Genomic DNA, 60,948 nt, shown 5'->3' with positions numbered 1-60,948 from the left:
AGCTCTCAACAGTGCAACAGCCAAGCAGCCTACCAGACCAAAGGACTCATTCTGGCCAATCAAGGATCAATAGCGCAGCCAATACAATGCCTGGAAATAGCATCACAAAATGGATGCAAGGAGGAGCAAAAGTTTCGGGAAGGAGACACAAAATGGAGGACACACTTGGAACTTTAAAGAGACACTCCAGAGACTCAATTTCGTTCCCGAACCGGTTCGGGAAACCCGAGCCGGTTCGGTACCGAACCGGCTCGAATTCGGTCCGGCTCGGTCCCCGGGAGGGCCCGATTCGGTCCGGGATCGAGCCGCCGGATCCGGACCGGTTCGGACGAACCGGTCCGGATCCGAACCGAACCGCACATCCCTAATTAACTGGCCATTAGTTTTATGGGATGACCCCTGGTTCTGGTGTTGTGAGAGAGGGAGAAAAATTTCCCACTGTCCACTCTCTCTACTCCATGCAAGATTTTATACACCTCTATCATGTCTCCCCATAGTCGCCTATTTTCCAAACTAAATAGCCCCAGGTGTTATAGCCTTGCCTCATAAAGAAAGCCCCTGATCATCTTGGTTGCTCTCTTCTGCAACTTTTCTCATTTCTACATTGTCATCATTAAGATATGGTGACCAGAACTCCCCTGCTAACTGAGCAAAGAGGCACCTTTTTTAAATGGTAATTCTCTTTATTTAGCAGGGGGAGAGCAAATGGCCCTATCCATCCCCAGCACAGCATCCCTCCAATGGCTGTTGCTGGTGTCTATCTTGTTTTTCTTTTGAAGATTATGAGCCCTTTGAGAACCAGGAACCATTTTATTTTATTTTATTTTCTCTATGTAAACCACTTTGGGAACCTTTTTGGGGTTTGATTATTTAGCAACTTTCAAGGAAGCTACCACTCCAGTTAGAGAATGCAGAATTTAGTTGTTGCAGCTATTTAAGGAACATGCATGGAGATCACTGTAGAGTCTAAATTGATTTATTGATGAAGTACATTTGATATAAGAAAGACCTATCTTATCTATCAGCTACATAATGAATAGGGAGGAGGAGATATATGTCTCCATCTTCTCTCCAGGAGGAAAGGAAGAGGACTGACTCACTAAGTTCCTGAGCAGTCAAAGCAGGTATTATAGAATAGAGGCAAGTAGAGACAGGTAAGGAGACACTCACTAACTACCTCTACTACCAGTGGCCCTAGTGGTCATTAGGATAGCTGGTACAAAAAATTGATGCACTGGAATTCCATCTCCAACACTTTGGGTGAAAAGTGGTATAAATATATTCATAAAATAGTAGAAGAACTGGATGCAGTACTTCAAATGTGGCCACACCATAGATTTGTATAAGGGCATTATAATATAGGCAGTCCCTAATTTTCAGTCCCCTTCCTAATGATTCCTAGCATGGTATTCCAGTGCTATACCAAATAGTTTCCTTTTCTAATGGCCAATACAAAACATGTAGGTCTTTATCCCTGTCATCTCTATGGTGAGAGCGATGCCACATCCATAAAGAATCATGGCCAATGGCCATGATTTTTGATTGAGCAAGTGAACCTCAATTGCTGTGCCAGCGTATCAAGACTTTGAGTAAATAGGCCATTATTTTCAGTATTTACCTCTATTTATTTAAATGTGGGAGGAGGGAATTAGGGAAATTCCTGTTAATTAGCATCAGAGTGGTATTGTAGTCTACTAGGCAGTCCTTGGTTTTGATCATGAAAGACCAGCTCAAATCTCAATGTGGTGAAACCAAACCTTTTCTTTATGGTTCTATGTAATACTAGGTATACTAGTAATAAAAATGTTGTTACTTCCGTTACAAATTTGTATGCTTTTCTTCAGTTAAGTCCCCCCACCCCGCTCATTTTAGAGCAGTGTCCTACCATTTAAAAGCTTTAAGCACAAGATTAAATGCAATGTAATTGAATCAATGTAAACTGCCCCAAACTGGAACTCCACACTCCAACCTACACCTATAAAAATTTGTCTGTGTTCTTTATTTTTACTTCTGCTCTGCCTGGAAAGGTCTGAAAGTTTACAACATATAAATCTCTATTGGCTTAATAAGGAGATGGTTGACATCCCACTTAACAAACATGGGTGCAATGTGAAAAGCACTCGTGCCACTACCGAGTTCCTGACTTAAACAGCACCAGCACTCACATGGAGTGGGGTGAATTCTGATGACCTTCCCTTCCTGGAAGTGCTTTGTGTCACCCAGAAATATGTCCCTGACGCTGCACAACCCACAGCACAGCATTTATTTGGTGTGGCACAGAGCGCTTCTGGGGGAAGGGGAGGTCATTAACATTTCAACACCCCCCACATAATGGTTGGTGTTGTGTTAGTGGAAACCATCAGCACATAGTGCCCACACTGTATTAGTCAGTGTTTCCATCTACTCTATTTGTTACAATGCGGTTTTCACCCTTACATAGTTCAGGGATGTGGACAATCTAATACAGTTGGGTTGTGTCCAGAAAAACAACAACCTACAAACATAAATGCTTTAAACCTTTCTTTATTGGAAACTTTCCCCATATTACATATCTATAGCAGAGGGATGATGGTATTGAGTTTAAAAGTCTTATACTGTGTCAGACTATTGGCCCATCTAGCTCAGCACTATCAGACAGGAAGGCTCTCCACATGAGCTCCACTAACCTCATTTTAGGGGAGGGATACTAGGCAGGCTAGCTGCCTTTGAACTACCGGGCTTGCCTGCTCAAAAGCGGGCTGGGCTGCTTTAGCCCACTTTCGAGTGGTCGTGAGAATAGTCTCAGTGGGTGGCTCTCCAGGTTCATACAGGAGTCACTTTACACTAGTTTGTGGTGCTGGTGACTGAACCTGGGACTCTCTCTATGCTTTCTGTAGAGTATGCTTTTTGTGTAGAGTATTCTCTATAGACTTTCTGTACAGAGTATTACTGTAGGGTATTAATATACTATCACTGAGCTGCAGTCTCAGTGGAGAGCAGGTCCTTTCCTGCTCTCCAGTCTCCACCACCACTTGCAGCTTCTAGGGATGTGCACAGAACTGGCTGGCCCAGTTCGGTACAAATCTGAACCCGACCCAAACCAGACCAGGCCAGTTTGGTCTGGCACCCCCTCAAACCTCCCCCTCAGTTTGTCCGAGGGGGTCTTGCACCCCCGCAACCCCCCCCCCAGTTTGCGAACCCCCGGGGAGGTTCTCAAACTTATTCCTTCCGGGGGACTTGCTCTAGGTGGTGGTGGGTCTGCGGGGGTTCTCTCTCCCCCCACCGGCCTCCTTGCCTCCCAAACCGGCCTGTTCGGCCAGCTCTTCAACCTGTTCAGGCTTTCCCCCTCTGGCCTGGTGGCCATTTTGGAGGCCACTGCGCCCGCACATTCGGCCTCTGTGTGTCCTGGGTCACGGTAGAACATTCAGCTGATGAAGGCTTTAATGAGTGAAAGCATCACACCATTAATAAAGCTATGGAATTTTCTGGCAATACATCACTTTTGGGAATGCAATTTTAACTCATAGTAAAATCAGGTGTTGAGGTATTATGTATTGTGGTCCTGTTCCCACAAATTAGCAATATCCTGCATGATGTACGATTTTTATTCATTTTAAGGGAAATGAGTAATGAAGTCCAAATTAGCCAATTGTAATATTTTACAATTGTATGCACACTTGCAAAAGGAGCAGTAACACTTACTTTAAAATGACACACACACCCCTGCCCTTTATTTATTTACAAAACCACACTTGTCTGTTTAGGATTAAATGCAAACGATTACATTCTGGGCCATGTTTGTTGTCTGTAATTATTTGTGACATTTGCATAGAGCAGTTATCTCTCAAACCTGCAAGCAATGCTTCAAGCTGCTTACAAGTATATATTCCCTGTCTCTTTAAGATCAGCTGTGCACTTGGCCGGGCTTTCTGTTTTTCTAAATGCAAGTTGACCAGAGTTTATTACAGTCTTGTCTATCTTGGGAATAATGTTATTTGTATGGGCCAAATAAAGGAGGATTCTAAACCTACTTCATCTCCTGCTCCTTCAGGCTCAAGGTCTTTGGCTTTGGAATATGCTCCCTGCTGAAAAAAGAGCATCTCCTTCTCTGTTTGTTTTCAGGAAGACTCTCCTCACAAGCTTTTAATGAGAATTTAAACAATTTTAATTGTTTTAGTAACTGTTTTATGCTATTGTTTTAATTGTGTCATGCATTTTAATCTGTGTTGAGTTAAATATTTTAAACTTTGTACACCACCTAGAGCTGTACATATCAGGCGGTATAAAGTAAAATATATCTTAAATATAAGTGGCTGGGTGTGTGTACAAGGAAGGCTAAGAGCCTGGTGAGGGCCCTCATCTCTAGGTGGCAGCATTGCTTCTAAATATTTTTGCAGTCACTCCATATTACCAAAAAGAAAAAGAAAGAAAGAAAGAAGGAAAGAAGAGGGATTGCCAAGTTAGTCACTAGCAGTAAAAACGACAGAGGCTTGCGGTATCTTAAAGAGTAAGTGACACACATTAAGGCATAAGCGTTCGTTGGCTCTATGCTTTTGATGAAGTTCTCGCCATAACTGCTCTGCGTCTTTAAGGGGTGTGTGTGTGTGAGTGAAAGAGAGAGAGAGAGAGAGAGACTTCTGTATAATAACGAATTCCTGATAAATTCCTTGCTTCAACAGTCTCAAAAAGGCGGTGGCCAGGTTTGCGGTTAGGAACGGGCGCTTCCCACCGACCTGTCTCCACAACTCATCTCTAAGGAAGGAACGCTGCAGAAGAGCGGCTCAATGTAGCAGTGCAGTAGAAAGAACGTTTAGTAGGAAGAAAAAGTTAGCTTAACTCAAACTTCCTGCAAAAAATGGCAGAGTCTATAAAGGACTTTGGTGTCTGTAGCAACACACCGAGCCTGCTGATTTGGGGACGAGGAGGATGAGGCAGGCAAAGTCCCCATCTGCAGGGGCACGATCTTCAATTGATCGCCAACGCTGCTTCGCTCGCGATCCGACCTCATTCGCCTCGGCACGCAGAGTCCCTCGGAAACCCGTCTTCGGAGTGGACGAGAGCGAGCAGTTGCCGCCTCCTGGAGTAGGCAGAAGAGTCTGGACTGCTCCTGCCTGTCAGGAGCGTGGAGAAGCAACCACTCACCTCCTCCTTGCACCGAGCAGATCAATGAAGGGGCCGCGACCTCAGGGCTCCGCCTCCCCTGCCTTATAGAGCGGCGGCGTTTCGCCCTCTCGCTCACTTCAGCTGGCCGCTTTGTGCTGCCCGGCGACGGCAAGAGGACACCATCATGGGATGGGGCTGCGCTGCTCCCCGCCCGCGCCTGGTGCCGCCGCCGCTTCTCTCGCCCGCCTTCCAACAAGCAACATGACTTTCCGCCAACTCTGCGAGGGGTGTTTCAACTCCACGACGGCCATGGCCCCGCTTAGCATCGCCGTGGCCAGGGAGAAGGGCAACACCACCACGGCTCAGCCCCAGGACCAGTGCGGCTCCGTCTCGGTGGTGTTCCCCTTGACGATGATGATCACGGGCATGGTGGGCAATGGGCTGGCCATGCTGCTAGTGTACAGAGCCTACCATAAGAAGGCGAACCAGCGGAAGAAGTCCTTCTTGCTCTGCATCGGCTCCCTGGCGCTGACCGACCTCACTGGGCAGCTTCTGACCAGTCCCATCGTCATCAAAGTGTACTTGGCCAACAGGAAGTGGCTGGTGGTTGACCCTTCCCTGCATCTATGCACCTTCTTTGGCTTGAGCATGACTGTCTTTGGGCTCTGCCCCCTCTTCATCGCCAGCGCCATGGCCATTGAGCGGACTTTGGCCATCCGAGCTCCCCACTGGTACTCTGGCCATATGAAGACCAGGGTGACAAAGTCGGTCCTGCTCAGCGTGTGGATGGCTGTCTTTGCTTTTGCTCTCCTGCCCGTCATTGGCATCGGGAAGTACACACTTCAGTGGCCGGGCACCTGGTGCTTCATCAGCACCAGAGATGGTGATGGCCCCAGGGTGGGCAACATCATCTTTGCGTCGACATTTGCTTTCTTGGGGCTCTTCTCCCTGATCATCACCATGGCGTGCAACGTGGCGACCATCATCGCTTTGGTGTGTCGGTGCCGATCCAAAAGCTCAGTGTCGCAATCCAGGAGACAATGGGGCAGAATCACCATGGAAACTCTGATCCAGCTGCTGGGGATCATGTGTGTCCTCTTAGCCTGTTGGTCCCCACTCTTGGTAGGTCACCTACCTCTGTTCTCTGTGTGTCTAACATCCCTACTGCTTCACTCTTCTTCTTCTTCTTCTTCTTTTAATTACCTGCACAAAGAAAATTTAAAATCTGTCCTCAGCCTAAAATAAGCAAATTATAGATTTTTCCACAAATTAATTTAAATTTATTTATATGCATGATTTATTCTGGTTTGCTCTCTCTGGGTTTGCACAAAAATCGAAGCAGGAACACGAGGAGCTCAGTTGGAGATAGAGTGATGCAGTGCACAGAATGGCTTTCCACCTACTGATAGTTTCTGCATTCACAAGTTTTCAATTTTTTTATCAAGATGGAAAGATATTGCATTCTTATGAAGCTTTATTTGGAGCCAGTTATAAGACTTCATGCAATGCAACACATGCAAATATTTTTGTTACATATTTAGAAAACTTCAGAATGGGACCTTTTAAAATCTGATAAAATTATTTTTATAAAATCTTTTTATCAATAAAATACTCTGCTTGAATCAGGCTGGAGACAGACTATACTTGTAAAGAGAACCGAAAGTGGCTTAAGAGAGTGGTGTGCACACCCATAGCTTTTGTCCCAATCTTGTCTCTGGTTGAACAGGTTTTTGAGAGGATACAATTTGGAACACCATGGAGTGCTGAGTCTCTCAAACTGCCTTCAGTTCTCTGAGAATTTTCTCACTTGTCTCCTGCCTGACAGTCTTATGGAGAAACCCCTTCCAGAGATGTTGGTCTGTTGCATCAAAAATTACTCTATGGCACCTCCAAAAGTGACACCTTTTATTACACTTCATATGATGATAGTTGCATCTGATGATGTCCACAAAAGCTTATGCTACAGTTTAAACTTTAAGGTGTTCCAAGACTGTTACAGGGTCAACTGTATCTTTTAGATGATACATTATTGATTTAATTAATATTTAATTACTTTAAAATATTTTAAATGATATTAATTTATTTTCTTTGATCCCATGCCATCATGGAACTTCAAGGCAGTGTAGACAGGATTTCCAGGTGTTCTATCCAGGTATTCAGAGTATGAAGGGCTCCAGTTAGCCAGCACTGAATACCAATTCATTTGTAGCTCTTTGTAACAACTGACCAGAAGAATTAGGGGAGGGGTATGTGTCAGGGGCGTAACTACTATTAGGCAAGGGGAGGCAGTCATCTTGGGGCCCCACTGCCTCAAGGGCCTCCCCAGAGGCACATCACATGACTCCCCACCCGCCCATGTTCACCCCCTATGAATTATGTTGAGTCTCTTGGAGATCGGCAGGAGCAGAGAGTAAAAAAACTAGATTCAAGGTGAACTAGATATTCACCGTATTCATAATGGGGATGTGAGTGTGAGTGCACGATATATTGTGAAGTGTGTTTGTGTGTGTGTGTATCAGCGAGGGGCCCATTTTAAAATCTTGTCTCTGGGCCCCCTCCAACCTTGCTACGCCCCTGGTATGTGTGGTTCAGGTAGCAGGACAGGTCAGTTACTATCCTCTATGTAAGAATTCCCTAGGATGAACTAGAAATTAACAGTGGCATGCTTTGTATGTCAAAATGGGGCTTGTGGCAATATCCTACAAAAGGAATATGAGGCAATTTAAAGTGTAGCATTAGTGCTCTTGGGTGGCATTCTGCTGCAAGGACACACACACCTCTTTCTTTCCAGCTGTTACTCTCCCAAAGTCTGGTCTATGAGCTTACTGGGGGGAAACATTTGAGAAGAGACCGTATTGGGGTAAAACATAGTTCAACACAAATGCTCTATCCCTCTGCTATACTTTAAGTTGCCGCCCTCACTAGATAGGAAATCAGTGACATCCTAATTGTGACACACAGGTCCTTTGCCACACAGCTTGTTTGACTGTGTTTGTGTTCTATGTTAGGCTGGCATAACAAAGAAACGTCTCTGTTTTGAAATCTCTTGTTCCCTGCTCATACTGCTCAATAAATACAATCACCATTAAGCTAAACATTTTGATTTTTCTACTCATACTGCACAAAGAGAGGACTGAATTCTCACTCCTCTAGTCTCCATATTAGTTGCTGCTTCCAATGACAGTAAAACAAAACAAGACAAAAACCTACTGTGGGACTTTTTACATGAACAAGAACAACAAAATACCTCTACTGGACCCTTAAGTCTGATGGTGCTTTTGCATTTATTTTAATGTATTTATTATATTTTAAACTTGTTTTGAAGGAAGGGCAAGACCCATGGTTTGAGGGTCCCATCCCCATCCCACTCATATCCTCACTACAATGATGTGATATAGGTTAGGCTGAGAAATCATGAAAGGTTGCCCAGTGGGCTCTATGGCCAAATAGGGATTTGAGCCTATATTTTCACAGCCTTCAACCAGTACTCTAAACTTTATATCACATGGTGCATGTGAACCCTCAAAGAAAGCTGAGCAAACCACTAGGTATAATTAAGACCAATGCTTATCATATTCTGTGCCCCTGAACAGTAGACTCAATCCAATTATGCAGCACTGTCATGCTTGACCCTGTCAGATAAGAAGTAGTCTCACTCTGATCATTTACCTGGCAAGGTGGGGAAGTGGGGGCGGGGTTTAAATACAGTTCCTCCACTTTGTCTCTTGAACAGCTGATTGGTGCTATTAATAATTATTTAGTAGGCTATGTCTGTACAACCCCAGCTACTAAATCAGCCTGGGAGATCACAGGCAGCGCATCCACACTCATCTCCATAGAGATGTGCATTTTGAAGTCTGCTTCCACATGACTGATAACTGGACTTAAGTGTTTGGACAGACAACATGAGCTCATTGAATGGACAGAAGCCTCTTGAGAAGGTATAAGGGAAATCCTTGTGAGAGAAGACCGTGTGGGAGTTGTATCCTAGAACTTAAGGAGGATAACCACACCCCTTGGGCAAAGGATGGGTTATTTATTACATTATATATGGGAACATTAAATATGTTGCCGCATACTTATTTACTTATTGCATTTAAATACCACCTTTCTGACTTGACCAAGGCATCCAAGCCAGTTTACAACCTTAAAAATAAGGTTTTATAAGATTTTGTGTAGTGTTAGTTCGCACATAAGTTAAAACACTTTGAGATTGTTTTAATGAAAGGTGGTATAGAAACTTAACAATAAAAATAAAACAAGCAAACGTGTTGCAAGAGTTTTGAATAGCAGTGTTGTCTCAGGCTGTTGATGGTCTTTTCAAGAGCTGAGGACGAGCACTCCCTGGCTTGGGTGCTGCTTTTCTCTCATTTTTTCCAGGGCATACAGGCCTTTCAGTACCTCTGGGAAGATGGGTGAAAGGCTGCCCCAACAGTCCTCACAGACCAGTGCTAGTCTCTATAGAAGCTGAATGCAAGCTATAAAATCTCAGGGTGGTTTACAATCTGAACAATTAGCAGCTAAAAGCCCAAAATCATATACAACAGATTAAAATTACTGTAAATAAAACTTTAAAACATCATAAACTAAAAGCCTGATGAAACAGGTGTGTTTTCAAAGGTTGTTTTCAAAGGACTAGAAATGGGGAGATTCTAATTTCATTTGGGAGTGTATTCTAGAGCCTCGGGGTAACTCTAGAGAGTTGGGTTTGGGGTCACCATCAAGTGAGTCAGTGGCAACCACAACCAGACCTCCCCGATTATCTTAATAGGCAGCTATTTCCTAGTGGAAGAGCCAAACACTGTAATTTAACCAAGAACACATCAGATGTGTTTATGTTAACTACTCCTAACTACTTGATACTCCTAGCAACATAGACAAAATTAAGCTGTTGGGAGTATTGAATATTTGAGTACTTAGTGCCAGTTCCTGAATACATTTCTGAAGTAATGGCACAGGATTTCCCTTTTGAAACAGATCCCCTAGAAAGTAAGCACTGAGGGAATACAAGTGGGAGGGAATTCATCCATCTTATTTAATGTATTTATTTATTATTTCTCTGTGTAAACCGCCCTGAGCCATTTTTGGAAGGGCGGTATAGAAATCAATCAATCAACCAATTCTGCTAAGAGGTGGAAGTAGATGGGAGTTTGAGGAGGCATATAAGCAATTCTAGTATGGAAACATGTTAAGTGGGAATCAAAAGTTCAAAGCAGCATCCTGAGAACTGTTATGCTGAATTTATGGTTTCTAAAGGGAAGTGGGTTATAAAGAGAGAAGGAAGTGGTAAAATATCTGAGAAACTATTAATTTTAATAGGGTGATAGTACTCAATTACCGGAAAGTATTAAAGCAGCTCAGGATAAGGGCTGTAAGGATAACTTTTCCAATAGGATTGTCAACAGATTGTTGAAACATTAGTTAACTGAGATGAGTTTGGTTAGCTGAGCAATCCATCAAATCTGCATTCAATCAATGTGCATATTAATTAAAACAATATTTGGTGGGGGGGGAGTATACTTTGTTTCCGATGATGCACATGTGTCACTGCAGGTACTGTCTTTTACATTCTATCTTGTGCAAAAAGAGAGGGGTGCTGCCAGAGGCGTATCTAGGGAAAATAGCACCTAGGGCAAACACTGAAATTGTGCCCCCTGTCCAAGCATCTGACACCCATCTTTCAGATAACTTTACCATAATATCAGCTGAAAAATACAAGAAGCTCGTTAATCTTTTAATATTTCAAAAACTATTTAGCAGTGGACTTAGCCAGACCAAAAAATGCTGGAAAACTACAAATTTCAGTATGTGGGGGCTCATGAAATACCCAAATACTATGTGGAGATGTACTTGGAAAACTAAACAGAAGTGCCTGTCTAATTCTCTACTATGCATTGTAGCATCACCATTACATAAGTTTTAAAAATCAATGGAGAATTTTACTTTTCCCAGATACTCTGTAAATAATTAAAGGATATGCAAAGTAAACTGTGTCACTGCTTGGAATATATTCTAGTCTTTCAGAAAGACAGTTAAAATGAGAGAAAGAGAGCAAGAAACTCCCAGTGGGCCTTAATATTAAGGGTTTCACACTGATTCAAAGACAAACTCACCATTAATAGCCATATTAGCAAGACATCACATTTAACTCACTTATCACAAGAAGCAAAGTAAGAGCAAATGAATACAATCCTAGGTCATAAGCATCAGCTCAGTATTCACAAGCCCTGATTCTCTGTACATAGTGCTAATCTGAATATGTGTACAGTGTCTTATATTATATTATTATTATTATTATTATTATTTATACCCGTAGCCTCTTTGGGGGGCTTCCTAAAGGCTGGGGGGGGGGTTGCAAAGATTCCCTCTCACCCCGCTGGCCTCTAGGGCCTCGCAGGGACCATTTGAGCATGTGCAGTGGCCGTTTTTAAAAATAATCTTTTTTTTAAAAGGCTACTGAAAACAAAATGGCCACCGTGCATGCTCAAATGGCCTCTGCAAAGCCTGGCATGACCTAGAGCCTCACAGAGGCCATTTGAGCATGCACGGTGGCCATTTTGTTTTTGGCAGCCATTTTTTTTTAAAAAAATTATAAAATGGTGCCCCCCTTCAAGTGGCTCCCGGGGCACGTGCCCTGCCTGCCCTACCCCTAGATACGCCCCTGGGTGCTGCTATCCAGTTAATCGAGGGCACCTTTTTAGTCACTCAGAAGTTTTTTGTGTTCACATATTTATCAACTAAATATTACAACCCTAATTTCCAAAGGGAAATTTTTGCAAAGCATGAATATAACATAACTAAACCATATACCAACTAAAAGATAACATGTAGCAGGTTAATACATGTCCTTGTGTCACTTCCTTTCTTACGTCAAAATTAGCTTAGACTGCAAGTGTTGAGGTAGATACGTGTCCTTTTTTTCTGGAGTCAGTTTTTTCTAGAAAGAGTTTGGGGGGTATACTAAAAAGACTGAAATGGTATCAGAATTCATCAGGTTGCAAGCTGGGAAATGAGCCAATGCAGGATTTCACCCTTGGTTGCCTGGTGACTAATATAAATTCTCCCCAAAATATAGTTGTGCCACATATTTTCCTCACATTCAACACCAGACACCTAAGTATCAGACCCTGCTCTATGACTATAACCAAAGTGGGGATTGCCAAAGGCCCTTTCCTGAATTTCCAATTTCCATTTTAAAAAGTGGACTTCTATCCAGTTGCTCAGTAAGAAAAAGTTAGGTTCTGACTGTTATGCATTCATTCCCCTGGTGATGTACATTGAAGCTTTCTCACTCCAAAAAAAAATCTGTCTACAGTCCTGCACAGCTCATATTAAATTGCCCAAGTTGCCCAAGTATTCTTTCTGACGCCTCCGGCTAAAAATGTAACACATTATGCAGTGGTAGACTTACAGAAGGATAAGCCTTGTGGATTTAAGCCCCCACACAAGCTTTCCCCATCCTAATCAAAATACTGTACGAGGGAGACACGTTCAAATTTTTGAATAGACAAGATGAACGTTTTAAGAACATGCATGTTGATTGCATAAGGTATTAAGTGGCCCATTGCTTATTACTGTGTCTTGTGACCTTTCCCACCTTGCCTAGAAACAGGGGCCAGGAAGTTCAGTTTTACTACTGCAAAACTCAGAAATGGATAGTAATAACTGGGTACTACTTGAGGGACCATAAGACTAGTCAGCATAACTAGTCTGGACTAGTCAGCATAAGTATACTATTAAAATGAAAGCAACCTGAGTTATTCTTGCCATTATAGATGTATAAAGTTTTATGAAGCAAGCCATATGAAAGCCCATTTTTGTAGCTCATCTGCTTGAAATTAACTCTGCAAATCTTCAGCCAATTGTCTTTTCAATGATCCCTTCTTCATTTCTGAAAGAATTTGGCTTCCCATATAGGTACAGTGTCTGCAGAAATATACTGTGGCTTATGAAGCACTACCTAAATATGTTTTTCCTGATACCTGCTGTCCAATAAACTAGCGGCTGTTGTTATACTAGCTCTCCTCTGAGGCATTGAAATGGCCATTTGATTATACCAAGCAATGCTTCATTACTTTCAGTGCCAAATGTACTGGTTGGAAAAGAGAAGCTCAAATATTGTGGGTTCTTCCTGAAATGCCCCCTTATTCAGCTGCTTCCATCATAAAATGTCTTATTTTGTCAACTGCTGCATCAAAAGTATGATGATAAGAAGAAATAGTGTTGATCTCCTTGAGTCAAACAAAATAGGCTTGAAAAATCTTATTCACCTTCTTCCATTTGGAAACCTATCTTCTATTATCCATTCAATCCTACATAACTTCCATCTTCTTCTTTTACGTCTTTCATTTTTCTTACCTGGTCTAGCTGTATTTGAAATTTTCAAAATGAGACCCAGCCAGATAAGATTTATACATTGCTCAAAGAACAAGCCTATAAAGTAGTAGAGGTGTGCAATTCGATTTGACTTTGAACTGATTCAGGTCAAAGCAGGGCAATTCACTGATTTGACTTTGAATCAAATCACCCTCAAAATAGAGGGCCTGATTCAGGATCGAGAAGAATCACCTCTGATTCAATCTGAATTTATTCAGGTGATTTGAGCATGATTTTGAGGCCTGTTTTGCTGGTGAAATGGTGCTTTTTTCTGGAGACAGCTTATCTACCAATTGGTGGGTTTTTTTCTGGAGAGAGATTGTCTACCAATTGATGTCAGTGGGTAGAATAGCCCTCCACTCCAGACTTAATGTGTCTGCCTGCTTCAAAGGACCAGTCCTCCAAGGTGGGCTGATGCACTATGGAGTGGAGGACTGGTCTACCCACCAACTCCAACTGGTAGACAAACTCTCTCCAGAAAAAAAGCACCATTTTGAGGCCTGTTTCCCCAGCAACATGGGCCTCAAAATGCGCTCAAATCACCCAAATCAGTTCAGATGATTTGAGGGCAATTCATCAAGACAGCTGGCCAAACTGGTTGTCTTTGATTAATCAATTCAATGATTTTGTGTTTCGATTTGACCACAAATCGAATCGCAGAATCTGATTCATGCACACCCCTATAAAATAGTAATGCCCGGATAAACATGAAAGCCGTTAATCCCCCATAGCCTCCTAAATGGTAACTACTAACTATCCTACAAAATTAAGGGTGCCAAACTCGCAGGAGATCCTACCTAGCTTTTCCACCTACCTTGCTTCCACACAGTAACTTCTCCCTCCTCCTACCTAGTTGTTTGCACCCACATGGTCAAAAATTGGGAGGCACCCAGCTCCCAAACCTGCATAGGATACTTGTCCTACTCAGTTGTGTGTATATCTTCAGTTGTGTGTATATCTTCAAGTACTAACAAAACAGAATGAATAATGAAATACATTTAGCAGGAACCATGACCTGTCACATGTTTTTCAGTTTATCAGAATGTCATATTACTAATTTAAATTTCCAAGTGTCTTGTAAATGTTAAGCAAATCTTTTGGTGTTTACTTGCTTATTGTCATTGTTGTCTCTCAGGTAGCAGTGTAGGATGTGATAAATTCAGCTTGTAAATTTTGGGGCAACATCTGAAGGCCATTAGCTTGTTCTGCAAACTCTAATTATACTACTCCTTTGTATGTACTGTGAAATATGATTGTTGCACTCTTCTTGCAAATCAGAAAAAAATGAGGTTTAGCTACATTGCTAAGGTTATCTTTTTATCAGTCACAGCAAAGGAATATAATTGAGTTTTGCAGAAGAGTTAAAGATCGTGTGCAGTATTCTTTCTAACAGGGATTCCCAGATGCTGTTGACTACAACTCCCTGAATCCCCAGCTGCAATGGCTTTTGCTTGGGGATTCTGGGAGTTGTAGTCAACAACATCCGGGAATCTGTGTTAGAGGGAACACTGATCATGTGTGATCAAATCAGTGGCCAATAACCTTTTCTGAAAGAGTAGCTGGTATAGAACAAACATTTAAGGGGGGAAATGTAGAGCGACCGTAGGGAATTCTATAATTGGCTCATCCTGGTTCATACATACAGTCAGCAGCATAATAGTTATTTGAAATCATAACTGCATGGAGGCATCTGTACATTGCAAGCCATTTGCCCAAATAAGCTTCCTGTGTGGTTCTAGCAATGTTTCCCATACAACACAAACCTCAAAGCAGGTACAATGATATCCTGGAAACCACTGCGTATAACTAGTTTGCCACATGGAGCATGCTTTGCATTCTCTCTCTCTCTCTCTCTCTCTCTCTCTCTCTCACACACACACACACACACACACACACACACACCCCTACCTACCTCTGCAACATTGATAGCTACATGCATGAAATGTCAGTCTGTATTATTTACTCCCTTATTTGAGTAGCCTTAACTTCCATGTTCTGGTGTATAGTTATAGATATTCCCATTCTTTATTTATTTGCCTGGCTACTAATTCATCAAGTCTGTCTAATTCACACAATTGTCATTTAATTGTTGTTTTTACCTCACCAAATGTGTGCTAAATAAGATTACTTACTTAACTTGTGCATCATATCTTCATTATGGGAACCCTTGCCATGCCAGTACCCAATCGCAACCTCTTGTGTTCCATGCATATCAGATTGGTTTTCAGTACCAAAGTTGAGTTATTTCCATTTCATTATGTTTAGCATGTTCGCGTGTCGGGAGCTCATTTGTCTTACTGCCCCATTGCCTCTCCGTCCTATGTCATTGACTGCCCTTTTGTGATTGTGAGCCCTTTGGGGACAGGAATCCATTTTATTTATTTGTTATTTCTCTGTGTAAACCACCCTGAGCCATTTTTGGAAGAGCGGTATAGAAATCAAATCAAATCAAATAAATAAATAAATAAATAAATGAAATAAATGATGTTATTAAAAGTTCAGTTGTAAACTAATCATAGCATAGGTAAGCACTCTCATAAAGGACACATCCAAGCCTAAAGCCACGAGGCAATTTCCTGTATCACCTTTAGTATACAATGTGCTTCAATATTTTTATCTCACTAATATTCGCAGGAAGCAAGTTAGGCTGAGTTGTGGGGTGTGTGTGTAAGGAGCAATAAAGTGGCCTTTTGTATTTGTTACATATTCATTCATTCATTGATTCAATCATTCGATTTCTATACCACCCTTCCAAAAATGGCTCAGGGTGGTTTACACAGAAAAATAATAAATATAAGATAAGATGGATCCCTGTCCCCAAAGGGCTCACAATCTAAAAAGAAACATAAGATAGACACCAACAATAGTCACTGGAGGTACTGTGCTGGGAATAGATAGGGCCAGTTACTCTCTCCCTGCTAAATAAAGAGAATCGCCACATTAAAAGGTCCCTCTTTGCCAAGTTAGCAGGAGTTTATGCATTAATGCACGTCAACATGCATTGTTTGACATGCCATGTAGGCTTATGAGGATGGAGCAAGAGTTCTGTCCTTGCAAGGAGCCAGGAAACTAACTGTGCATGACGTTTGCTGCACAGTGCTGGGTGGGCAGATGAGTAAGCAATTTTTGCTTCTCTCACCGCCCAACAAAAACCCTTTTTACATCCAGGAATATGACCATTAAGGAATATGACAATGGAATACATTCATGAATATAACCATGCCTTGCACACAGTTAGTTTCCTTGCTGCTTATAAGAATGAAGGTATTGCTACAACCTTGTATGTCTAAACGCCATCTCAATCATAGAGAATTAAGCTGCCACAATGACTCAGCAAGGATTTGATCTAGGATCTCCCAGGTCCAAACCCAACATTCTATTCATCAAGCTGGTTCACCAGAAGAGCTACATTTATATTTTTAACACATTTGTATACTGCCCAAAACGTACATCTCTGTGCGTTTCACAATGAAATACAAATTCAAATACAGAATTGAAATGTTAAAACATTAAAATTTAACAAAACTATTAAAAACTGTGATTCTAATTAAAAGCCTGAGTGAGCAAATGTGTCTTAACTGCCTTCTTAAAAGTTGCCAGAGATGAGGAGGCTCCCCCCCCACCAGGGAGCTCATTCCAAAGCCTTGGGGCAGCAACATTATTTTGCTGCCTCAAAGTAAGCATTATTTTTTAGCTGAAGGAACACAGTTGACTGATATCACACTCTTGTAAATTAAGGGCAACCACAGTTAAATTCACACTTAAGAATAACCCACTGAAATCTATGGGATATAGAAGTGATTAACTATGTCCTAAGGCCAGCAGAGGCATAACTATAGGGGGGGCAGGGGGGGCACATGCCCCGGGCGCCATCTTTTCTGGTCACGTGGGGGGCGCCGCCATGACCAATTAAAAAAAATTTTTTTTAAAATTTTTTGTTAATACAAATGTTTCCTGCTCAGTGCAGCAGCGCTGCAGCAGTCAAGGGAGTGTGTCGGTGTGCCCTTCCCCACGAGCGGTCCCTTCCATGCCGCCTGCGCCCCCCCATTACTTTGCTAGCGCCTGGCGGCCAGTCAGTGGCCTGGCTTGGCAGCGGCAGCGGGCGCTTATGAGGAAAAACCTAAGTATAATGTAGTATGTTGGGGGGGCGCCATTTCAGTGTTTGCCCCGGGCGCCATTTTCCCTAGTTACGCCTCTGAAGGCCAGGGCCATTGGCCTTGAGTCCTCAGGAAGACCCACTGCTGATCTCTGAGACCACCTCCGTGCCAACAATCTCTATGTTATGGTGGCAAGTGACTCTCCTGTGGCCTGTACAGGTAGGAAGGAAGGCCTCCTGAAACCCAGAGTTGACTCTGGGTAAGACTACAATATCATACATATCTTGGGTAGATGAAGTAAGTGAATTAACCAGTCAAAATAAGCACTTAATAATGGAAGATTTTCCCTGCTTCTCATTTACATTTGCCCCTTTGTTTTCTCCTTTTTAGACGTTCGATAGTCCCCAAATACATTATTTTTCCCCAAACATAGATGTGGTTTTTTTGTCAGTATGTTAAAGCAGTGGTGAGAAACTTACATATAATTTCACCAAGCCATAAAGCACAAGGGATTGCATTTGCCTCATCCGGCAAAAAGGTAGGGGCGGGGGAAATACTATGCATTTTAGCAGTGCTCCCAGTTGATTTATTCACATTGTGTTTATTCAGTTTGGAAATGAGAAGGTAAAACAGTCTAATTTATAATAAACATGCAAGAAGTGGCCCTCCACTTTATATATCTGTGCAAGAGAAAAGGAGGGATTTACAAGATGAGAAGGGAGTTATGAAAAATCAGCAGTATTACTAGATAACATTTTGAGATATATTGATTCTGTGTAGGAAGCAAATAGCCAGCATGGTGGTAGAATAAAACACATTCAAAGAGCTATGAATTATCTGACAGAATGAAAAGGGATACAAAGAACACCAACCTGGTACTGCCAACTTGACTTGACAACTGACCTAAATCAAAAAGATTAAAAAAAACAAGGCTGTTTGTGGACTGACCTGATAGACAACTCTTTGTATTTGTTCTCTGTAGTTTATTTCATGGTATAAATTTATTCAGGTAACAGCTAGGGAGCTGGTCATCACCTGGCCAAATCCAACTCCCTTTTGGCACTTGAATTATTACTGTATATACTCAAGTATAAGCTGATCTGAATATAAGCCGAGGTACCTAATTTTACCTAAGAAACCAAAAAACTGATTGGCTCGAGTATAAGCCTAGGGTGGGAAATGCAGCAGCTACTGGTGAGTTTCAGTAATCAAAATAAATGCCAATAAAATTACATTAATTGAGACATCAGTGGGGTATATTGTGACCAGTATGTACTTTATTACAGGGGGACATTTTAGCACGGGCAGATAGATGACTCGAGTATAAGCCCAGGCAGATTTTTTTCAGCACATTTTGGGTGCTGAAAAATTCGGCTTATACTCGAGTATATACGGTAGGTAATTCCTTTTGTCAATTTTATTTTCACCCAGTGAAAAGCTGATAAGACGACTTTGCTACTTTCCCTGCATGTAAGAAGCTCCTGGAAACTTGAGAAGTAGTTGACACTTTCTCCTAATATTCAAGGCTTACAGAAATTGTTCTGAAGGTCTAAGATGTCAAGGATGCTGTCACATTCACATGTGAGTGTTGGAAGGAGTACATGTACAGTATGTGCTCAGTGGCAAAGCACATGCTGCACACCCAGAAAATCCCAGGTTTAATCCCTGCATCTCCAGATAGTGCTGGGGAAGACTCCGGCTTCTACCAGTTTGTGTAGAGCATGCTGAGCTAGAAGAACCAATGGTCTGCCTCAGTATAAGGCCACATTATAATCTTGTGAAAACAGCATCTCACACATACTTCCCTGGGTTTATTTGGGAGTTATTTTTTTAGGGAAAGATATGCTGATGATGGTGATGGGCCTGTTCTGACTGCTGTAGCGTATGTCTTTCCATATAATGCTTTAGTGTTGCTGAAAGCTCCAGGTCACCTGGGCACTTTCCAGATTACATGCTACAGCAGTGTCACTACGTGTCCATTAAGTGTACTTCTGTACTGCCTGTGTTTCGACATCGCAGTCCCTGCAAGTTCACATTTCTGATGCCTTCTTTTGGATTTTATCCTTGTATTTTAGTCCTATGAAGCTGCATGTGTGTCGTTAAAAAAAAAAAAAGCTGCATTTTCCCTTTGTAGGAGGGTTGTGCAAGCTATTTATGTTTTCAAAATGACCCTGCCAAGCCGAAGCATTCTACTGCTGAACAGCGTGCAAGCTGGAAAGCACTCTGGGCATTTTTCACACAGGGCTTTTAGCTTGCATCTCCTCTGGAATGGAGGATGTGGATTCACATATTGACCAGATTTACCCCAAAGTCCCTGCGAGCTATCAGGGAGCACTTCACACATGATTCAGGTTTAGAGTGTAGCCTGATTTATATCCAGGATTTAAAAAATCCACTTTGGGGGCAACTTTGAACTCACAGTAAACTCACAGCAAAGCCTGCTGTGTGAAGAATGCCCTGGAAAGAGCCCAAGACAAAAGCACTGTTCGGGCATTTAAGAAAAGGGTTCTGCTACACACACTTACATTGTTCAATGTGGGTCCAGAAGTCCAACCCCCAGCACATCATTCACCCTTCCGCCCACACTCCTCACGGTTATGGCATTCATCTGAAGAGATGAATGCCTTAAGTGTGATTGCACCCATTTCCCTGAGCCCCAGTCTGCTGATCATGGAAACGGACCTCCAACACACATGTGAATTAGTCTTCTTTTATTTAAGTTGGGATGTTAAAAACACTGAGGAAATGTCCTGAAGTAAATGTCAGAAAAAGAAACAGAAGCTAGACACCAGCAACAGCCACTAGAGAGGCACTGTGCTGGGGTTGAAGAGGGAGAGTTGCTCTCCCTCGGCTAATAAGGTAACTACCACATTAAAATGGGCCTCTTTGCCCATTTAGCAGGGGTTAACATTGTAGTATATATGTCCTGTCTCTGTAAGATTAGGCCGTGTGTGGTTGGGTGTGGCTTAGCTTTCTGTTTTCTAAGTGCAAGCTGCCCAGAGAAGATACCACAAACATGTGATTATCCTTGAGGAGAATTTACATCTCTGTTTATTATGAAACATAAAAAGTACCCTACAAGTTAAAGCATAGCCATAACTTGAGCATATCCAAAATATGGCCTTTAACCTGCACTATGAATCTTTCAACCGCACGAGGCAATCTCTTTGCTTCCACCCCTGCCTCAGTCAAAACTGGCACCTCATGAGCACACATGGGACACAGACACAAACATCCAATTGGAAAGACTTGCTTCTAAATTAATTCGTATGCATTTGCCATGATTACTGTTCCCCAGATCTCTGTGTTAATATTTTATTTTGGTGCTAGTCACAACAGCACTAAATCAACAGTAGAATGAAATCTGTTGGAGGTGAAAATCAACAAGAAACAAAAGCATTCAGGCTGTTTTCAGATTGTGAGAGGAAGGAAACCCAGGTGTCTCATTAAATGAAATTCCCATCATAACTTGGAACATAGCACTGTAGCAGATGACACACTGTATGTAGTCTGTATCTCTGTATTGCCATCAGATTCTGAAGCACTGTGTTACATTTTCTTTTCTATAAACCATTTCTCCTTTTCCCCCATCAGATCTAAATCTAGTACCTTCACAAGCTCTAATCATGATTCTTTTGTGCACTTTAAGTCAGTCAGTCACTCAGTCCCAGGGAATTTAAACAGGAATTAGATAGAATCTAAAAAAATTAATGGATTCTAGAAAAGGTTAGGTATGATGAATCTTTCAATGAGTATATGATTAAAATCCTGTTTATTTTAATGGGACTTAACCGCTATCGCTACCATAGGGTCCAGCATAGTGGACAATTGCAGTACAGTACTGTACAAGGTGCTAACTTGTTGCTAGCCAGTGCTAGGATCTCACTCGGCATTAATTTTAGCATAGGAACTATATCTGGCTTTTTGCCACCCTTGCCCAACTGTGGCACAGCTGTGTAACTCAAGAACCATTCCATAACCCTGACAAGAGCATAGCTGAGGACAGCAACACTTTGTCTACCCTGTAGCAATATCCTTGTCTGTCTACCACGTATTTGTGTTGGTGATTTCTTTCATAGAAGAGTGAAGAAGGATCCTGAAAAATGGGACAGATATGATCCCAATTCAGACATTATGCTGTTCAAGTGTACAGATGTCTGTACATGCATGTGTTTGTGTGAATGACTGTTCATTTTAAAAGTGAGCCTGGATAGCGGCCCTTCAAATGCATGGTACAATTAAGAAATATACTTCTGTACATGCATTCTGCATAACATGTGAATGACTATCTGTGTACAAATCTGTACCTGTGTACACTGTACACTCATTGTTCAAGTGCTGAACATAGCGTGTGAATGGGCCTTGCAACCCCTGTCCCAATGAAGACAGGAGATGCTTAGTTGGAGTAAAATTGGTCCACTTTATTAATGTACAGCAGAATAAGACTTGCAACGAGGTGACAATTTGAGTATTTTGTTTCTTGCTTAATGTGGACAGCAGTGGTTAAATGCATTGCTATATAGATCAACGATCATGCCCCTTCTTCAAACACCACCATGCATCCAAGCACTTCTTGATGGCAGAGTCACAATAACCATTTAAAGGCAGTCAGGGGACTTTGCATCTCTTCAGAAAGGTTAGTCTAATGGCCCTGGAATACCCCAACAGCATATGCGGATCATAGACTTAATAAATTTCTTAGGAACATAGGAACATAGGAAACTGCCATATACTGAGTCAGACCATTGGTCTATCTAGCTCAGTATTGTCTTCACAGACTGGCAGCGGCTTCTCCAAGGTTGCAGGCAGGAATCTCTCTCAGCCCTATCCTGGAGAAGCCAGGGAGGGAACTTGAAACCTTCTGCTCTTCCCAGAGCGGCTTCATCCCCTGAGTGGAATATCTTGTAGTGCTCACACATCAAGTCTCCCATTCATATGCAACCAGGGCAGACCCTGCTTAGCTATGGGGACAAGTCATGCTTGCTACCACAAGACCAGCTTTCCTCTCCTCTTCTTAAATGTTACTGCCATAAATGATAACTTTGCTCACCTTTTCCCTCCCTTTTGCACATAGACCTACATTTACTACATAGTAAGGTCATACACACAACCAAAAACTGCATTCTATCCAGGTTTGGGAGCTGTGTGTGCTCCGAATTTCAGGGTGTGTGGAAGCAAGGTAAGAAGAAAGCCTGGGTAGCCTCTGTTCCTATTCCATTTCCCAACTGCATCTAAAGGTAAAGTGTGTCTTTGAGTCAGTGTCGACTCCTGGTGACCACAGAGCCCTGTGGTTGTCTTTGGTAGAATACAGGAGGGGTTTACCATTGCCTCCTCCCGTGCAGTATGAGATGATGCCTTTCAGCATCTTCCCATATCACTGCTGCCCGATATAGGTGTTTCCCATAGTCTGGGAAACATACTGGCGGGGATTCAAACCAGCAACCTCTGGCTTGCTAATCAAGTCATTTCCCCGTTGTGCCATTAGATGGCTTCGCCAACTGCATCTACTCTCAGCCTATTTCCTACCTCTCATTATGATGTTTCTTTGTTTTCCTTTCCCTAGTTGCGTCTAAGCAACGTTTTAGGAGAGATCATCTTATATGATTGCTGTGTGGAGTAGTATGTACATTGACACTACTAAGTGAAGCATAAAATAGAGGTGGCAGTTAAAAAAAACAGCAACAGTGGCTCCATGCCTATAACATATAAGAAGATATGTTTTAAAAGTTTTTAAATGCTTTTGAGCCTTTTAGGTCATACAATGCTGTCATATTTTCACAACTTTATTTTTCTGAGAGCTAGGAACTAGATTTGCTTTAAGATAGGCTTTCTTTTGTCAGTCAATATGGCTGTTGCATAATTAAGCTGATTCAGTTTTTAAAAGGGGTTTCAAGAGGTGACATGTTTCAAATCAAATGGACTGTTTCAAAAATTAACCATCTTTCTGATGCCTTATTTTGAGCTAATGACTCTCACCATCAACATTACTCTGCTCTGAATAAGAGTCGGATTAGAGGTTGATTGAACAGAATAAAACAACTATGCATTTACAATAGCTAATGAACTACTATTTTTAAAAACACATCATATTAAAAGGCACTTCCAGATTAACTCACTCTGTATAAGACATAGAGATGAAGGCCTGGAAAATGGGGGGGGCCTTTTTAAAACACCAGTTTCCCTCCTTTTTATGGGGAAAATGTGGTGTTTTTTTTCCTATTTCCCCCCACGTTCCCCCCCCCCCCAGGACTTCACATTTTATTAAGTCATCATCATCCAACCATCTGTTGTCCACCTGTATTTTCCTCACACTTAAATAAACACATATATTAACACAGGAAATCTGACTTTTTATTTTATTCTTAAGAACAGTAGTACTTCAGTACAATGATTACATGTGAGGTTATTGTTAATGGTGTGCTGTCTATTTGGAGAGACAGCTGCCAGATACAACAGGAATAGGAGGAGTAAAAGGGGAAGGGTCAGGCCCTGAAACTCACTGTATCGACCGCTGGGTGGAATGATAATTGCAGTTCTGCATGTCACTGCAAATAGAAAAGCTGGCCTTACCGACTGAGACTGATATCCATAGAATAAAACTGTTAAAACTAAGATTTGACCTTACCAATTCAATACAGTTGAAGATTTGACCATATATATTTTTTGTGGCCTAGATTCAAATTGTTTAGGTCAGTGAGGACTTTGACTTGCAGCACATATAATTCATTGAATAAAGCACATTTTCATGGTGTAATTCTCCAGCTAGATTATGATGTAAATGAAAAGCAAACTAGAGTGTAGAGACATACATAAGAGGCTCCTCATAAATGCTATATTTTTATAGGTCAATAGATTAGAGGGAGAGAAGGGAGAGGAAGAGGTGTGCCATTTTTTTTATCATATTCCAGTATTCCCAAACAAAACCTAGCACTGCAACAAATAAACAGAGCACAGAACACTACATTCTCTAAGTCTCACTAACTGTAATATAAACAAAGAGAATTAGCTAGAAAGAGTTATGCCGATAATTTTTGTTTTGATAATGATTAAATAGTATTCCATTAACTTTGTAGAGGAATGCAGCCTGGGAGAAAGGTGACCAGGGTTGTTTCTGGTTCTGTCATTCCTAGAAATATGAGCAATCTACATCTCTTTCATGTGTCTTCAGTTTCCTCCCTCTTCTTTGTGTTGACTATGCACCATTGCAATGTCTTTCGAGAAAGGTTTCACTGCAGTAGGCTCTTGAAATGGAATCTTACATCTCCCTGGCAGTGTAACAGTAGCACTCCCCCCCCTTGCCACCAGAGTAAAGTGAAATGCCCCAGATAATGTGAGAAGAGCCCACACTTTGACTTCTCCCCATTCCAGCATTTCCTGGTTTCCAGAGGCATGATTTTTAAAAAAAATGGTTTTTGGTATCTCGGGGACCTCAGAGGGGAAAATATGCAGGGACCTTACATGTTTCTGTGTGTTTTCCCTTCCATCCATGCTCATACCAACTGTGGGTGGGGGAGACATGATTTGCTCAGGGAAATCAGCATGGAAGCAAAGGGTTAAACTCCCCTTTACCCCATGCTGTGGTTGGAAGTTCAGGTCATGATCCATAGGTCTCTTGAAAGGTCTTTTAAGAAAAGAAATTCTCAGTATTCTCAGAAAAATTTAGTGTTCCCTACAACTAAAGTTCCCTACAAAGACAGTCAACCCCAATTAATGAATTCAAGGTAACAACTAGTTTTCCTTCATATTACTTAAAATACGAATACACATTTCATTATTTTCATTGCATATATATAGCAGGATTTGGGCACAGTAATTGCTCTACAAATTACATATCCGATATTCTATGTTAACTCTGAATTAAAATGTTTACCAATTACTTAGTATCCCAGAAAATAAATAAATACATATATTAACAACCGAACCCAGTGGACCTTAGCTCCGGTGAGGCTTATCAAATACCTGTAAGTGGTACTCAGCTTTGAAGCAGCTGTGTTTTTATAGAGACTGCTTAGTGGTGGAAAAACAGAAAATGAACACAAACACATCCGTGGAAAAATAAAATACCTCTTTGCATTTCATCAGAATGTGCCCCATGTTTGTCTGTGTTGTATAAAATAGTTAGATTGCAGACTTGCCTTGCTATAAATGTTGATAACGCTTTTATTATTATTGCATTTGGAAAATGGACTTATAAGCACAGGGTAGTGCTTCTGTTTATTTTCCAGTTCCTGAACAAGTGATGGAAGACTGCTTTGTTGGGGCCATTTCACTCGAATGTACAAGCCATTGAACAACCCAGACACAGTGTTGCTCATTGATGAGCTGAAAGGGACTGCAAGGATAGAGTTGCCAACTGGTCAGAAAAAAAGTCATCTTCTTAGGTGGTTCAAGCCAAAAAGAAAGCCCCCCCCCCGAGCACTGAAGATGATATGATAGAAAAATCATCATTAATCACAGTGTGCACATTCATCTCACGGCTGTCTCCAAGTTTCCATAGCGCTTCAAATACCTACAGGGCCTTTTTGAACTAAGATGACAATGGGACTTGTTTCTGCAAGAAACAACGGGCCACATCCAAGCCTTTGGCAGAGTGGTGCATGACTGACAGAAGCTCATTGGATGAGCAGAAAGGGACCTTGCATTATCTATCTAATCTATCTATCTATATCTATCATATTTATATACCTCCTGACATGTTTATCCTTCAGTTATAGGGATTCCTAGGTGCATCCCCATTAGTTAAAATGCAAGTATAAAACAGGATAAATTATGTATGTATTTAATACATTTCTATACCGCCCAAAATGCAAGTTCTCTGGGCGGTTTACAAAACAATAAAAACAGCCAATAAAAGATTAAAACATTTCAAAAATTAAAATTAAAAAGTTAAAAGTTTTAATGGTTTCTGTTTTAATTGTAAACCACCCTGAGCCATTTTGGAAGGGCGGTATAAAAATCAAATAAATAAATAAAAACTTTTAAAACACAATTAAAACAGTATCTAATTAAAAGCCTGGGTGAATAATAGGGATGAGTCCGTACCGGTCCGGAGGCCATTGTAAAGGCCTCCGGATCGTCTGGACCGGTCCGGACCTGGCTGGTTTGGTTCGGGTGGAGGGGGTAGCTTTAAGGGCGGGGAGGGTTTACTTACCCCTCCTGCCGCTTGTCCCCCTCCAGCGCTCATATTTCTTGTAATAATTGGGGCGGCAGGATACCTCCCTGCCGCCCCTTGTCCCTCTGCAATGCAAAAGCCTCCGGCAAGCCTTTTGCACACGAGCACGTCGCGCACAAGCTTCACGTCTCCCCGACAAGGAGGGGGACAAGCGGCGGGAGGGGTAAGTAAACCCTCCCTGCCCTTAAAGGAACCCACCCCACAGTGCCGGACCGCAGCTCTGCGGCTCCGTGCACAGCCCTAGTGAATAAATGCATCTTGACTGCCCTTTTAAAAGTTGTAAGAGATGGGGAAGCTCTTATTTCAGTTGGAAGTGTGTTCCAAAGCCTTGGGGCAGCAATGGATAAGGCCCGTCCCTGAGTAGCCACCAGACAAGCCGGTGGCAACTGCAGATGAACCTCTCCAGATGATCTCAATGGACAGTTCTCTTAAATACCCAGGGCCCAAGCTGTTTAGGGCTTTATAGGTTATAACCAAAACCTTGTACTCTGCCCGGAAACTTACCGGCAGCCAGTGTAGATGTTTTAAGATAGGAGTGATATGGTCTCTCCGAGATGACCCAGAGACCAATCTGGCTGCCACATTCTGGACTAACTGCAGTTTCCGGACCACGTACAAAGGTAGCCCCACATAGAGTGCATTGCAGTAGTCAAGTCTGGAGGTGACCAGCAGATGTACTACTGTTCTGAAGTCATTTATCTCAAGAAATGGATGCAGCTGGCGTATCAGCCGAAGCTGATAAAAGGCATCTCTGGCCACTTCCTCAACCTGGGAACCAGGGAGAGTTTTGTGTCCAGAAGTACCCCCAGACGGTGTACCTGTTCCTTCTGGGGAAGTGTGACCCCATCCAGAACAGGCAGATCAAAATCATCTCCCGAGTTTCGACCCCGCACAATGAGTACCTCTGTCTTATCTGGATTCAGTCTCAGTTTGTTATACCTCATCCAGCCCATTGCCGACTCCAGAGAGGCATTTAGGGAGGTTATGCCCTCTCCTGATGATATTGACATGGAGAAATAGATTTGGGTGTCATCAGCATACTGATAACACCCTGTACCAAATCTCCTGATGATCTCTCCCAGCAGTTTCATGTAGATGTTAAACAGTTTCGGAGACAATATGGAGCTCTGAGGGACACCATACTGAAGTTCACTTTTTGAAGAACAACAGTCCTCAAGAGACACCATCTTCAATCTGCCCAAGAGGTAAGAGTGGAGCCACTGCAAAGCAGTGCCTCCCACCCCAAACCCCCTCAGACGCTCCAGAAGGATACTATGGTCGATAGTATCGAAAGCCACCAAGAGGTCCAAAAGGACCAACAGAGTCACACTTCCTTTGTCAATTCCCAATTGGAGATCATCCATCAGGCTGACCAAGGCAGTCTCCACCCCATAGCCCACCCGAAAGCTGGTATGAAACTGATAAAAATCAATAAAACAAATTTATGATATAAAACATAACATTTAAAGTTAATTAATTAAAATCCTGAGAAAAACGTGTGTCCTAAGGGTCTTTTTAAAAACAACCGGAAATAGATAAGCTCCGATTTTGACAGGGAGTGCATTCCAGAGACCCAGCGCAGCCACAGAGAAGTCCCGGTGCCAAATAGCCACCAGATGAGCTGGTGGCAACCGTAACTGGTCCTTCCCATTTGTGCATCTCTTCTTCTACATGCAGAAGGAACTTTCATCAATGGCATGCTACTCTACTGAAGATCTGGATGGATGTGCCTTCATCATCTCTGTTATAGCTCCTACTAGAGCTGGAGGAGGCGGGGTTCACTGGGGTGAATCTTTGACTGCAAGAGATTCACAGTGGGCTGCCACCATCAAGTTTATTTTAATGTGGGACAAGCCACTATTTCCACATAAGATTCCAGGAGGGAGCAAAGTGACAAAACCCTCCCTAGAAAGGCTAAGCAGTCCTAGACCTCCAAAGGCATGTGACTAAAGCAGACCCAAAATGAAGAGTAGCACACTTCACCAACAAGGGATTATTATTAGACTAAAAGAAAAACAAGAATATGCAATAAGAACAATTGTCTCTTCATAAAGTTTCAATAACCAGGCAACTCAGTTTCAAGCAATACAATAAAGAAGAATAACTTCTCTCGTGTATCTAACTGAACTGGTCCCTCTCTTATTACTCACAGAGAAAGCAAGGATTTCCCTGCTTTCTCCACCCTCCCTGGCTCTGGTCTCCCATTCCCCCAGCCACTTCTCAGCCAGCTGCCTCCTCAGGGCACTCCTGGGGCAGAACAACCAACCAGAGAAAGCTCTCTTCTGCTGGTGTCTGTGTGTGTAGTTCCCACCCTGTCCTCGGGATTGGTCCTTTTGTTTTTTATTGTTAAATTTATTTCATTTTATTTATTGTTAAATTTATATACTGCCTTACATTCGAACAGACTCAAGGCGATTCACACAAAAGTTAAAACAAGACAACAAAAATCACACAATTAAAATATCAGCTAGAATATAAAAATATAGCTCTGATTACAAGATTTAAAAAACAAGCACAATATAACCATAACAGATACAAAGCACAGCAATAGGAACAATTGTATAAAAGCCTGGATAAAAAGCCAAGGTTTAATCGAATTGAATAAATAAATCGAATAAATAAATAAATTTCACACGCCCTCTAAAAACTGATGGAGACTGAGGAGTGGATGGCCACCAGGAGAGCATTCTAGAATCTGGGGACAACAACTGAGAAGACCCTGGCCCACGTGCATGACAGCTGAGGCTCCCTCATTGTTGGTACCTGGAACAGAACCCCCCTAATTGACCTCGGCAAGCAGGCAACAACCTTTGGGAGCAGGCAGACCCTCAGGTATCCAGGGCCCAAACCATTAAGGGCTTTAAATATCAAAAACAGCACCTTGAATTGGACCCGGAAACAAATTGGCAGCCAGTACAGCTCTTTCAAAATGGTTGTGATGCAATCCCAGCAGCCAGCTCCAGATAAAATCCTAGCTGCCCCATTTTGCACTAGCCGTAGTTTCTGAATATTCTTCAAGGGCAGCCCCACGTAGAGCGCGCTACAGTAATCCCTCCGTGACATGACTAAGGCATGCGTAATTGTGGCCAAATCTGCCTTCTTGAGAAAGGGACACAGCTGGCACACTAGCCGAAGCTGTGCAAAGGCACCTCTGGCCCGCCTCCACCTGAGCTTCCAAAAGCAGAGCTGGGCCCAGCAGTACCCCCAAGCTGCATACTTGCTCTTTCAAGGGGAGTACAACTCCATCCAGAAGCAAATGGGATTCTGGATTAATTTGATTTGATTTTTCCCTGGTGTTTTCCCTTATTAGGAAAGGCCCACCCTACCAGTAGTTGCTCTAAGTGAGGCCTAGTCCTCCCTCAAATCCTTCCCGTCACTACAATACCACTTTCATTTTATTTAACATTGTCTCCAGTCCCAGGACTTTATCAGAAAGAAATGAGAAACTCATCTTTTTTCATGACTGCCACGAATACTGCTTTCCAACACAAGTTTTCAAAGTGGTTTACAAAGAAAGAAAGAAAGAAAGAAAGAAAGAAAGAAAGAAAGAAAGAAAGAAAGAAAGAAAAAGATGGTTTCCTGACCCCAAAGGGCTTACAATCTAAAAAGAAACATTAGGTATAAACCAGTAACAAGCATTGGAGAGATGCTGTGCTAGGGTTGGATAAGAACAGCAGTTCTCTCCTTGCTACATATAAGAGAATCGCCACTTTAAAAATGCCTCTTTGCTCAGTTAGCAGGGGTTAAGACATCTTTATACAAATAATATTGAATGTTTCTGTTTTTAAAACGAAAATATAACATCCTTGATTCTGAATCTATTTGGATAGTGGCATTTCTAGCAAAACTCACATATTATAGAAAGCCATGGAAGGATTATCACCAGATAACTTCACTGAGAAACTGAGTTTATTTGTAAAGCAACATCAAATTTCAGAACAATATTTACCTTTGGTTCCACACCCCCATCTGATGTGTAATAATATCTAACCTGATTTATATATTTATTCCTACTTCCTTTGTTATTGTGGATGTGTGCGTGTGTATATGAATTAATATACCAACAAAAAACAAAAAAATCCACTCACCAAACTGAACACACACAACTTAGTCCAATAAATCTATTGTGAAAAATATATGCAATCTATAACAAGACAAAGCCATGAGAAATGATATTGGAGAAACAATAGTAAAACATGGGAGAAATAATAAAGTCCATGATGTGGAAAATGGTAGAATGCATTTATGAATTTTAACTGTTTTATATTGTTTTATGTTTTAATTTGTACACTGCCTGGAGATTTCTATATCAGGCAGTATAGAAATACAATCAATCAATCAAATAATAAAGTCGACACAACAGTGACCTCCATTTTGAAATATCTTTTTAAAGTGGAAATTTGTCCTTGTGAAATGACACTGTTCCACATACTTCAATGTCCAAAGTTTTCTCTCTTACAAACCCATCTAGAATGTTCTCTCACTCGAGCAAATTCTCATCAGATACCTGATGAGATACCTGATGAGAATTTGCTTGAGTGAGAGAACATTCTAGAAGGGTTTGTAAGAGAGAAAACTGAAGTATGTGGAACAGTGTCATTTCACAAGGACAAATTTCCACTTTAAAAAGATATTTCAAAATGGAGGTCACCAGGTCACTGTTGTACAGACTTTATTTATGCATTCTACCATTCTCCACATCGTGAACTTTATTTTTTCACCCATGTTTTACTATTGTTTCTCCAATATCATTTCTCATGGCTTTGTCTTGTTATAGATTGCATATATTTTTCACAATAGATTTATTGGACTAAGTTGTGTGTGTTCAGTTTGGTGGGTGGATCTTTTTTGTTGGTGTGTTTTCATAGATGCCAGTACGCTTTATTTATCTGCTTATGAATTTATATATTTTTATATTTTCCTCTTAGCTGTACCCGTTGCTAATCCCATGTGTGGCAGCTCTCGCAAGAGTTCATGAGCAGCTGCTGGACAGTGACTGGGACAGGTGGGAGGGAAGGAAATGGCAGCAGCCGGGCTGAGGGAATGGCAGTGGAAAAAGACAGCAGCAAATGGTGGCAGCAGGCGGGCAGAGAAAATGGAGGTGGCAGGCGGACGGACAGAAGAAGGCTGTGGAGGCCGGGTGGGAAGAAAACACCACCAACAGCTGTGGGCAGACGAGGGGTGGAGGTTCGGCAGCAGGCAGGGGGAAACAACATGGGGGGGATGGCTGAGGGAGCAGCGGTGAACTAGAGGCACAGATGCTCTGCACTCAGCCCAGCTACTATATACATATTTCATCACAATAAAAATAATGGATAGCATCCACATTTGCCCTCAGTATGTAATAGGAGTCCTTTCTAGACCAAGCCCTCTTGTTCCAAGAGTGGAACAGGACAACTGTTGCTTCTAGCCATTATATCCGTGTTCTTCACTGTAAGGCCCAGGGACTAAAGGCAGCCCATATTAATCCTAAGTGTAGCTCCTTGACTAATTCTTTATTGAGCCTGCATATTCACTTCTGCACTATTCACCCTGGCACCATGCATTGGGTACCATTCTAACCGTGCAGTGCTGCACTTTGCCCAGTGCTGGGAATCTCCTTTAAGGGAAACAGAGCCCTCTTGAGCCCCTGCACCATCTTGGAAGGTGTGCTGGGAAATATAGCCTTTCCAGTCATTTCCTCCTAGAACACTTACGAGAGTGCTTCGTCTCCCTTAAAGGGCCCTCCGAGCACTGAGAAAAGCACAGTGCTGTGTGGAGGTCTGCACAGTGGGAAATGGATCCCACATTGATGTCCTCCCCACCACTTGAAAAACAGTGATGATCGCTGCATTTTATGTATAATTTTATTGGCTCTAGAAATGTGGACTACAGGAATAAGGATTGTAATCAAACCATTTTAATCCTAAGAGCTATTTAACAACTAGTACAGCAGTCTCTTTCTCTGATCTGACAAGCACCAGTGATTCTAGAGCATGCTATCAAATTACCTTAATAAAGCTGTTGACTATCGTCCCATGGAAAGGAATGTCTCTAAATTATTAACTCTACAGTACATATATTTTTTGTCCTCTTCTCCTTAGATTATGATGTTGAAAGTGACCTTCAACCACACGTCGATGGAACAATGCAGAGAGTGCTGCAACCAAACCCAAAGCACAGAACTGCCAACTGAGTGCAACTTCTTCTTGACCGCTATCCGCTTGGCTTCATTGAATCAGATCTTGGACCCCTGGGTTTACCTGCTGCTTAGGAAGATCCTCCTGCGCAAGTTTTGTCAGATAGCAAATGCCATCTCCTGCCACCGTAAGGATGGGTGGAAAGGACGGCACATCATGTTATCAGACAAAATCAGACACACAGCAACATGAATAAACTTTCGTGTCAAAAACTTTCCATGCATTATCCTGTACTTTCCTGTGAATCTGGGCATCTGGGGCATGCCCATTTTCCATGTAAGTCAATTGCAAGGAAATGATAAATATTCAGTGGACTAAATTGGCAGATCATTGTATTTTCATTGCCAGAAAGAGTTAAATTATGAAGACATGAGAAAGCTAACTTAACAACACATTAGTCATATGTCATTTGAAATCATAACTGATAAGGCAACTTTCTGTACGTGTGCCAAAGACCTGAGGATACTCCAGCTATGTGGGAGGAGAATATTCCAAAATCAGAATTTTGGATGTATAATTTGGCAAAGAAGTTATTGTACATTAATATGACTCTAAAATTGTCATATTTCCTCTTATTTTCAACCTTCTTTGTTACAGATCAGTTTCACTCAGGACTTTTTACATGTTAATTCCAGGGGACAGGGCAGAAGTGAAGAATTGAAGGTGTTATGTGTTTTAATAGGTTTGCTCTTTTTCTAAAAGTTGGAAATCTAGAAAGAAGCCTGTGATAATTATTCATCTACAATGATATTCATTGTAGATGAATATTGCATCTAAGAGCCTTTCCAAATGAGAGTTGGTTATGCATTGTAAAAAGTCATCTATTTTTGTTCATTGTTATTGTTCACTTATTTTGAAGGATCCAAATATCTTTTCTGAATGAAGGATTATGTTGCAGAGATATTTGAATTATTCCAGAACTTGAACTATAATATTTTGCCTCTGGGAAAATGGGATTCTTGCATTAATTGTTCACATTGGTGCTGGGTGAATAGTGTCCATGACATTCATGCCCACAACACTGATAACAATGAGCAAGAGCTCTGTTTCCCCCAACTATTGGTAAAGTGTAAAGTGTGCCATCGAGTCGGTGTCGACTCCTGGTGATCACAGAGCCCTGTAGTTTCTCTTTGGTAGAATACAGGAGGGGTTTACCATAGCCATTTCCCACACAGTATGAGATTATGTCTTTCAGCATAGTCCTATATTGCTGCTGCCGGATATAGGTGTTTCCCATAGTCTGGAAAACATACCAGCGGGGATTCAAACCGGCAACCTCATGCTTGCTAGGCAAGTCATATTATATTATCACCATATTGTTATTTTTAAGTTTTATGTAATCTCTTTAATAACTGCCTTGGGATTGCTTTAATGAAAGGCGGTATATAAATTTAACAATAAATAAATAATAAATAAATAAATAATGTAGTCCAAATGAGATCTGTGCATCAGTTGCTGAAACATAGTGGCACATTTTTGAGCTGAGCACACAGGAGACCCATTGGACCCAATGGAGCCCTTTCCCTTCTCTATCTCTGTTTCTGTGGCCCATAGGAACATCCAGCTATGTTGCTGTTCCTCGGAGCCACACACACAGGTTATTTGTGCTCACATTAAAATATACCTTACACAGTGTGATCCTAGATGAATGCTGTTTGGGAAGAAGACGGGAAAATGAGATTAGGGATTATATTATTATTATTATATATTCGATTTCTATACCCCTTCCAAAAATGGCTCAGGGTGGTTTACACAGAGAAATAACAAATAAATAAGATAGAACCCTGCCCCCAAAGGGCTCACAATCTAAAAATAAACTTAAGATAGATACCAGCAACAGTCACTGGAGGTACTGTGCTAGGGCCAGTTACTCTCCCCCTGCTAAATAAAGATAATCACCACATTAAAAGGTGCCTCTTTGCCAAGTTAGCAGGGGAGGTGCCTCTTTGCCAGGGGATGTGCAGAACTGGATCAAATCAAGTCCTTAACAGATTCCCCTTTACAAGCAAGGTACTCAACCCGGTTCGACAGCACAAACCAAACCATTTCGTGGATCAGCAATTCAGTTCAAATTCAAACTGAACCACCGCAGACAGTTCCATGCACACTCCCAACTGGGATCCACTGAGCCCTATCAAGATGCTCCCCACTCATGCTTCTCTGATAGCCTGAATTTTGCCCAAACATTACTATTGGATAATAACACCATACATAATTCACTTAATTGTTATAAAGTGCGATCCAAACTGAGTCTGAGTTCAAGAAGAAGGAAGAAAAATCTGTCTTTGGTCTATATAGTCTTAAGCTGCTGTTCATGTTGTAGCTTTATAATAAACTTCATTGGACATCACATTCTGTGTCTTGGCTGTGCAACACAACTCCCTAGTGTGCCTATGATGGGTAGTTTTAGGGCCAATTTCTTGTGTTAATGTTGAATTTACAGAAAACAACCTACTTGGTGCAAAAGGGGTATTAAGGAAATTATAAACATATGCAGTTTTTTTAAAAAGAACATAATTGATTTCCTTAAACAATCTTCTATTAGAATGCCTATGAAATTACTTCAATGGATTCTGTAAACAACTATGTCTCATTGTATACTTGGTTTGCCTGCTTTATCTACTTCGAAGACAGAGTGATACTGAGTATAACTAGTTTTAAAATGTATTTTTTCTACCTACTGATAATCTTCAAAAGTTAATTGTGAAGCTATACATAAAAGAGATGTTTTGCTTATTTGAGAGGCAGTCTTAGAAGCAACACAACATTTGAAGTAATTTTCCGATGTACAGATGCCATTTCCGATGTACAGATGCAACCACCTCATCATACATTATGAATAGTTATTTGAAATTCAAGCAAAGGAATAGTGGCTTTTTCTTATTAAAAAGGGAACTTCCTGAAATTTGGTAGCTTTTAGAATAGGTTGAAGGAAGTCCTGCTTACATGAAAAAGGTATTCTTGAGGTATTCTTTCCCCAAAGTTGGAGGAGGTCCCTCATCTCACAAATGAAATATTTTAAAAATTGTCACCTAAAAGCACTTCCTTATGCAAGTGTTTTGATTCAATATAGATCTATCAAAAAGTAAGGAAATTGGGTATACCTTTTAAAAAAACTCTTAAATTTTAGGAATGGAAACAATTGTGACAAAGTTCCATGGGCCTTATTTATCAGTTTGTTACGTTATCTGTCCCTTCTTTCAAGAAGTTCAATCAATCAATATTTTATTACAGTAATAGATATGCATAAAGTACAAGTAAAAGGTAGGGTGAATAAAAGCACAAAAGCGTAAAAGACATAAGGGCATAAATGGCATAATGAGACATAAAGGCATAAAAAGGTTAAAAAATACTTTAAACGGTAATATAAAGGCATTAAAAAGCATATATAATCATACGCAGGCAGCTATAGGCATAATAGAAGTTTTGTCACTTTAGGACAAGGTAAGGAGCTGAGAGGCTGTAGACTGTATAACTGAAAACTGAAAAAGCGTGGGGCTGCCATGCACTCTGTGATAGCAAGCTGAGGGTGTGCCGAAGCTAGTACATAAAGTTGGGCACTGAGCACAAGCTAGAGGTCCACCATCCACCAGATTTTCATCGCAGCCGCGCAGAACCTGGCAACCCTGTATATGGTTACGGCCAGAAAGCAGCAAAGAGGTGTAAAATTGGCCCGTCTGATCTGGATAATTATGTAATAATGGTAGAATGAGGGTGGAGCAAATATCCCTGTAAAACAAGCATGGAAGGAGGACGTGCTCTGAAGTTTCTACTTGCCCAGAGTCGCAAGGGCATTGTCGTTCTGAGAGAGGGATCTTCCTGTATTGTCCCTCAAGCATGACTGAGGGGAAAACATGGCATCGTGCTAGTGTGAAGGCCTTCCTATGCTTTGGTATTTCCAGTTGTGTTAGGTATGCCACGGGAGGCAGAATAGCTGAGTCTACTGATGAGGAAGTTTGGGGCCCTGCCTATATCGGATTGAAGCTCTATGTCTGTAATGCACTGTTTGATAAGGGCCTGGGCATGATCGTAGCCCATGCTGAATGGTGGGGGGAGAGGAAGAAACCCAAGGATGATATTTTAGTCATGATCGACCATTTCCAGTTGGATTGGAAGTCACTCAAGGTTATGGGGGCAAGACCAAGGGGACAGAGAGATATTCTAAGCCAATAGCTGAGTATGGTGATCCACACTGTCGCCTCCGCTTTCATCAAACCTGTCTCCATTTACAGGGTGGCGTTAGAGACACATCTTGGAACTTGAAGGGCTGCTCTTAGGAACTTTGATTACACAAGCTGTAATGGGGCGAGACTGGAGAAGGGACCCAGCTGAGCACTGTAGAGAAGCTATGCTAGCAGCTTGGCTTCGAACAGTTTGAGTGCTACAGGTATATAATGGCCCCCTCTTGTCTGAAGGAACTTAAGGATGGCAGATCCTATGTGCATTTTGAACAACATAGTCACCATGTGCCTTCCTAGTGCTGGTGGATTGAAGGACTACCGCCAAGTATTTAAAGCAAGGAATCTATTCAATCTTGTGTTCATCTATAGACCAAGAATGGATCTTGGGCCTTTTGGCAAAGGCCATAATTTTGGTTTTATGGTAGTTAAGTTTCAGCAGGTCTTCCTTACAGTACAGTGCTAGGAATCTCAGTGCTCTCTTAAGGCCAACAGGAGTCCTTGAGAGTGTCACTTCATCATCTGCATATAGCAGGATGGAAATATGGCTCCCTGCAAGTTTTAGAAGGTGGAAATCTGGGTTGTTGAGGTGGCCCACCATGGTGTTAATGTAAAAGTTAAATAGAAGTGGGACCAGTATGCAGCCTTGTTTGACACTCTTTGGTGTTTTGATGGACTTGTGAGATGTCCTTGGGGGTTGCACCTTACTTTAAGCGACATGCCAGTGTGTAACATGCATATTAAATGTAACAGTCAGTGGTCAATTGAGGAGGCTTCCAGCTTCTCCCATAATTTGACATGCAAGATAGAGACAGACTACATAGAGGAAGATTGTGTTGCAGGAAGAGTATTTTTCAATAAGGTGCTGGAGTAATAAGCACTGGTCAATCATAGATCGACCTTCCCTGAAACAAGCCTGTTAGTCCGCCAGTAAATTTTCCTGCTCCAGCCAATTCCGTAATTTCCAATCTAGATGTCTCATACAGAGCTTGTGTTACAGACCACGCCTGACCTATACACTAAATATGCTCATTAGCTAGTATACAAAACAGGTCTGGACCAAGTTCTTTTATATTAGTGACCATGTATGATCTGGACACATGGAAGAAAGGAGATCAAACCAAAGAGTTCAATGGGCTTTATTGAGTATAAAAGACTAATCTAGCAAAGCAGAAAGCAGAACCCTCTATCAATATTAGCAACAGTATTTAAACAGAACATCCTAACCAGTACCAATATTCACCCGTGTGCCTAACTAACATATGTGTGTGCAATTAAATCTTCCTAGAGCCTAATTCAATTCAGATACAGGCAGAAAAGGGGGGGGGGGGTTGAGAGAGGCTGAGGGCTGGCATGGTTTTGGAATTAGTATGGGAAAAGAAGGGGGGAAGGAGAAGGGATCAGTGAAAGGGGAAGGAATGAGGGAATTCCAGGCAGCATATTTACCAGGATCAGAGATTTGAGCGGAGATCTTTTCAGCTGAGGTCTTTGGCGGAGACAGGAGTTGTTGCAGTGCTCAGATCAGGCAGCTTGGGCAGCAAAACTCAGGCATTGCTGTAGTTTCTGTTCATGGACAGAATTCCTGCTTTGCCCTGCAGCTTAGCAACAAACTCTGGGATCCTCGTGAGCAGCTTTTGCTGTAGGCAAAAGATTGCTAAACTCTCTGTCTAAAAGCCTCATTCTTATAGTGTATTTCTCTTTGATCTCTCATGGATCACATCTTTTCCTGGGTCCCCCAAAAAGGTGACAATTCGCTGCTACCTTCTGGACAATGTCTTAATTATTCAGGATATTGGCCAGTCCAGAGAGATCTCTGAATCTCATCTTCTGTAAACTCTGTGCTGAGAAGGGGGGGGGGGGAATCTGCATCTCAGATGCTGCAAATTGCATCTTCCCCCAATAGGTGTTAAAAGTCTCAGGAGTTAGTAAGAAAATTAGTTGTGAGACAGCAATTACATTATTTCTTGTGTACCTCTTATCGAGTGTGTGATTATATTTAAAGCAACATGAAAAAGGTGTGCGAGACGTTCAATACATTGTAGCATCAGTGATGTAAGATTTAAAGTCTACAGGCGGATCTCTGTATTCATGTGAATCGCTATAGAGAGCAATTGAGATATCCCCCTTGGGCATAGCAAAGCCATTATTGACAACGATTCAAAAAGGTTTCTTGCAACAGGAGAGCAGTCTGAGTCACATTTTTAGCATATGAGTGGCATTCAGCATTCAGGCCTGGCTTTTGTGTTTCTTGCATATCCATTTTAACAACACAATGTTGGATCACCTCCTCCCTTCACAGAGCAGGGAGAGCAACATCCTAGTTCACCTTGAGTTCAGGTATCATTTCTTAATATAAAATGAAATCAGACACAGGCCTATATTTCACATACTTCTGGCGTCCATAACACTTGCTAATTGTATTGAGCAGGCTGATAGGTCTATAATTGGCAGGGTTGTCCTTTCTGTCCTTTTTGAAAATAGGAAAGATAATCACTGTCCCCCAGTTTTTGGGGATTTGGCCATGAGTATCAATGAAGGTAAATAGTGAAGCGAGAATAGGTGCTCTCCAGTCCAGATTGGTTTTATTATTGTTATTTAACATTTTTATACCACCCAAAACTCACGTGTCTGGGCAGTTTACAGCTATTTTTAATGGCCTCCAGTAGAATCAGGTCCTCCCCCGGGGCGTTCCCCGGACTTAGCTGGGCAACAAGGCTCTTAATCTCAGATGTTCACTGGTGTCCACATGGTCGCATCCTCTATAGCTTGACCAGGGCATCCACTTTCTGCAGAAGTATTCTCATAGATTTTGTATAAATGTTTTCCCCAGATCTATGGGTGGATGTGGCAATATAGATGGGTCAATCAATTGCTGTGGCTGCTCATGGTGATGTACCAGAATGAGGCTGAGTCATTGGATTTGACTGCCTGGATGAGTCGCACCCAGTTGTCTTCCACGGCTTCACTTTTCTTATGTGCCAGCAGCTGTTTGTATTTCCTCTTCTGCTGAAGTAGGTTCTGTGCAGCCATGGTCCACTGCTGGCTTTGTAGACACGGTAGAAGGTGGTGAAAACTTTTTTGGTGTTAACACAGTCCTTATCAAACCATGGTTTGAAGTGGTGTTGACACTGCCACAGGAGTGCACTATTTTTGCGGATTAAGTGCTGTTGAAGCTCCTGGACTAGGGTGTTGTAGGGGGATCAGCTGTTATCAGGGAGAACTGGATGCTCTGAAAGTGATCCGAGGCAAGCAGCCCAGTTATCTCTTTATCGAATAGGGGGGTCCATTTGGCATGGCAGAGGGCTCTTGCTGCTGGGGATACAGGGGGCTGATAGCTGTCCTGAGTGTGGGTTTGTTGAGTGAAGGAGTTTAGTTGGAGCAAGATCAGGAGGTGATGGCTGTCAAATTTGGGAATAACCTCTAGGCTCTCAGCAAGTGGGAGCAGATCCCCGGAGATGATTATGGAATCAATGGTACTCATCCTGGAGCCTGACAAATAGGTGATTTTGCCTGACTGGTCATTTACAAATGTGCCATTTAAGATGAAAAGGTTGAGCCTGGTGTCTGTTTGGGCCAAGCAAAGACTCGCAAAGTTTGACCTCTGGTCCTTTGAGATTCGGGTGAGGAGAGGTCCTTCAGTCTTGAGGTTGGGAGGAAGGCACTGATGTTTTGTGTAAAGGGTGTGATCGTTGGGACCCAGCCTTGCATCAAAATCACCTCTCAACACCACCAGCACATGCGGGATACGAGAGGCTGAAATCAGCAGCGAAAGTTTCCAGTTCAGCCTAGATGGTTCTAAGCTGGGGTTTCTGCCATTGTGGGGGAAGATAGGTGTTGGTTATCAGCAGGCTGAATTGGATTACCACTGTGTCGCAGATTACCAGCCTTTGTCTCAGAGCAAGCCCATATGAGGGGAAGAAAAGTGTTGAATCATCCTCTTTATGCTTTCTGAACAAAGTATTCTCCCAAAACTTTCTCATAATCTTCATAGGATCTAGACTGCTGCCGCCGCCACCCCAGCTGGGCTTGGGTGGAAATCCCAGGGAAACCCGCCTTTTTCGTACTGGAAAAGTATACAAAAACCTTCCACGTGCAAACCTACACGTGGGAGAAAACTGCTGAACATATGAGGCGTGTTACACCAGAGAAAAAGCCCCCTTTCTCAGAGTTAAAAATCCACTCAGAAAGACTTGCAAAATACAAAGAACAAAAGGAAAAACTTTATTCAAAATACTACAGACAGCTTCCGCCTGAGGCTCTCTCAGTTTTTAGTTACAGGTAAAAGGAATACTCAGCAGGTTACAAGAATATTTCAAAAAAACACCCCAGATTGTGTGGGGGCAGCACACATTAAAAATCGTGGTTACCCAGTTGCAAGGAACATGGATGTAAGAAAATACAAAAGCACCTTTAAAAATCTTACAGAGTCTTTTGCAATGCCCTAGCTAGATGCGTGTAGGCTTAGCTTAGTTACGTTACAGGTAAATGGCAATAGAATTGTTTCAGGGATATGCAAAGCACATGAAAGCAAACAAAAGTCTAACACACAGTCTGACTAAACAAACTTTTCCTAGACTAACTTCCCGAAACCCAAAAGCCCTGGCTTCCTTGAACTGACCAAAACGATGGTAGAGGATTCAAGTTTCCTGCCCTCCTGGCTTTCCCCAGACCTGCAGAGAGATTTTCCTGCCGCTTATGGCCACATGTTCTCCACTCTGCACTCCCAGCCAGCTTCAACTAACAAAGAGACCTTCTCTTCCTCCTCATGGTTCTCTAGGTCTCATCTACCTGGTGTGCTGATTGGCTGAGCTCTGGAGTTCAGCAGCCTGTCAGGACAGGGTTCACTTCCAATTTAGTCTTTAGGGGAAAGGAGGGGCTGGTCGTTACACACTGCCATAGCATATTATTGTAGTATCAGATACAGAGGTATCCAGCAACTCCTCTTGTGTGGTTAAACTGGATCAGTTTCAGTTTGTGACTCCTGAGGATGTGGACAAGCTGCTTGGAACGGTGCATCCTACCACAAGTCTGCTTGATCCTTGCCCAACGTGGCTTACACTATCTGGCAGGGAGGTTGCTGTGGAGGGCCTGGTGGCAATTATAATGCCTCTCTGAGGGAGGACAGGATTTCCCCTTGTTTAAAGGAGGCAATTATTAGACCTATTCTTAAGAAGTCTATTTTGGATCCCTCAGAGTTTAATAACTACAGGCCTGTCTCGAGCTCCCATGGTTGGGTAAGGTGATTGAGAAGGTGGTGGCCTCCCAACTCCAGGCAGTCTTGGAAGAAATTGATTATCTAGACATATTTCAAACTGGTTTTTGGGCGGGCTACGGGGTGGAGACTGCCTTGGACAGCCTGATGGATGATCTCCAATTAGGACTTGACGGAGGAAGTGTAGCTCTGTTGGTCCTTTTGGATCTCTCGGCAGCTTTCAGTACTATTGACCATAGTATCCTTCTGGAATGTCTGAGGGAGTTGGGGGTAGGAAGCACTGCTTTGCAGTGGTTCCGCTCCTATCTCTTGGACAGATTCCAGATGGTGTCGCTTAGAGACTGTTGCTCTTCAAAACTTGAGCTTTTATATGGGGTCCCTCAGGGCTCCATATTGTCTCCAATGCTTTTTAACATCTACATGAAACCACTAGGAGAGATCATCCGGGGATTTGGTGCTGGGTGTTATTGGTACGCTGATGACACCCAAATCTCTTTCTCCATGTCAACATCATCAGGAGAAGGCATGCCTGAATGCTTGCCTGGAGGCAGTAATTGGTGGGATGAGGGATAACAAACTGAGACTGAATTCAGACAGGACTGAGGTACTAGTTGTGCAGGGTCGTTACTCAAGAAATGATATTGATCTGCCTGTTCTCTATTGGATCACACTTCCTCAGAAGGAACAGGTACGCAGTCTGGGAGTGCTTCTGGATTCACACCTCTCCCTAGTTTCTCAGGTTGAGGCAGTGGCCAGAAGCGCTTTTTATAAGCTTCAGTTGATACGCCAGCTGTGTCTGTTTCTTGAGATTCATGACCTCAGAACAGTTGTACATCTGCTGGTAACCTCCAGACTTGATTACTGAAACATGCTCTATGTGGGGCTGCCTTTGTATGTAGTCTGGAAACTACAATTAGTACAGAACGCGGCAGCCAGGTTGGTCTCTGGGTCATCTTGAAGAGACCATATTACTCCTATATTACAGGAGTTATACTGGCTGCCAATAGGTTTCCGGGCAAAATACAAAGTGCTGGTTATAACCTATAAAGCCCTAAACATCTTAAGTCCATGGTATTTAAGAGAGCATCTTCTTCTGCATGATCCCCATCATCCACTGCGTTCGTCAGGGGAGGCCCATCTGTGGCTACCTTCGAGTTGTTTGGTGGCCACTCAGGGATGAGCCTTCTCAGTTGTCATTCCGAGATGTTTGAATGCGCTTCCCGTTGACATAAGACTCTTCCCATCTCTAATAGTTTTTAAAAGATCTTTGAAGACTCATCTTTTTAACCAGGCCTTTTAACTTTTGTAATTTAAATATTGTAAAGCAGCTTTCGGAGTTTTAATTGATGTTAATGTTTTATTTATTTGTATTGTTGTTTTTAATAGTGAACTGCCCTGAGACTTTGGTTTGGGGAGGTACATAGACATATTAATTAAATATAAATAATAAATATTGTTTGAGTGGTGGGAGTTCAAGAAGCTCAGAGAGGTGGACCTGGGGTTCCTGAGTTATCTGCCATTTATGCAATCGCCAGACCCAGGCTTATTAGCATTAGAGATTAAGGATGTGCACAAAGCGTTTTGTGCACATCTGGGGAAGTGGAGAGCGGGCACTTTAAAAGGAGGAAGGCAGGACTTATCTGCCCCTCGGCTGCAGCTCCGCTGCCCCCTGCCGCCTCAGAGTGGTGCAGTTTGTATGAAGCAGCCAGGCTCTCTGTTTGCCAGCTGCATTTGCTTAGGAACAGGAAGTTCCCTGTTCCCAGCAAGAAATGGCATCTGAGCATGTGCAGATGCCATCTTGAGTTCTCAATGTTGCTGGTCACTCAAGATGGCATCCGCACATGCTCCAACACCATTTCCTGCTGGAAACAGGGAACTTCCTGTTTCCAAGCAAATGCAACCTGGCAAAGAGAGAGCCTGGCTGCTTCATACAAACAGTGCTGCTCTGGGGTGGCAGCGGAGGGGCAGGTAATGATGTGGATGGGGCTCGTTCCTGGGTCCGCTTAACCAATCAGTCAGACACAAGGATTGGGAATTATTAATTGAGGTTTTATTGCTTCTGCAGATAGCAATAGGAAATCAGTAGGCTCATGCTCTCAAACCAATTACAGTTTGGTTACAGGTGCACCTTACATTTATATAAACAATCTAAATGGTGCTGACACCCTAGACACAGTATGGTGGTCTAAGTATCTAGTACGCATACAAATGCCTGATTCATTGTTCATCGGGTGATTACTCCTTATTTGTTTAGATCCTGTTTTCTAGCACTGGGAACCTTAGCTGTGTTAGCAAGTTTCATAGATACAATTTAGCTGGAGAGAAATAATGACATTAATCATGAGAGGCAGTGATGTCCCTGAGTTCGGCTAGGTTACTTTAAGTTAAAACGAGATTTTCTAGACAAAAATGGAGTTTCTTTGGTTCTCTAAACACATCAGTAAGACCTGTCTTCCTCCTTTTAAAGTACCCGCTCTCCACTGCCCCAGATGTGCACGAAACGCTTCTTGCACATCCCTATCATACACCTTAGCTTAAATGTATAAATATAACATTAACTAAACTTTATTTAATCCATAAATAAAGATTATAATATTTACATAATCACAAATATAAGAGAGTCTCAATCAACTCTCAAATCTGATGTTCCTTCCACCATTCAGATCAGTTGGAGTTCTGGAATTAAGAGTTTGAAAAGCTCTATAGGCCTAAGTTTGTATTTCTCCTATAAACTGCAGGTGTGGTGAGGTTAATGATGAGAGAAAAAAATATGGATAAGGATCACAGAGGAACTTCAGAAAGAAACCAGGCTTAGAGATTTTGCTCCTGAGGAAACAAGTCTAAATGGTGCTGCTGTCATCCCTGTGGTGTAGTGCATGTCATTCTCTTTAATGACATGCAGAGATGGAGGTTTGGGGTGGGGAAATGGAACTTACCCCCCCCCCCCACACACACACAGTTTCATAGTAGAGTCAGATCTGATAATATTAAAGATGGGAGATAATATTTTAAAAAGACACACTGCTCTGATATGGACAAATATTGGTAGTGTAGTAACATGAAGAAAACAGTTTCAAGGGTCATTGATAAAGTATCAACAAATCACAAACATCATCCTATTCAAGGCCTATGAAGATGACATATATATGTATAAGGAACATATGGATGGGGGAAACAGCATTTCACCCACTGGCTCCACCCCACATCCACTCACTGGCGGCTAATATTCCGATTAACAAAGTCTGCATGTAAGTAGAGTGTGAGGGCACATGATGTCCTTGTATATTAATTGTTAGCCGCAATACACAATTCAGTTTTACTTTCATATGGTCACTGTAACTATATATTTGTCTTCATGTGATATTGTTCCTAATATGCATGTTTGACTTAAGAGGGTAGCACCCAGACTTACTTCAGAAATCTGGATAGGTTTATCCATGAGCACTGCAACTGCAGCTGCAACACCCCCCCCCCCCAATTTTCCATGAGCACCACCATGGAAACTACTCAGACTCTACAGGACCTGTGGTAATGGGGTTCCAAGGCAGAGGCAAGATTACTGGGGCCTTGTGGTGGCATATAAAGTCATGGCAGACTACCTTTAAATACAGAGGTCTTACATCAGAGTATACTGCCCAGGAATCGGAAGACTCCACTTGACCAGCATGGGTAAGCTCTTCCCTGTAGTGTCTAATCAGATTTTCTTTTTTTAAATGTCTAGAAATTCAGTAATCCCAAACCCTTCTGTTTAAGACAAGGGTTAAGATGCTTTACACTTTCATGTATGCTCTAAAAATAAAGAAAAATTCAAGTTAAGGTGCCCATCTTAACTTCAGCGCCAAATAAGCTGCAAAGACTTTGTGCAATCTGGTATATGATGATCAGAGGTGCACCTAGGTAATTTTGGAGCCTGGACTTAAAGGCCTTTGGAGCCCCCAGCCCACCGCTGGAGGCCCCCCTTCTGCGGCAAGTTAAGCATCATCCCCCTACACACACAGTATTTTTAACACATGGGTTCTTGAGAGCAAAACAGCAACTGAATTCGAATGTAAGAATACATTGATAATAAAGAATAATGAACAAGATGAATAATAAAGAATAATGAACAAGAATGTAAGAATATAAAACAGGTATATTTATGAAACTATGTATTAGTGGAAACATTTCAACATGCAATGTAATATATTCCCATCCCACATATTTATTTCCCCTCTGTCTCTAAAGCAGAGGTCACTCTTGGTCTCCCAGTGCAGTGCAGTGCAGGCCAGCGGCACAGCATGGCGACCACACCACCTGGGACAGACTAAAAAGGATTTGCAGGGTGGCAGAGTGTGTGGAGGCTTTGGACTTCAGCCCAGAAGTCCAGAGGTAAGAGTGCCTCTGATGATTATGGCTTTAGAAAAGAGGCTCCATGCACCTACACCTTGCCTTGATCTTTCAGTTGGACATAGGGCTGGGGAGGCATGCATTCAGGCAGACATTTTGCAGGTACAGCTTACCTAATCGTTTCCTAGAGTGAATTTCTTCCCTGGTGAATTTCTGCCTGATGACTCTATGATCAAGGCAAAGTATGGGTGCATGGAGCCTTATTTCTAAAGCCAGCATAATATACCAGACTGTACAAAGTATTTACAGCTTATATGGCACGGAGGTTAAGATGGGCACCTTAACTTGCAATTTCCATTCTTTTTAGAGCATGAGTGAAAATGTAAAACATCTTAATTCATCTTAAACTGAAGGTTTTTGGATCACTGAACATTTATATTAGCTGACATCCAGTTTAATGCAGTGCTGGTGTGACCCTCTGGGGCATATTATTGGGAGACACCTTGCGCTTCAGAGGAAAGGGGTGATCGCCTCTCCCCCATAGTGCCAGTGCTGCGTTAATCTGGATGTTAGCCAGGATATAAAAATTAAGGGTGTGCACAAAACTGAGTTGCATGGTTCGGTTTGAGTCTGGACTGGACTCAAACCGGATTGGGCATGTTCGATTCAGTTCAGTCCAGCATGTTCGATTCGGTTCAGTCCAGGGGGGTGCACAATTTTTTAAAATGAAAATAATAATAATATTTTTTTACTCACCCACTCCAGCAGGGCTTCTCCAAGGCCGTAGGGGAGTCTTGAGAGGTTCTCCTTCCATGGCATCCATTATGTGTCCAACTGCCTGGTTCGGGCAGTCTTCAGCCCATTCCAGGCCTCACCCCCATGGCGGCACCCATTTTGGAGGCCACCACACTTCCTCAGTGGGCCTCTGCATGGCCAAGCAGAGGCCCACTGGGCATGCGCGGCAGCCTCTAAAATCGCTGCCGACCCAAGGGTGAGGCCCAGAATGGGCCAAAGACTGCCCAAACTGGGCAATTTGACACATAATGGAGGCTGGCAGGGGAGGGGAAACCTCCAGAGGACTGCCCCCCACAGCCTTAAGAAGCCCACCCAGAGGGGGTGAGTAAAATAAAAAATGGGGGGGACCCCGAATGGTGGGAGGGGGTTATAATGACATTTATATAATTGTTATATGCTTAGGTATTTTTTCTAAGCACATCAGAATTTTTTCTATGTCCCCCTTGGTATCCTTGGCATCCATTATTCTAATTCTCTTTTTATTCATAGGAACAGATGCTCCTTTTGTGGCATTCAAAAACTGCAAGGGAAATGTATTAAATGTACAGAGGACGTACACAAGCATTTAAGTTAACTTTAAGAAATATATCTATTAATGAAAGAGAAGGTTTATTGCATAGCAAGAGTGTCTACCACTTGTTGATACTTTCTACATTGAAAGGACTCTTTCCTTCTTTGTTGCCCTTGTGCTGTAAAAATGATTGTTTCTATGCCTGTCATTGAGTTTATTGAGATTTACAGCCCAATCCTATGCACATTTATTCAGAAAGAAGTCCCGCTGAGTTATATTAGACTTACTTCCGCAAACATGTGCATAGATTTGCAGGTGTTGGTTATACAAAAAGACCACTTCTCAAACTTGGGAACAACACAGATAGTAGATATCTGCATTCTATGAAACTATGGTAATGAATTATCATGTAGTCTCATAGAATGTAATATAACAATACTATGATAATGGTTTGTTGGTTTGTTTGATTGATTTCTATACTGCCCTTCAGAAAAATGGCTCAGGATGAGAAACACAGAGAAATAATAAATAAATAAGATGGATCCTGTCCCCAAAGGGCTCACAATCTAAAAAGAAACATAAGATAGACACCAGCAACAGTCACTGGAGGTACTGTGCTAGGGGTGGATAGGGCCAGTTACTCTCCCCCTGCTAAATAAAGAGAATCACCTTGTTAAAAAGGTGCCTTTTTGCCAAGTTAGCAGGGGTGATTTGCAATTCATGCTTAAAATGGAAGGAAAAGCTGCATCCATCAGACATCATCAATTCATCATATTATAGAAATGCAAAATGTATTCATTCATACAACACTGCAGTAGTCAAGAGTTCCTAACGTCTAGACAATATCTCACAGTCTACATAGGCTTCATTCAAATTCTTAGGCTCTAGCAAAGAGCATAATTTAATCTGTACTTGCTATGCCAATCTTCCATTCCCCAGAATGTGCCCTTTCATATTTAATGATAAATTCTAGACATTTTGCAAAAGTCTTATTCTAATTCCAATCTTATCTAAAATTTCTTTGGATGTTCCCCCTACCCACCTACACACACATATACATACTTTACCTATTCTTCTCTATACAGTACCAGATTTCAGAGCCTCACATTTCCTTTCTTCCTTTCACACTAGAAAAGGTAAAAGAAGAGAGACAACAGGCTTTTGAAATATGGAACTGAAAAATAATGATGAAAATGATGGATAGAAATGGTTCGAGGTATACATTAGTGACCTTTAGAAATAAGAGCAAGCATATCTATGACAACAAAAGCAAATTAAAGTGGCAAAAAGGTGAGACCTATGCTATGAGCAGAAAAAGCTTGCACAAGACAGAGAACCATGAAGAGTTCTGAGAGACCATTGTGCTGACCAAGATATAAAGGCTTGCTGTACTTGTAGAAACATAGCGAGGGGAAGCCCTTGGAAGTAACTGAAGGTCTTTCAGTCCAACCTTTTGCATCAAGTGGGAGCCATGGCAGCATAGTTCCTTCAAACATTGCTCAGTCATGTTAGAAGTCCAAAATCATATCCCACATCACTGTTATCACTTCTGGAAACTGGAGCAACCCTGGCATAGGAACTCTGGGGTGGCCCTCTCACATGACCTTTTTTTAGTAGGAAGCATGAGGAGTTGCTAAGCCCATTACAAATTAGCCAATGCCAAGAAAGTTACAACCCATTAGCCTATGTGGCAGAGGAAATTTAGTCATTGTAGGAGCCACCTAATGGCACAGTGGGGAAATGACTTGATTAGCAAGTCAGAGGTTGCCAGTTTGAATCCCCACTGGTATGTTTCCCAGACTATGGGGAACACCTATATTGGGCAGCAGTGATATAGGAAGATGCTGAAAGGCATCATCTCATACTGTGCAGGTGGAGACAATAGTACACCCCTCCTGTAATCTACCAAAGACAACTACAGGGCTCTGTGGTTGCCAGGAATCAACACCAACTTGATGGCACACTTTACTTTAAGTCCAATTAAAACTAAAAGGGAAAGTTAGGCACCTTTTAGTTTCTACTTTGAGTAATTTTCCTCATCATGTCATCCATTGCAAATAGAAATCAGGAGGAAGATAGCTATGTCACACTAGAATTGCTAATAGTGCAAAGCCCATGGACAGTGAACTCCAGATGTCTTAAGCAATTTTATCTGGGCATAAAATTGTTCTAACCCCAAATAATGGCAGTTAGATTCTGAATGGGCAAGTAAAGCTGTTCTTCCATGGCTTTCCAAGACAGAAAATTTGTACATCTCAAATCCATTCTATCAAAACCCCCATTTCCATGAAGCTCACCTCTGATGCCACTCAAGAAAGGCAGGAATCCATTCCATCATGCAAAATTCAGCTTTGGTAGCAATTATAATATCATACAACTCAGAATCTGGCTTTAATTACCCAGCAAATTTAATAGAGACCTAAAATGTACTTTTAAATTGTGTGTGTGTGTGTGGCGGGGGGGAGTGCTGGCCAGTATTTTATCTCTCAATTAAACATCATTACTTCACCAGCACCTGGTAGAGTACAACGTCCAAATGTGCCTTTGATTACATTATCACTTTCTATAAATCACTGCCTGAAAGTCCTTTGCGATATAATGAATGAGATGCTATGGAAGAAATGCAAATAGACTCTTACTCTTCTTAAAAAGTTATTGTGAACATTTATATGAATTCTTTAAGTATCAACACTGGTTTTTTAATGCAAGGGTTTAGTCACCTAATACACAATAGTTTTGTATTCTGTTTTTATCCATAGGTTGTTTAACATGTCAGAATGACCTTCCAAGCAAATTTAGTTCTGATAGTCTTGTGTGTCAACAATAGTTATACAGAAATGTTATCCACAAGGCACAAGTTCTCTCAGCTCCTGAGAACAATGGTCAAGGAGGGAGAACAAAAAAATTAACCCAGGGTTGCTTCTTTATGTTATAACTAAAATTACATCAGCAGCCTTGGGAGAGAAATTCCTGGGGACTTATGATGCCTATTTGGAAGATAGAAGGGCTTTCTAAAAGCAGGGCAACAGGTTACATCAGGTTCCTGGCAGGTCACCCCTGCGCTCTAGAAGGTGCAGCTGGCATTTTGCCTGGCTTCTGCATTCCAGGCTCTTTCTGAACTCCTTTCTGAAACTGCCTTTCTCTCTTGCCTGCCATTTCTTCACACTGGACTTACAGACATTTCTGGAAGGAAAAGGAAGGGAAAGACTCATCTTACACTTTCCCAACAGTCCCTTCAGCAACTACCTGAATCCTGGTGACTCTGAGTGCCTCTGCTATAGCCTAAGGGGGGAAGCCATTAGCACCTCATTCAGAGGTGCCACTTAGAATCCTGGACTTTCAGACAGTATTTAACTTACAAGAGAATTGCCATCCAGCTAGCAACCCCCAACTCACAGCACTATACCTTGACAAAAATGTGCAGTCACTTGAAAAATGGTTCTCATCCACATGACCACATCTACACACACCAACAAAGTGAAGAGGTCCATGCACTTGGGGTGTCCTGCTGGGAAACTGTGGCCCACTCACCTGAGCAGCAATCCATTTGAATTGTGAATGAGCAGGTCCTCACCTCTTCTCCACCATGCACCTAAAGTAAGCTGTGAGGTGAGTGCTCGAGACAGATAGTTGTCTTATCTGATAATTATAATCAGATAACTGAGATAATTAGCTCAGTTTGCATCATTATGCAAACAGGACTCCACATGAAGTGCCTGTATTAGCTTAGGTGGTGGAATATTTATTTATTTATTTATTTTATTTGTATACCACCCTTCCAAAATGGCTCAGGGAGGTGGAATATGCATGTGGCTGCTCCTCCACTGCATGAACAGATCACTTTCCTACTGCAAGCGGGTGAGTTATTCGATCTGGGCAAACAATTTGAGCTGGGCCTATGTCAACAGCTTATGGGGTGAATCATTTTCTCCTAAAGGCCCCCACACAACTGTTGGATGTAGCGGCTGGAGCAGTGTGTGTATATAGGACTAAGCGATAATCTGCAATTTCTGCAAATCATGTTTTGTAAAACTCCACTCCCAACGCCCATTCTCTGTCCCAAGATGCATTGCTCGAACTAGTATCTACAATGCATCAAACTGTTGGGGCTTCACAGTTATAGAGGCATTTCTGGTTCTAACTAAGCCAGTTAATAACACCTTTGTAAAATGTACTTGGGGCCATATGGGCAAACTTTACACTCCCCTGGCTCTATTAGCTCATATATTGCAGGGTTTGGGGGGCCTAAAATCAAGGGGGTGGCTTCCTCATCCCCCACACACCTTAAGGAAGACAAGCTAGCAGGGAAGGAAGGAGGAACCCCCCAGGTAACCCAACACGATTGATTCCACAACTCAAAAATAGAATAATTTCAATGCAAATCAATGGGGAAAGGAACTGCAGTGAGTGGGTGGGGGGCACTTTAACATAGCCTGCTCATGGCCAGGAACCATGTACTGTATCCCCAACCAATGATACACAATTTAAAAAACCCAAGGGTCCCCTTTTTAAATGCATCAATTCTTCAACAAATTGGGAGTACCCCTGATTTTCTACAATTTTTTGAAAACCAGGAGGGGGAAAACATTTTCATCTTCAAAATACAAGTCTCAAAACTTTAAATCAGGCTGCTGCAACAATTTCAAAAGTTGATTTCTCAGGCCCCGATGGCCCCCAGATCCCAAGTGGGGTATCAGATGAAAGTTTAGAAGATTCTACATATACTGCTGGGGCCCCTGGATTTTGTCACCCCCTCCCCCGAATTGCTACAATTTACTGAAAAATATCAGAATAGAGCAATGCAATTGAATCCTATGGGATTTGCTGATGCACCAATGACTGGGCAAGGTGTTTGTTTGTTTTGAAGGTTGTTGAAACTCAGGATGAGTCTTCCCCCTTATGTGAGACATCGTTAGATAGCTCAGCCCCCCCCCCCACTATGACTCTCAAGAGTTTCAGGGGTTCCCCTGATTTGTTTGGGGTTTTTCTGGGGGGGGGGTTTAAAGCTATGCAAAATGAGTCAGCCCAACCTATACCTATGGATTTTGGTACACAGGATGAAAACATGGGGGTGTTAAGTGAAAGCCTTTCTGTGATGCCCAATCTGAAAGGTCCAGTGGAGGGCCCCGTGGATACATGTTATAAATGTGGAGGAATTGGTGTCAGGACAGGGGCACCCCCCACCCCCAAATGCAGGAATGTTCTGATTTTAGGGGGTTGTCTGAGCAAGTATAAAGCAAAAAATACAGTGAGGACCAAGGAGAGACATAAATAGATTCAATTCTTGGCAATATCAGTTTCCCCCTTGGATTCCAAGTGGGTGTGGGCTCCCTAGATGAGTCCCCCATGAGGGAACTGTAGAGTTGCCAAATATCCCATTGCCCAAATACAAGTGTGGGGGGTGTCATCCCAGGGGTAATCAAAACCCTAAGTAGCAAAGTATTTGTTTTTTTTAAAGCAGCAGGGATGTGCTCGAAGCATTTCGGCACCTCTGTTTCCAGGTGCCAAAATGCTTTGAGCTGCCTCAGCAGCTCAGTCATTTTGACTGGGTGAGACCAGGCACTTTAAAAGGTGGAAGGCACCCTGACCCCTGGAGCTGCCGGGAGCGCAGCTGGTTGTCTGAGCATGTGATCTGCCCACCCAAGGAACGGAGGCCGATCATCTGTTGGGAGAGTATGTGAAACTCCCCGCAGACCTCTCCGGAGTGCTTCTCACTGATTGTGGGAAGAGCTCCAATGTATAAACAAAGAAACTTGGAGGATGTAGAACTTATGGAAGAGCATTAAAAATTTAACAGATCCTACCTTGTGGACCATAAACATCAACAATTATGGGATACTATGGAGGATGAGAATTTGTCTTCTACCTTAAAGGTCTCCTTTAAAGTTAATGGATGAGAGGCCATCTGAAGGGATTTTATAGGGCTCCCAAGGTCAAGGGGAGCTACAACTTAGAGCAGCTGTTCTCCTAGTACAGGAGATGGAAGAAAGAGACTAGGATGATTGTGAAACAGTTTTGTCTGAAAATGAAAGCATGACTACTATTCTTTCAGCGGATATCACCCGCCTTTAGGTGGGTTTTAAACAAGATAAGATAAAACACAGGTGGCATATGGTAGGTGTGTCCACAGAGCCATCTACAATGGTTCGAATTTGAGCCAAATTCAAACCAGCAGCTGGTCTGCAAACTGGTTCAATAGAACCAGCCAGCAGTTCAACCTGGTTCAAATGCCTTGCTTGCAAAGGGGAATCCAGTAGGGATTCCACTTTACAAGCAAAGGGGATTCCCTATGAAAAAAGGGGTTTGAGGGGCGGGCAAGAGGGCCTTACCATCAGTGGTAGCATCCCAGTGCCTGCTCAGCATCAGCGGCCCTCTCAGCCCCACCGGTGCTCCCCCATGTACCGTGGGCCGGCAGGTGGCCCGGTTCCAATCTTTGCATTACTTCTGCACATGTGCAGAGGCCATGTGCATGCTGGCATTGCGCGAGGGCAGCTGGGGGAAGTGCCACCAGCACATGATGATAGCTGGGGGCTAGCACTCCTGATACAGAAAGTGACAGCGAATGGCGGAGGAACAGGTATGTACTTGATCTCCTCCATTTTAAAGGTGCTAGGAATGTGCTGCGAATCACATTTTGTGCATATGCCTACTTATTAGGGGTAGAGATAATAGGGAAAATTTTGATTAATTTCTTCAGTGGCCAAGCAATGAAAGCTATTTGTATTAATATGAACAAAATTTTTCTGACAGTATTGTATCAATGGTACATGACATCTAAAAAACATAATATGGTATACAAGAGCTCTGTGATGTGTTAGGTGTAGGGATTTAATGCAGATATTTTCCATATGTTATCGAGTTGCCCTGTGGTTCAGAAATTTTTGAAAGAGATATTATAATTTAGAAAGAACAAAAATGATAATTGAAAGAACGCCTAAAGTGGTTCTGTTGGAATGTTTTGTAAATATCCTCTGTAAATTGAGACCACTAACATTGGGCCTTTTGACTGCTGCTGAAATGATAATTTCAAGACACTGGAAGGACTCAGAATCTCTTTCTGTAACTGAATGGTGGAAAAAGGTTTGGGAGGTGGTTCAAATGATGAAAATAACAGATTTCATAAGATTGAAAGAAGCTAGGCAAATAAGATCACCTTTTTGTATTCAATGGGATCTACATTTAGATTTTTGGAAGATAGAATTTGAAATGGATTTTAATGTTTATACTAAGCTATTATGAATGTAGTAAATTTTATATGGATATGTGGATATGATTGTTTAGAAAATGTATCTTTTTTTGGTATTTTGTACTGAGTATTTTGGTATTGAAAATTAAAATTTTATTATTATTATTTTTTAAAAGAGAGAGATCTCACAACTTGTGCAAAGTTGAAATATGTTGTGTGAATGGATTCCATTATGCCCAACTAAACAGAAACAATTCTTGCATCTACAAACAACTCCCACCTCCCCGATTTAAAAAAAACTGCACCGGCTGCTGCTATGTTTCCAAGCAAAATATGAAGTGCTGGTTATTACCTATAAAACCCTCGATAGCTTGGGTCCAGAGTACTTAAGAGAGAGCCTTTTTTTGTCACAAACCCTGTCATCTATTAAGATCATCTAGAGAGGTCCAGTTATGGTTGCCACCAGCTTGTTTGGTGGCAACTCAGGACTGGCCATTTTCTGTGGCTGCTCTGGGGCTTTGGAATATGCTCCCTGTCAAAATAAGAGCATCTTCATCTGTTTGCTTTTAGGAAGACCCTCAAGACACACCTGCTTTCTCAGGTCTTTAACTGAAATTAATTTTAAATAATTTTAATTGTTTGTATCCCATGAAATTGTTTTAACTTTCAGAGTGAGCAAAGATGGCGTCCTGGAAGGAAGCACCTGACGAACCTTCCGGGTGTTTTTACTCCTGTTTGGTCTAACTATCCTCATTATCAATATGAAGATCGGAATGTGTGCAGAGCTTGCCCCCCCCCCTTCAATGGGGGGGTGGAGTCTGGGGAGATTCCAGGCTTGAGAAAGTCTGGAGGACTCTGGATGACCCCCCCCCCCAGGAGAGACCTTTCTGCTTTAAGCATCAGGCTGAATGGGAGAGGTTTCCACCAGCCTCATTAAGGATGACCTTGCTACATATACTCCTATCTACTTTCCTCTAATACATCTCTGAGATGACTACGGCTGTGAGTTTGTCAGATCTATGACTTTTTTATTGTTAACTTTTCTTATTTTCTGCTATCTTCTACCTGTATTTTTGAATCTTTCTATGGACTTCGCTAGAGAGCTCAGCATTCCAATGTTATCAGCTTTCAGTTTTACTTTGAAGAATTTTTTAAAACGTTTGAGGCTCCAGCAATTACTTATTTTATCTTGATCTCTAATCCTCTTGTAGCATTTGTTGGAGATTATTATGGATTTCATATTTTCTAAGAACCCCCCCCCCCTTGAACTTTTCAGCAGAAATGTACGGCATCTGCAATGGAGAAGAGGAATGGAGAAGAAGATTGGCTTGGAAAGAAAAATTGCTTTTTTATGGATCTGATTTTTATTGTTTTGCAATGCCACATATTTACACATTTAACCAGCTTATCTTTTACTTATAAAGTCCTAGTTGGAAAGATCTAGTTTATCTGAGTCTCGGGAGGATCTGCTTGGTGGAACTTTGAAATATCTTCCTTGATTTATAGCTCCTTCTGTTTGCATGGCTGACAAAGTGTTTTATGGCTGGACAATTATCTTCCCATTAGCAACTATCTGAAGCTCTGATTGTGGAAATAAAAATGACTGGAGAGAACTCGTTGTTTCAGCAGAAGAAGATTGTCTTTCCACGTTCTTTCTTTCTTTATCGGAATCAGGACTTTCCTATCTTTTGTTAGTTTAACACCACTGATGTAACGTCTATTTAATAGCTAGTGACCTTAATAGCAATTAATGTCAATCAGCATTTTGTATCGGGACTTTGACTTTACTTTGAAGAATTCCTAAACTTGTTTCTCAGCTGAGTTGGAGTGGTGATGATTTATTATTCTTGTTCTTACTGAGTGTCGATGTTGCAATCATGGTACTTTTTGTTAAATACAGGGAGGGGAAATTGATAAGGGGGGGCTGTTAAGTGGCGTTTTACTTTAAGATAATTTAAGAAGATTTCACTAAACTGGGTCTGAGTATTTTAATCTTATCTGAAGGTTTATTTGCCTTCATTGTATGTCTTTTGGGTGTGTTTTATTAGAACTATTTGGCTTTTGGATAGGCAGCTATGGCGAGATTTACATGGAAGGATTCTAACTGAAGGAATTTCACTTTATAGAAACTTGATAACCCTTTTTCCCAGGCATAGAAGTTAAAGTCCCAGAATTGTTTAGTCTCCCTCTTAACAAGAGAATGTCCTTGGACACTGTTTTTAAGATTTAACATTAACTCTATGTTATGTGAGTTGCAGCTGAGATGTTTACCTTTTTTTTTTTTTTGTCTTTGTGCTGGGATCAATGAAATGCCCGACATTTTTAGAGGTGTATCTATCAGCATTTTATTTCTCCTTGCTATATTTTTAGTATAATGGAATTATCTTTTCCTCTCTTACCTCTCTTTCCCTCTGAGCTTATGATATTAATGCTGATTTCTCTCTCTCTCTCCTTTCATCTCCTTTTGAGTTCTCCTTCCTTTTTTGTGGTGGTAGTGTTGGTGTTTTTTAAGATATGTGATTTACTTAGGGTTTCATATACAGGTTTTAACTTTGAGTATAGTTAAATAATATACCTTATTAATTGGCTTTTCAATGTATTCCCAGTGTTAATTGTCCCCCCCTCTTTTTTCTTAACCATTGAGATTTAGGGAGCTCTATATAGGGTTTAACATTGAAATAACCTATTCAAAACCAAAGATTCTTTATGATATGCCCGAATGTTCTAATGACTTAAGGAATTGTCACATATCTTCATGGAAGAAATGATAATTTATGTGATTAATTTAGGGTTTCATTTATAGGTTTTAACTCTGAGTATAATTAAATATTATACCTATTGGCCTCTCAACTAAAACCCGATAGTTTTAATGACTTAAGGAATTGCCACATATTTCTGTCTTTTGTTTTGTTTTGCTTTTTCTTTCCTTTTTATGGAAGAAACGAGAATTTATTAAGAATGGGGGAATTAGGGGAGAGTGGACCACTAGAATTAACCTTTAGAAATAAGTGGCTGCAATATTGATAATATTTCTAAATTTAAGGAATAAGATTATTGGCTATAATACAATTTTAAAAAATCAAACACTGAACTTTCCAAATAGAATATCTTGAGATGTAATCCTTTTAAAACTATAATATCATATAATATATTATAATATATTATAATATAATAAAAGTAATACATATCGAGATATTCTATTTGGAAAGTTCAGTGTTTGATTTTTTATTTTGATTTTTTGGTATTCTTAAGTCTTGGTTTGAGCATTTTTGAACAATTAATTGAAGTTAGCTTTAGTTTCTAATTGAAATCTAGTTTCAATTTTTCCAGAAACATATATCTTTATCATTCCCATTTCTTTCTTTATTATTTTTATTTTATTTTACATTTCCCCTATGGGATTTTATTGTTCGTTACGAAAACTTTATAATAGTAACTGTTGAATGACCTACTTGTTGTGATGCAAACAACTAGGAGGAAATTGAGAAGGACTATATGTATGTATGGGGAAAGATCCTAGTGTCGTAGCTTGATAGCTTATTCTCCCAGTTGTGGGTTATAGAGATCAGAGCCAGCTGAAGTTAGTCTACCTCTTCATGAAAGAATATCTTTCTACCTATCTCTCTGGTTTTTTGTTTTTGCTTTGTTAAATGAAGAGGGGGACTATTGAAGGTTTAACTGATTTCTGTCATTTACTTTATTATGGCATTTTGTACACCTGTATGGGACAAGATGGAATTTTGATTATAGAATATTGGTGGATATGTGGTTTTGTGTTTACAATACATACACTTTTTCTGTTATGGCAGAACTAGTGTTTTTTCATTTTCATTGTCTTCTCCATTAATTAATCTTGTTCTGAATCATTTGATTAAGTCCAGGGGGAGTGTTCTTTGAGAGGTTTAAATTTTATTTTTTCTCTGACAATTAGATTAAAAAAAAATTAAATCTACCCTCTTTTTCTTACAGATTACCTTTACTCATTTAAGTATACTTAAATATTATTACTGTGTCTTTCTTCTTCTTCCTGTTTTCTAAGCTGTGGATAAGTCATTGCTCTTATTCATGTATGACTATGTCAGTCTCAGAGATGTAACCTGTTCTATTTCTATTACTAATAAAAGTAAACATTCTTTTTTTTAAAAGAAAGAAAAGAAATTGTTTTAAATTTTTATTCTCATAAATTGTTTGTCTCACTCTGTTTTATATTTGTTGTGTTTTAAATTGTGTACACTGCCTAGATACATCAGGTGGTATATAAATATGATAAATATAATAAAATAAAGGAGTGTGAACAGCCGAAGAATGGCATGATTATCTCTTTGGAGTGGTGACCTCCTTAAAACTCAGGATTAAAAAGAAAAAGGAATGGAATTGGATCAGAAAGTTTCGTTATTATGGCCATTGACCAGCATGAAGAGTAAAACACAACAATGGATAATAATAAAGATCAGAAAGTAAAGAAGTTGATGCAAGGAGTCAAGAAAGCCAAATCCTTAGGTGGAGAGAAAAACAGTGGACTGTGGAGGGAACCCCATGATGGCTGGCACCTCTCTTTTGAATAAAGCTCTTGATGGAGAGCAGGAGATGCTCTACATGGCAGCACATCAACAAATCTGTGATGACTATGAGAAGGAAGGAGAAACTGAGAGGGTGATGGGAGGATGCAGGCAGAAACTGATGTATACAAGGGAGGATTTCCTGAAGGACACCGTTAGGCTCTCCTCACAAGCAGTGTGGAGAGTGCAAGAGGGTTCTACAGGGAGAGGGAGCTTGACCCGCCCTCCCCATAGATAGGGATGTGCAAACCGTTTCGAACTCAAACCGGTTCAAATTCAAACTGGGGTGGTTCGATGGTTCAAATTCGTACGAAACCAACCATCAGGTTCAAGCTGCAGGTTTGAATTTGAACCAAACTAGGGGTGGTTTGGTTCAAACCTCCAAAATTGGGTGGGGTGGTAGCTGGCACCTATGGATACCTACCACCCAAACCCCAAAGCAATAAGACACCCGTACGATTTTTTAATGCATTTTTGAAATTTATTTTAATTTTTTTCTCATAGGGTATAGTGGGACTTGAATGAGCCCATTATTCCCCATTGTAGAGCACCCATGGGTGCCAACAACCACCCAAACCCCGAAGCAATTGGACACTCCTATGATTTTTATGAATATTTGAAATATTTTTAATTATTTTTCTCATAGGTTATAATGGGACCTGAACCAACCCATTTCCCCCTATTGTGGAGCACCTAGGGGCACAAAAGTGGGGTGGGTGGTAGGAACCCATGGGTGCCTGCCACCCACAAAGCCCCAAGGCAATTGGACACTCCTCCAATTATTGATGAATTTAAAAAGTATTTTTGAATTCCTCATAGGGAATAATGAGGATTGCGAGCAAATGTATAGCTTCACATCGGGGGGAAAGGGGTGTCCTAGAGCAGAGAGTGGTGGGTGGTAGTTCCCAAGGTGGGCAAGGAAGCTATCAGAATTATTTGAAAGGAATTGGGCAAAAGGCTGATTTTTAAGCATTTTTTGAAGTTTATACGCGTTTTTGGTAGTGCCTTGGGCACGACCACCCCCTTGCCCCCGATGTGAAGCTATACATTTGCTGACACCTCCATGCTTCTTTATGGAGAAAAACCTTAAACTGTAAAGGGGGATATTGGAAGTGTGGGACTGGCCTGATCTGGGAAGGGGGTCTGATAACAGTTAGGTCAGCACTATTACCTCACAACATAGAAAGAGAGGACAGAGAGAAGGATGGGTCATCATGTGGTACATCGTATGCATTATCAATCTTCTGGTCATCAGAGCAGTGATGTTCCAGAGAA

The 60,948-nt window shown here is 41.7% G+C and overlaps 1 protein-coding gene across 1 annotated transcript; it reads left to right on the top strand.

Annotated features, from left to right (window-relative positions):
- The first annotated feature begins 5,142 nt into the window (after nucleotides 1–5,142).
- PTGER3 (prostaglandin E receptor 3) lies at nucleotides 5,143–35,256 on the top strand. The gene is made up of 2 exons (XM_053250682.1): nucleotides 5,143–6,204; nucleotides 32,811–35,256. The coding sequence occupies exons 1-2, from the start codon at nucleotides 5,272–5,274 to the stop codon at nucleotides 33,096–33,098; spliced, it is 1,221 nt and encodes a 406-aa protein (XP_053106657.1). The 5' UTR covers nucleotides 5,143–5,271; the 3' UTR covers nucleotides 33,099–35,256.
- Nucleotides 35,257–60,948: the final 25,692 nt, after the last annotated feature.

This window comes from Hemicordylus capensis, chromosome 4, assembly GCF_027244095.1.
Source record: "Hemicordylus capensis ecotype Gifberg chromosome 4, rHemCap1.1.pri, whole genome shotgun sequence".
NCBI classification, from domain to species: domain Eukaryota; kingdom Metazoa; phylum Chordata; class Lepidosauria; order Squamata; family Cordylidae; genus Hemicordylus; species Hemicordylus capensis.
Note: the sequence above shows the minus strand (reverse complement) of the source record. Positions and strands in the feature narration are given on the sequence as shown.

What these genes read in the sequence shown, in the direction of transcription:
- PTGER3 (XM_053250682.1), top strand. Translation starts at nt 5,272, where the DNA reads ATGGGGCTGCGCTGCTCCCCGCCCGCGCCTGGTGCCGCCGCCGCTTCT. An exon ending in CCTGTTGGTCCCCACTCTTG is followed by an intron (nt 6,205 to 32,810) that starts GTAGGTCACCTA and finishes TCTTCTCCTTAG; the next exon opens with ATTATGATGTTGAAAGTGAC.